Here is a 57,232-nt window from a genome sequence, read left to right on the forward strand (position 1 = left end):
AGATCTACCTGTTAATTTCGTTAAGGGAAAGTTGGACTTAGCCAAATTTGGAGGTCACCAAGATCCTTCTTAAGATGATCAATCATCTTAGCAGGGGAAGTCGAACCCCATTGGGCCATACAGACGTCTGTATGACCCAATGGTATAGCGTACAAACATAACTGTCCAGGTGGGCTTTTTTGCGGTTGGAAACATCATTTTTATGGTTTTTGACGATGTGACTCAAGTGGCACTTTAGAGCCACCGTAAAGAGAGGATGAGATTCTTTCTCTCTTCTGTTTCAAGGATTCTCCCAAGCCTTGAAGCCTTCCCGGTTCTCGGGGGTGCCACGCGCTTCATAGCCTGTCCCTTTATGTTACATAATGGACTCTAGCCTACCGTTGCGGGCTTTGGGTAAGCTAGCAATCAATTTTCAAATATTGTTTTAATTTATACTTCTATCAATCTTAAACTCCAACTCCTGCACATACCTAAAAAAATCAGCTCAAACAGGACCCTGGAATACCCCTACAAAGGGTAGTCACAAAAAAAGTCCTTTTTGAGCTCTCTCAGGGCTTTCCACCATGGGGTTACACATACCTCCTTTGGTTTTCAGCCCTCTCATTGCCCTCCTCTCATCTGTTTGACCTTTGCTAAACACCAGTTTAAGACACTTTGAATACTTGAAACTAGCTCATCAGTGCCGAGGAACAGCTAGTGGCTCGCCAAAGTACCCTTTGAGTGTTTTCCTAATTGATTCTTGCTTTGAATCAAGTTGTCTTAAGATTGTAGAGGTTATTTGATAATTACATGTAATTATGGGTTATGGTAGGAAATCAAGGCCCTGAGAGATCTCAAAAAGAACTTTTTTTGTGACTACCCTTTATAGGGGAATTCTGGGGTCCTGCTCAAACCCAAAAATGTAGGTAACCAAGTTTGGATACTTAGTTTCCAACACCTCAAACAAATCAGTTTCTCTTGTAGAAGATTCAAGACCCTTAAGCAAAACAAATCATGACATCAGGGATGTGATTGTATATGGGTTAGTCCATCTTTGGACCCTGACTTGTTCATTTATTGTCAAAAGCACTTCTACCTTTTCCTTTCAAGAAATCTTTATCAGTTCTTTGCCTTGTTAATATTGAAATCAAGAATTGTTATCATCCCTAACTGATCATCCTTGCAACCATTTTTGGCATTGGTCTTAGCATCACTGAACAACTTTTCTCTCTTCTCCTACTCATTACCTTTGATTGTTTTATCTTATCCCAATGCAGCATGTGAGAGTCACAACCTGATGTCTGTTTGTTAACCTATGTCTAGAGAATTTTCCGCTATTTAAAGAGCCTCATTGTGTGTGTTGTTATGTTTCGTCACTCAACTGTGTTATCTCTTTTGCTTCACATCTTTCAACAGGTGCTAACCTGCTCTTGATCACTTATACATGATCCATTAGCCGTTAGTGCTACTCTCATCACCAATCAGTGATTCTTATCAGTTCACCTGTATATTCCTAACCTCATTAGTTAAGGCTCTGACCTGGCGCGTATGGGGGGTCGTAGGCCGTGGACTGCCTATCAGAGAAGGGTTTTCTACCACCTATCCTATGGCTGGTTGGTGTCCTGAGCCTGTCAAAAACTTATCTATGACAGCAGTACCAAGAGTTTGATGAGTTTCTGTACAGGAGTTCAATTGAATATCAATTTCCTTCTGTACCTTAAACTTTAAGTTCTATATCCACTCACAAGATGTCTCAGCAAGTGTGACTTCTGATTGTCAATCTTTTGAGACACTTTGTGTTGTCAAAGCTCACACGCAAGAACAAGCCTATCGTATACATTAGCCAGATCACCTGTTGAGACCAATATTGAGATTTTGATGTTTGCATGTGCCCCTTCAGCGCAAGATGTGACTGTATGACCAAAATGTCTGACACCTTTGGTCCAGGCAAGCACAAACATTCCTTTGTGTGGGATCCAGGTTTTCATTAGATAGTTAAAAGCTTTGTTGGTGATTGTTGATCTGAGGATTTGAACTTGGTCTTCAAAGCTTTTGGGAGAGATTGAATTACATACAAGTTGCCACTCAGAAAGGACAGTGTCCCAATACTTGTCCAACATGCCCTTCTTGATGTTTGAAAGCATATTTTTTTGATCTGCCACATGCAAAGGAGGTTCTTTGCATGGGGGAAGACATTTGTGGGATACAAAGTGGAATACAGGCACGTGCCCGGCTTTGTGCCCGGAAATATTCTGAGCAAAATTCCAGGCCCAGAATTCAAATTTACTGCCAAAAGAAATCTGGGCACAAAGCTGGGCACATGCCCCGATTCTACTTTGTATCCTGTAATTGTTTATTGCTCACATGACTGCTAGCTCACAATCCATGACTACAGCACCTAGCTTGGTCAATAGTGAGCCAAAGCATATCTTCAAGTGGTCCAAAGCCCATTTATAGTGTTCTTCTGTTTCTTGTTGCATAAAACAAAAGCCCAAGGAGAGTGAGTTATGCGTTGGAGAGACTCCCACAATATGCAGAAGTGTCATATGATATCTTACATAAAGACAAGCAGGAGACAAAATCAGCTAAAGTCCATCTTTTGGTACAAGGGAGGTGAGAACTTACTTGTCTGTCTTATACGTTGAATCCATTAAGAGAATATCACAAGTGGCAAGCTCCTGGACATTTAATACACAAACTTCTGGTGCAATGAACACACAGGTGAGAGACCCTGAAGAATTTCTGTGGTAAGCATGATATGCACCCTTGAAGTTTGTTGAGTAGAGCTCCAAGGGATGTTTGGTGCTGAAGGATCTCATTACAAAATGTTTGTTCGATGTTGTAGATATTGTGTGGTGTTACTAGGATAGTGGGGTTGGAAACTTTCAGCGTGCTCAAGATGACTGTGGGACTAGTGCCTCCTTTGAACATGTCAATGACCGTTTGTTGATGTTCATCTGTGAGATGTTGTGCTCCTGGTATGTCAGCTAGCGTCTTTGAAGGGGGGTGATTGTGTGAATCATTTGTGATCTTCACTTTCCACTTGTGAGTTGTTGAGTTCCTCAATATTTGACATGACCAAAGGCAATCAATCAAGTGGCTAGATGTTTGTCAGATTTGATCTTCATTGGGCTGATAAACACCTCCGTGCATGCAAAACAAAACAACTTTGCATACTTCATTTTTTTTGTTTTTTTAGCATCTTCTTTTGAGGAAGGAACCAGAAGTGGTAGCACACTCTTGAAGTGCATCTTCAGCCTCTTCCAGGCTTGGGGAGACTGAGAGGAGGGACTCAAGATTCATATGTTTGGAAACAGGATTATTGGAGTTGGATAAGGTTGACCTGTTGAGTGTTGGCTCTGAGGTGCCACCTGTCAAGGAATGGTCAATGACCATGGTGGTGGAATTGTTCATGTTGATATTGGTGCAGATCAATGATTGATTTGCATCCATATGAGTATATACTCAAATGATACTCACTTTGTACGGGTTTTCAGGGCCAAAAATAGGCAAAAATACTCAGTATACTCAATAATACTCACTTTACTGAGTAAACTCATACTCACTCCTGCATCCCTGTTTGCATCAGGAGGCAAAATAGGACTTCTTGACTGTCAGGCGCGTGTTTGAGGCTGTCCTGTATGCAAGGTGCTTAAGGGTACCTAAGCAGACCTAGGATTGGGGGGGGATCTGGACGGGCTGTGACCCGGCCCTGGCCCCGGCCGGCCAAGCCTGCCCGGCGTCTCTCTGGAGGCACACAGTACGTGCCCTGAGACACATGATTAGGGCAATGAAAGCCCTGCGGGCACCTCAGGCGGGGCCGGGCCTTCCAAGACCCGCTCTATTTTTGCTGTGGCAACAAACTTTTTCTCTTTAAATTTCCTCCTATAGCTCTTTTCAATTTTGATGTAGGCTCATATAGCTTCTACAAAGCATTTCAAACACATAACCATGTAATAAACTTCAAAATAATCACCTTATTGCTGGGTTTTAGCACCTATAATGAGCTCAGGGTGTGCCCTGGTTGGCCCTGAGCACTTTCACTCAGGGTTGGGCAAAGCCCTAGGGCCGGGTCACAGCCCTAATCTGGACACCAAACAGGGGGGGTGCAATCTTTATTTAATTTACAGTGATCAGAAAATAAAAATAACTATAGAAGAAAAAACATTAGATAAACAATGTGAGGTAAAAACAGGCAAGGGAAAGGTGTCAAGTCTAATACCATCAATGTATTATCAAACACCCACAAAAGAAAACAGATTATGGATCAATGACTTTTCAAGAAGCTGTTGATTGCTGTTGACCACTACTGACCATCTTGTTTTACAGAATGGGAAATCCTTTTACAGCATAGTACAGTAAAAAGATTTTCCCAATTTTTCTTAAGAATATTGACCTGAGACACCCTATTGGTTTCTTTTGGGTTAGAGTGACAAGAGAAGTTTATAGCATTGAAAAAGAAACTGATCAAACCAGTTGGTTCATCAATTGTTGGAAGTTTATATTGGTAAGGAGGGTTCATTCATATCATCAAGAAAACAATAAGCTGAAAAAACTTGATGCCATGTGGCCCACACTATTTCTTGATTTTTTTTCAATCCTTTCAAAAAAAACAAATTTTATCAAACTATTTGCAATGTTCTGATTATAAGAAATTGAGAAAAAAGCAAAAAACAATAAACCTCTAACAATTCTACATATAAATAAAAAAAATTACATCACAACTTCCTTCCAACAAAAGAAAAACTCTCTTCTTCTCATTCTTAATGTTTCTCAACACCATCATCAGCACCAAATGATTTCTGCCAAAAAAAATAGTCTTTTTTTTCAATCTTCTTTCATATCAAAAGAGCAAAAAAAAGAACAAATCACTTCTACAAAAAAAAGGAGAGAGAAGATAAAAAAAGTAAAAGGATCGAAATCAAAAAAAAAAAGTTAAAAGAAAGAAAATAAAAAAGCTAATGATATATTCCAACCAAAGGAAAAAAAAAGAATGTTTGAAAAACAAATGTAGATCAAAAAGTTGATAACGAGAAGAACCTCATCATGTACTTCTTTAACAACAAAGCTTTCAGATATCAATACCAGTGTTGTTAAGATTAAATTGAGGTTGATGATGTTCCAAAGTAGGACGATTATTCAAAATCTCACTTTGATCATCGGGCAATCTAATCTGTTGATCTACTCCTCTTGACAGATCTGATGAAACTGTTGCAGTTAAAGATGTTGGTAGTAAAGATGATGGTGATGGTGATGACGATGATGATGATGATAGAGGTGTTGATGTTAAATGTGACTGTAAAGGTTCTGAATTCTCTACAATCTCAGTCGTTTCTTCTTCCACTACTGCTTTCTCTTCTTCCTTCTCATCTTCTTTTTCTTCTTCCTTTCCTAAACTAAAATCGGGTCCATTCTCTAAATCACTAACTCTAACTCTAGGTTTACCTCTAACCCAACCGGCTCCACCTTCGATAGTTTTCCTTATCGCTAAATCAGGTTCTTCAACTTCTTCAAGTTTACTTGCTTCACCCATTTTGATAGTCCCATCTAATTCAATTAAAGGACTACCATACATTCTAGCACCTCCGAACCTTTCATTCCCAGATTCGATAACTTCTAACTTGTTCTTGGTTCCAATCGCGGCCTTTTCAATCCTAGTAATGTGATCCATGGGTTCAAGTCCCGAGTCCCATGTATATGATTTGCCTAAGAGTACTAATTGAGTTTCCAAAAACCATTCATTTCGCTTGAGATAATGAACTACTACCGTGCCTCCATTCTTACGTCCTTCAAACCTAATCTCTCTTAATCTATTCTCATCCTCATCGAATCTGACGGCTGGTAATCCAATCATCTTGTTTTCTTTGTGATTTAATTCGACTCGTTGATTATCTTTCGCTACTCTTCCAAGTGCTTGTTTAAAATCTGATTCAGGTAAATCTTCATAAGCCGGTAAAGGTGTCAAGAGTTCACTAGGTGGTCGACCAAACTTCAGTGGGATAGATGGTTCGTGGTGGGCGCTAGAGCTCAAGAGTGCACTACTAGAGTGAGCACCGCTGCTAAAGGCACCGTGTTCAGTGACTCCTTTTGTTCTCATTTCGTCTTCTGGTAAGGTGCTTAAGATCGTCGGTAGTTGTAATCGTTGATCATTCGCTTCAAAAAGTACTTCATCGATCCGTACCAAGGGCTTTTGATCAATGTCAGATGATCTCCAATCGGTGCGATTGAATTTACCGCCTCCTTCGACGAGATCCTCAACCTCTTCTTCCATCGTCATCCGACTCCTAGGAGGAAGATACCTTTCTTTCCATCTCGTCACAGTAGAGTAAGCTTGTGGCCAGTCGTAACCCCTTAATTGAAGTTCAGCTTCAGTCAAGCCTCGTTTTCCTTCTTCCCTGACTCGCCTGACTTCATCAGGGAATAGGAAGCCGTGAGCATAAGTCGTGCCAGCTTTGGGATGATCGTAGATCCAACACTTTTCAGTGACCCAATTGATCGATGTGGCGTTAGGATGGATTCTCATCCATTTTGCTACCTTCTTGTCTTCGGCTCCTGTCAAGTGATTCAAAACTGATGCTGAGCTTGCCACGTAATCTACGAGATCAGAAGACAGTGCGTAGCATTCTCCTCCCATGAATAGATTGCGGATCAGATCTGTACGGAGAGATGAAGATCTTTCAGTCTTGAATCATAGAAAAAGAAAAGAAGATCCAAGACTTACAGCCCCAATAAGTCTTGTTTCTTGGCGCAACCCTCAAATGGCGTTCGAGTTCTCTCAAAACAATAAAGGCGTCGTCATCAGCTTTGACCACGAAATCTGCCTTTCTAAACCCAACTGAAACCTTTTGGTCAGGCTTCTGGTCGCCGGCCTCGAGTTGTAATGGTTCATTTGTATCTCCTGAGGATGTCGAATGATAGTAGAAAGGAATCGTAGCATTCTCTGATGCCCATCGAAAGTAAGCATATGTTTTACCACGGTTCATGTTTTCCGGAATCTCAAGAATTACAATGTCATTAAACGTTTCCATTTCGAGAGCAACCCTTCTAGCGTGTTGAATTCTAGGTTTTCCCAAAACAAACTTCAATTGAACGTTATGAGCTGGTCTACCTGTCGTAGGATCGATAGGTCTCGAATGCCTAGCATAAGTGGATCGGATCAAGTGCCGTCTCTCGTACGCCGAGTCAATCGAAAAGACGCCGACAAAGACATTGACTGGTGCAAGACTATCTGCAAACTCGTGAGGGAACTCCCTTTGCTCTTGACAATATGTTCGCCAAGGTAATGGTTCTTTGTCAGTATCGAGGAAATGAATCAAGAAAGTCGTAATGCCCGCGATGAGACCGATGATGATAATCAATCCAGCAAAGATCGTAATAGGTCTCCGTGTGGGAATTGAAACTTGACGTGCGAAGAAGATGGAAGAGAGACCAAAACTTTGCATCGATCTGCTCATTCTACGAAAGGTTGATGAGGTGGAACGAGATCGTCGGGATGAAGATGAGTTAGGATATTTGTACTCGTGTTGTTTTGTTGAATGAAATTCCTGTTTGGTGTCATGAAAGGGTGGAGAATGCAGTGAGGTAGAAGAGAGAGAAGATGTGCTAAGAGCGTGAATCGAATTCTTGCGTTTCTGACGACGTGAAGAAAACCAGCCTCGCTTCGAGCGACGTGGCGAATCAGTAGTAGTATTAGAGATACCGTGAGGCGTCAAGGATTCAACACCAGATAAAGAGGATTGAGATGGCGCATAGTGGGTTGGAAGATGTGACGGATTTTTCCTGGGTAAGGCAGAAGTCCTATAGTGATGCCTACAAATAAAATTTCGGATGGAAAAGACTTTGAATAAAAGATGTTCAAAAGCAGCTTGATGGAAAAGAAAACATAGACTGACGAATGAAAGTATTGAGAATGATAACGATTAGAATGACCATCGTTGACCAGAACGTTGGATGATGGATTGTTTGGGAGAGAAGAATGAGGATCTCCAAGTTGAGCAAGACAAGTGCTAGAAGCGTCCGTTAGCAAGTAATCAGGTTCGCCAATGTTAGAGGGAGTTCCTTGTGAATGATGATGAGGGTTAAGTGGAACTGATGTATTGGATTGAGATGATGACCAATAGAGTGAAGGTAATGGAGTTGGACTCTCTGCACGAGATGAAGCAGAGGAGGGTTCCAAAATCGGATTTGATTTCTTTCTCTTCAACATTCGAGTGGTTTCACCAGGTTCGTCTAAGATGCCAGATGAAGAAACATCAGATTCAGCAGAGGAACCAAAGCCTCTTTCATCATAATCTTCGACCACTAGTGAAGAGCGAGGTACGTAGGATGAAGAGGAGTCTTCTTCATCATCTTCAGCATCGTCGTCATCGGCTTCTTCTGGATCTCGAATGTGATGGTGAGGCTGGTGTGATGGAGCAGATGGAGAAGAATAAGGTTGATTAATGAGTTGATGATTAGCTGGTAAGTGTAAATTGAGTAATTGATCCAAAGAGTTGGTACGAGCTGAGGGTTCTTGAAGATGATGGTGATGATAATAATGATGATGATGAGAATGATGAAGATAAGCAGAAGTAGTTGGGATTGGAATTGAAGACTGAGATTGAAGTTGATTTTGACTTTGAGTTTGATTTTGATTGGGATCGATATCGATGATAGTATTGTTATTGTTTTGAGTTGTGGTTTGATGAGTCGAATGGTTAGGAATGAGAGTAGAATTAAGATTATGATGAGATGAAGTTGAAGATGAAGTTGAAGATAGTGAAGTTGAAGTTGGTGAAGTTGAAAAAGTTGAAGAAGTTGAAGAAGTTGAACTGGGATCTTGATGGGTTGAATTCATGATGTTTAAAATTTAAATGGTAAAGCAAAGGTAAAGAAGAAGTAGAAGTAGTAAAAGGTAAAGAAGGGTAAAGAAGAAGCAAAAGGTAAAGAAGATTGGTTGGAAATTGAAGAAGGAAACCAAATTCCAAAAATTTATCAAACAGCTGTGGTGAAGATTAAGTAAATTAAATGGTGAGTCGTTGAAGCTAAGCTTAAGTTTTTTTAAGTGGTTTTATTTTGATACATATTCTGTTTCGAACTGACTTAAACGGGTAGAATTTACTGAATCCAATCAAATTTTAATTTTAACTGTCATCCACTTCCACAATTCTCACAGATACTCACTACTCTGTATATTTCTATCTGAGCTCAGTCTACTTTAGTCTTTTCAATTATCGAATGACAAATGAACTTGAAAAGACTTCTTAACTGTTGAAGCCTATATGTGTGTTACAGTCCTAGACTACAATCCTGTATACGTAGTAGCATATCCTTGTAGCGGGGTTAGGTTAGATCACTTATATAGCCTCGCTCCACCCGGTTCTTTCCTTTCTTCACTATCGAAGATTGGATTAGTTCTCGGACCGGGTGAAGCGACGAGCGCTGACCTTTAGCTTTAACAGGTTAGTAACCTCTTGCAATACTATCGAAGATTGGATTAGTTCTCGGACCGGGTGAAGCGACGAGCGCTGACCTTTAGCTTTAACAGGTTTTGAGTCCCAGTTGTGATACCAGCTGTAGTTTGTTGTAGATGAACGGTTCTGCTTAAAATTTTTTGAACGATCGATGATAACCAGAAGTTCAGGTTCTAAAAAGAAACCCTCAGATAACAACGACGACACCCAAGTGCCCGAGAACAAAACCAATCCCGATTCCGACTCCGATAAGGACGTTGACTTGCTACCCTCCAAAGGGCAAGAAGATTTAGATTCAGATATCAAGTTAAAAGATTCAAGTTCAGATATCAAGATAGAAGATTTAGAAAACAGCTCAGTTCTAGTTTCGAGTTCAAAACATTCAGATTTAAAAACCCAGATTTCACAAGTTACTGTTTCAGATATGTCTAAAGATCCACCACCTCACCAAGTTTCCGATCATTACACCTCGATGGACTTCTTTGTTAAAATGCCCACTCTAGTTAACAAGGCTGTTGCCACGCTAGATGAGAATGGATCGAACTATTTACACTGGAAAAATGACTTGTATGTTTTAATTGATTTTATAACCAAGATTCCCGATTACCTAGATCAAGATAGAAAGCAAACTACTGGTGATGATGTGATAACTCAGATGATAAGGGTCTCAGTATGCGAAACACTCAGATTACAAGTCGACCCGAAAGAATCAGCTTTTACCGTTTTCAATCGCCTAAAATCATTATTTCATTTTCCTACTCGTTCTACTCATCTCAGCTTATGGAAAGAGATACTTCAATCTAAAGTCGATTCACCAGATGCGGTGGCAGCTCACCTGTCGAAGATGAAAGCTAAGGTTGAAGAATTACAACGCACCGGTTTCACTTTTACTAAGGACTCCTTTCTTAGCATCGTTATGCAGCTCGGATTATCTCAACAATTTGCCAACGTTAACACGATCTTAGACTCCAGATTACGCACAAACCCTGATACAGCAATCTCATCTCGAGAGACTGAAGAAGCAATCCGTAACGAGACTTATCGATTGGCGGACTCGGCCATAGATCTGTTACCGAACATCTCCGCTTTAAACATCAATGATCGAGGACATAATTATGCCACAAGATCTAGAGTACAAACGCATGCAAGTCAGTCATCTCAAAGACGTTACCAAACTCCGACTCAGAGTTCAGGCAAAACATACCCTTCAAAGTCGAACTTCAGGGTTGGACCGAACACTCCAGCTCATCTGAAGAACTGTTTCGATTGTGGTGGTGAGCACTGGTCTAAAACACCATTCTGCCCCAAGTCACCAAACTACGATCCCGAGCTCGCTCGACAAGAACTCTCTCAACAATCGTCATCCCGAGGTACCTTCAGAGCGAACATGGCTGATGCGTCTCACGGTTACGATGCGTCATCTCCACTACCTCACTCGGTCTACAGTAGCGAGGCATCTGTCACCGAAGATTGGAACGTGGGAGAGGCGGTACTTGACTCAGGAGCGACGCACCATGTCACAAATGAGGTGGGTGCTTTGCTCAACTACACTCATCTTCGATCCCCAATCCCACTGCATGTTGCAACAGAATCTGAAGGCAACTTTCTCACAGGAATCGGGTCGTTCATCCTCAAAAGCGACTCGGGTGCATCTATTAAAATCAAGGATGTGTATTACTGTGAAAGAGCGAAAGGAACCCTTATTTCCATGGCAGCTCTGGTGGAGGATGGATATGTTTTTTCTTTTTCCGGCTATGATTTATCTTTGTCTTTTGGATCTCATACATTAACGTCGAAATACAAGAATCGCCGATGGCTAGTTCCTCTCATCACAAACCCACCAAAACCACCTGCCTGTCAGACTCATGTTTCGTCTTGCCGTGCCCGAGTGTTTACGAAAGAGGAGAGCAATGAAGCTTTGAGATGGCATAAGCGCTTCGGACATGTAGGTCTTAGAGTGATCAAAAGGCTGCTAAGTAAAGAAATGACGACAGGACTTCCCGAGCATTTAGTGAACGCACCGTTTCAATGCCCTGACTGTCTGATTAGCAAGAGCCTCCGACATCAAACGATGGGTCCGTCGGGAAGAGAACGGCCCCAACCGCTTGAGTTAATTGTTTCGGACATTGCTGGTCCTTTTGATGGAGAGTTATTTGGTTTTAAGTACATGATCACCTTTAGAGACCTGGCTACAACTTTTACCGACGTTATGATTTTGAAATCAAGAGATCACGCACCAAGTGTTTTTCAGGAATTTGTTCTCAAGATGGAACGTCAGACATCATTTAAGGTCAAGCAACTACGAACTGATGGCGCCGGTGAATTTAACTCAGCAACTTTTCTTAACTGGCTCAAAGCTCATGGCATCGCAAAAGAAAAAACCCTTCCGTATGAACACAATCAAAACGGTGTTGCTGAACGCTCCATCAGGACGATTGGTGACATGGGTCGAACCATGCTGATTGCGTCAAAACTACCAAAGTTCTTTTGGTGTTTCGCCTACCTAACTGCTGGCTTTATTCATAACTGAATCCCGAATGTGAACACCGGCGATAAAACACCTTTCGAATTACTTTTTGGGAAGAAACCACATCTTGAAGGCTTACGCACGTTTGGAGAAGAAGCTTTTGTTCACATACCTTCGGAGAGGCGAGGTAAACTGGATCCACGAGCTCAAAAGTGTATTTTCATTGGTTACTTACCGGGCAGTAAAGGGTGGAAATTTTTCAACTTTGAAACTAAGAAGGTTGTTGAATCGTCTATGGCGGTTTTCTCTGATGATAAAGAGCCGGTACTTGAGGAAATCAAAGAACCAGAACAGTCAAAGGGTAATCTCAGTCACATCCTGAACGCTTTACAACTTGGAAGTTTCGATGCCGAGGAAGCGGTCATGCAACAAGATGCCCTGGTAACTTCTGTAGAAAACAGTCTGAAGAACGGTGATCCAACTATCCCAAAAACTTACAAGGAAGCAATGAGTCGTAGTGATGCAGATAAGTGGAGAGCGGCCTGTGAGAAGGAGATGGACCAGATGAGAGAGATGCAGGTGTGGGAAGTGTGTGATTTGCCTAAAGATCGTAAGGTGACTGATGCGAAGTGGGTGTTTGATATCAAGAGAGATGGAACTTACAAAGCCAGATATGTGGCTCGGGGGTTTACTCAAATCGAAGGGGTCGACTACCACGAGACTTTCGCACCGACCGCTACCTTTGCAGCTTTGAGAATAATCGTAACGGTTGCAGCAATGTTTGGCTGGAACACCTTCGGTTTTGATGTTACCGCAGCATTCCTTCATAGCCCTCTGGAAGAAGATGTTTGGGTAAGACAACCAGCCGGTTTTTCTTACGGACCGGTCTCGAAAGTACTCAAGTGTCTCCGAGCTCTGTATGGAACTAAGCAAGGAATGAGGTGCTGGTGGAAGTTTATCGCGAAAAAGCTTGAAAAGATGGGTTTTCGACCTAGTCAATTCGATGCTAGTTTCTACATCCTAAGACGCGGATCCGATACTTGCCTCATCTGGCTCCATGTGGACGATGGTGCTGTAACCGGTAGTAGCACACGATTGCTGATGGAGATTGAGGGTTTACTCAAAGCTGAAATCAAGATCAAGTGGGAAACAAGCTTAGATTCAATTGTGGGTGTTGAAATCAATCGACCATCACCTGACCGCTTTGAAATGTCACAACCTAAGCTTGCAAACCGTATACTCAAAGACAATGCTGATCTACTATCTGTCCTAAGTGCTGAAAACCCCCTGAGTGTGTCAACCCGATTAGAAACCTCTGTGAATGTTCCTCCAGTTGATGGGGGGAGATATCTTTCGATAATCGGCTCACTAAGCTATCTTGCAGTAGGAACTCGACCAGACCTGTCTTACTCGGTGAATTTCCTTGCGCGGTATGGCAAGACGCCTCAAGAAGCTCACTGGAACGCGTTAAAACATCTTTTACGATATTTAAGGAAGACAGCAAGCATGGGTATTTTAATCAATCCTCGAAAGACGAAGTACTCAGCACCGATGGAGACTTTTGTGGATGCTAACTGGGGCGGGGAATTTGCTAGATCATCTTATGGGCATGTGACGAGATTGTTTGGGGTACCGGTAGCGTGGGTGGCGAGAAGGCAGGCGTGTGTAGCTACTTCAACTTGTCATGCGGAGTTTATGGCGATAGGAGCGGCATGTAGGGATTCAGTTTGGTTACACTCATTAGCAACGGACATGTTACCTGATTTACCACCACCATTACTTTTATGTGATAATTCATCGTCAGTACATGTTTCAAAAGATAATGCGGCTAACAAGAGAACAAGACATGCGGAAAGGGAGTACTATTACATAAATGAACAGCTTCACAAAAAGAAAGTCGACATTAAATGGATACCAGCGAGCCAGCAGGTTGCAGATATATTTACTAAGCCCTTAGGACCTACAAAACATAAAGAAGCAATCAAGATGCTAGGCATGACTGGGAGCTGAAGTTTTACTTTTTTTTCATTTCATTTCATTTATTTTTTCATTTTTATATTTTGAGTTTTATTTTTGTGTGTTTTCTTTAGGAGGATTTTTGTCTAGTCCTGGGGGGGAGTGTTGAAGCCTATATGTGTGTTACAGTCCTAGACTACAATCCTGTATACGTAGTAGCATATCCTTGTAGCGGGGTTAGGTTAGATCACTTATATAGCCTCGCTCCACCCGGTTCTTTCCTTTCTTCACTATCGAAGATTGGATTAGTTCTCGGACCGGGTGAAGCGACGAGCGCTGACCTTTAGCTTTAACAGGTTAGTAACCTCTTGCAATACTATCGAAGATTGGATTAGTTCTCGGACCGGGTGAAGCGACGAGCGCTGACCTTTAGCTTTAACATTAACAATAGCCCAGAAACTAGGCTCGACGCTTGCTCTTCAGAGTTTGATGACAACCGACAGCAACCGACCTCAACCGATACGTAAGTTACACGGCGGCTCGAGAGTTGATAGTAGTCTTGATCATAACTTCCGAGTTTACTTCATGATCATCCTCATCAGCCCGATTCCCCATCATGATGGTCCTTTTGATCAGCTCTGAGCTCAGTGCAACATCTTGGTATCATCTCTGAACCTGGGGTGCTAGCCATTGAAACTAGTAAGATCTTCTCTACATCACAATCCTCTAGAATTTGTATTTTATACATTTGTACATATTCTAAAATCGATCATCTCTTGTTCTTTATCTCTCGAAATCCTTTTCATCAATTTTAAAAGAAATCATCATATGTACAGCTGTTTCGAAAACAAAACTGGTTGTCGTTTTTTTTTTTTTTTTTTTCATATCCGCGGTTTTGAATCCAGCAGAAAAACCGCGCAAAAGGCTGATGACAGCTGATTACGTGGCATGAGGTTCAATCCTGTTGGACCCTGTTGAATCACATTGCAAGCTTGAAGCCAGCGCCACGTTTGTCCACAACACAATTGAGCCATCCTCAACATGCCTGCTGATCGGAATTCACGGCCTTTTCAAAGTTTCAATCAATCACTCCCATATCAAAGAACCACTAATTTCAACACAGCTCAACAGTCTCGTGGTTCTTATAGCGGTACATCCTCAAGCTTCTTCCACCCGGCTCAAGATTTGACTCAAGAAGCACCAATCCTACATGCACCGGGGCATTTTCCTTATCAACGTTTCAGCCAAACTGGCCCAATCACATTTCCAACATCACAACCATCAACCTCTATTTCTTCCTATCCACCTTCTTTGAATGGAAGATCTCAGGCTTCGGGTTTGAATGTTGTTGAAGTTGATTGTGATGGTATGTCTTATTTTTTATTTTCCCTGTAGATATTGATCTCAACTCTTCATCTTCAGATTTGCCGCCTCCACCTGCTTTGAATAGAAGATCACCGGCCTTGGGTTTGAATTTTATTGAAGTTGATTGTGAAGGTACGTCTTGTTGTTCATTATCCCAGTAGATAACAAATTTGACTCTGCTTTTAGATCGCTCATCTTTGAAAACCACTGAGCTGGCTTTCAAAGTTCATGTTGAGGTTTTCATACCTGATGAACCCGATGAGGATGCTCATTCTAGTCAATCACGCTCCAAGAGGTCAACAAAAGCTTCAGGACCAACTGTGGCCACCTACACTCCCCTCAAGAAGGATTGGGAGATTTGGGTATCAGTACATGATGATGCTGATCTTGAGCTTTTCCGTTCTTTGATATTCAGTCAATGTGATCTACTTGAGGCAAATATCTCCGAAGCCCTTACCGCAGCACTCTCAGAGAATGATCTCAAAGTTACCGGTTGGATCCATGCCCACAAGAGCTTCCTCAAGAATAAACAATTTGAAATCATGACCGACACTGCTTTTAACGATTTCATTTCAGCTTGCCTCGACAACCCAATGCAATCTATGCATTTGGATTTTGTACAGACAAACCCAAAGACCAAAAGGGCAAAGGAGAATAACGTGAGCTCGTTCAGTCTTTCTTGTGATTGTGATTGGGTTTGACGAATCAATTTTCAGGCTGAAAAAGTAGCTCGAAATCTTGCTCGACTCAAGCAAAACCGAGCTCAAGGAGCTCATCACAGGCAGTCCACACCTGTATGTTATTGGAAAATTCAATCTCAAATGTAGCTGAGCTGAATGTCTCTTTTGCTCCCATAGAACAATGATGATGATGATGATGAAGCTCGTCTTTTGAAGGTGATTCAAGACCTCACTACACGCTTCACCAAAAGTGAAGCTAATGGTGAAAGCTCGATACGAGTTATTAACCCAGAGAACAAAGAAGAATTAATCAAGTTGAATACAAATATGATCAAGATCTGGGCTCAAGACATTGTGCGTGTTTATTTTATCTTGGTTAAAATGAATACTAATTTTCTCTGGTTTAGGTCAACGGGGTCCCAGGTGTGAGCAACGTGAAGCCACCACTTCGAAGAGGCTGGAAGTGGATCTCAATCAGTGAGTTCAAAAAACAAGAAGCCGAGATCCTTCAGGCTAGAATATCTCGACTTCCTGTTCCAGCAAACACTTCCACCGCTGCTGCAGTACCAGAAGCCTTTCCCTGCCGCAAGAAAGCAATGCCGATATTCATGTCCGAAGGTCAACGAGTATTTCCAGATAAGACAGAATTTATAAAGGCCGCTCAAGTGTTTGAAAGCGAAAGCAATTGTTCGTTTTTCTTGGATTTTACTTTGAATGATTTACGATGGGATTGGGTGCGATCAAAGATGAATAGTTTGTGATCTATCTACAACTTGTATAACTACTTTACTCGTTCTTTAGTTTTTTGTATCCATCTGACCTCAATAGAAGAGTATAGTGTCTACGCTTTTTCATTCTCCTCGATAACTTTTTGTCTCAGTCTCCACTTGTCTGTATCCATACAATCTCAACAGATGAACTTCTTGTCTCGTTTGTCTCATTGTTTAGTTTTTGTGATTTTGATTTGTTTTCAGTTGTTTTTCTTTGAAATTAGAAATCGATTCTAATTTAGATTCTCGTACTCAACTTCTTGCATTCCAAGTAAATCAATCAAAACAAGACATAAGAATTTCTTTTTTTTCTTTCAAAGATCATGTGTACACTTCTACAAACATCCATATCTCTTAATCGATCGATCAATATCACAATCAATTCTAAGAGAGCAACCAAAAATGATCGATATCGCTTAATCAATTCTAAGAGAGCAACCAAACAACCAAACATTGGCATAGTACATACATAGATAAATCGAAGAATTACTTCAAACTAAGTCAGTGACCGAGAATTGAATAAATTTGAAATTGAGATTAATAAAAAAGTGGTTGAAGGTGGTTGATTGAGAATTGTTTGATTTAAATTTGATCGATCGATTTCTTTTGACAGTTTTGAGGAGTTGAGTTGAACTGATTGATGAAATGAATAGAGTTCTACAGAAGCCAAGATGAATTGTACAGAGGAACCATCAGCTCCCTAGTAAATATGAAGTGAACAGCTTCCTCAATAGCCTCGATCATTTCTTCAGGGATTAAACCTTGCAAGTATTGAGTGCGACGAAAATAAGCCTTCAAAGCACTGAAGGCTTTCTCGATAGGATTGAAATCTGGCGAGTAAGGTGGAAGGTAGATCAAGCGGATCCCACGGTCTTCACACAGCTCCTCGATCCTCCCTCCGTGATGAATACGGGCATTATCGATGATTAGAACTGAATTTGGAGATGGATATGGATTCATTTTTGGTAACTGAGAAAGATGCCAGTCAGCAAGTGATGATGGCTCCAAAATCTTTGAAATGATAACTCAAAAATGTTCCAATAGACATACCAGATTGAATTCAAGAAAGTCTTCAAAATCATCTCGAAGGTAACTACCTTCCTGACACGAGACAGCTAAGAGTCCATCCATGCAGACTGCTGGCAAAAGAGAGTACCGGATTCCGGCACGAGTTCGTTTTTGGGGTGTGGTACGATATCCTCGGAACGCTCGGCCATATTGTCTATATACCTCCCGTGAAGCAACAGCACTTTTGTCTAATGTGTAACACCACGTCAGTGAAACAGAGTTGGATGAGGATGAAATCAACAAATTCACCTGCAAATACGAGCATTTCGGCATCCAGATTGGCAATTGAGTAGACGTAAGCGGCCCTCTTGACCGGGCATTGAGCTGGATGAACGGTTTCAACCTTCTTCCGAGTCAAATTGAGACGATCAATAAGGTCGTCGGAAATGGTTGACAAGTTGGCGTGAATGCCGGTTTCATTGTACACCAATTCCCGGACTTCGTCAAGATAGAGTGTTGGGTCAGCAGAGATCAAGTCGGCCATGAATTCACGTTCTTGATCTGAGAATACGAGGGGACGACCACGTTTCTCATATTCTGATGCACTGCGAACCACGGCTAGAGTTGATTCGTATAGTTTTTGCCATTGGGTGAGGGTGTCCACATGTACTGCAGATCGCAGATGGCGTTTGACGGCTGCTCGACTCATACCTTCGGACAATAAAGTAATCGCCTGCACTTTGATGTCGGCGCTGTATCGAGGCATTCTTGTTGTTTTTGTTTCGTGAGATGTGGTGAGGTGGATCTGGCAAGATGGGGGCTTGGACAAGGTGCATGCGAATAGAATTTGGATATTTGCTCCCGATTGGGAGAATTAGCCCAATCAGGTCAAATAAATTGACCGCGGATATGAAAAAAAAAAAGAAAAAAACAACGACAACCAGTTTTGTTTTCGAAACAGCTGTATATAGAAAACTATTTGGATTTTGATGATCAAATGATCAAATTATAGAATCAAAAAATGTCTTGGAACACCTTGGAATTTCTATGTATTAAAAAATCACATGCATTACAAATTGGCACAATTCAATTTCCACGGTCTTTAATCTCATCATCTCTCTTCCTCAGCCACAATTTATGCACCAGTTTTAAACACCATCACATTCACAGCAAATCTATGCAATCAATTCTTAGAGCATTGGAAGAGGCTCAGGGAAGTGGGAGATGACCTTTACAATCCCCTTGAATTTGTGAGGCTATGAAGGATCAAACTTAACCTTGGCAAAGTCCCTCGCCAAAATTTCATGAAGGATCATCAAAACATCCCACACGCGCCTAAATTAAATCCCTCATGGATTTGGTCATGAGTTTTATCGGTTTACCAATCAAGAGATTTTCAATCGATTTGTAAGATTTTCTAAAACGCCGATCAAATGTTTGATATCGATTCATATTGTATGATTATCTCCTTTAAGCTGTGCAAAACAAAGTTAATTCATGAAACTGTGTTTTGTCTGGGCATGGGATCTCATATTTGAACCTTTTACTTGTCTTTTGTTCATCAACTCTTGATGTGTTTGGATTTCATGATCACTTTTAATCTTGATAAAATTCACTCACCCACTCTATTTTTGTCTATCGCCTTGGTTTGTAACTTGGTTTTCATTTCAATGATCAGTTTAACTCCTCTAAAAAAATGATCTGATATAATCTCCAAGAACATTTGGTCAAAGATTTGATACTCATTGAGTGCATGCTCATTTAAGCAATTTCTGGTCAGAAATTTCATTCTGCAAAATTTAGATCACTGTTTTGGTGGAGTATGGTGCATTTTTGTGTTTTATGATTTACCAAATGCAATTTCTGTCCAGAAGTCATGTAAGTAAATACATCCTGAGAGCATTTCATCAATTTCCAAGTGTTTCTGTTCACTACCCTTTTTTTTATTTTTACTTCAGTGATTAATGTTTTTATTTCAAAAAGAATTGTGCACATATGTATGATGAATTCTATCAAACAAATACCAAAATTAGGTGATCATAAACTTTGATGACACCAAAATTGACATACAAATATTTAGGGGTTTCCAAGTTAAAGGTTTTTACATGCTTTTATGCTGCGATGACTTGCCTGTTTTTGAAAATTATGTGTAAATTTTCTAAGGCAGGACACATTTTTATGTGAGCCAAATGAAAAATATGTTGGCTTTACAAAGATTCTTCTTATGAACAACTTGTCCAATTTTGTAAAAAAAAATGCAAAAACAAAGAAACTTGAAACTCCTTATTTTACAACAACAGGCAAGCTGTTGTAGCATAAAAATATGTAAAAACCTTTCACTTGAAAGCCCCCTGTAGGTTGGCTATGTAGGTCAAGAGATTTTGAAGCTTTTACTGTAAAAAAGAAATGCAGATTTCATAAATTCTTACTTAAATTTTATGGAATTGGGATTTCTTTAACAGTCTCCCAAATTTTCATGAGCAGCACATTTATTCCTGGTTAAATGTAGGACCAGCCATGCATCTTGAGTGTGTGCTGCAGACGTCCACGCGCACTGGCAACCAGGGGACAGCCCAAACAGGGGTGCCAAAGGAAGTATACTATCTCAGACAATCCCAATGTCCTTCCGCTCAAAAGTGTCTTTGTAGTCTATGACACATCACTTGTACTTCATCTGTTCCCTCATGAAACAATCTTCATTGGACACTTAGAAATAGACACATAAACCTTTAGCTGCTCCTTCATCAATGATTGTTGTTGACTGCTGCTGTTACTGAGCATCTTGTTTAACAACACAGTGTTTTTTTGGTACTCTACCATAGAAATTGTTCGTGGTTTTTAAAGAAAAGACCATAAAAATCTTGGCCCAAGCCCCCTTATTACTCATAAACCACAATCAAGGCCTATGCGCACTTTTGCCTTGGTCATGCACCCAGTGATTGGAAAAGTACTGGTAAGAGAATGCAAAGTTGTTATTGCATCCACTATCACTTCAAGTTGGCAGGGGAAAATGATTGGAAGTAATCAGTCATAAAATGCTTGATCAGTGCACCCAAGCCATAGCACCCACACTACATATGTGCAGCAGTATGAGTAAATTTGGAGCTATCATGTACAAGTGCTTTTGGAAAAGATACAACACATCAGTCGGGGCCGGCAGAGTAAATGTGTCATATCTTTTCCTGGTGCACTTGTACATACAGGGCTGCTCAGCTATTGGCTCATCTCAATAAGTGAACCTTATGTGATACCTTCTGTATTTTTTTCAGCTTGACAAAAGCATTTTAGAAATTGATTACATACACTGGCTCATAGTTTGGTGTGATTCCATCAACTAAACTTCATGTAACACCCTTTTAGTTACTGCCAAATGGATTCCAGAATATTGCCTGGGTAACTATGGAGGTATATGTAGTCAATTTTTGGGAGGATTTTGTCAATCTGGAAAGAGTTCCATGACATATCACATATGATGCACTTATTCAGATGAGCTGAGAGCTGAGAAGACCTGTATGTACATGATATGTAGCTAACAATCTACTCAGCTTGTTGCACATATGTAATGTGAGCCTTGTGGCTCAGTTGCGCAGTGATACATCATTTATGACCAATTCAATTCCGACCATGTTCCCCTGCCCACTTGAAGGCAAATTGTTTGAGGTTTACCGTGTATCAAGCCCACTTGCTTCCAAAAGTGAAACAGTCAAGGACAGGTCTTTGACTCTGTGCTGTAAAATTTACGTAAACCCATGCTACAGTGTGAAAAAAGTTTACGCAAAAAATTGTAAAAAAAACTCAAACTTGATGCCCCTACATAAAATACACAAAGACCAATTGGACTCAAACTTGGTAGTAAACCTTTGACTTTTTGATAAATCTTGGTTTGACTCTACAATTTCCAACAGCAACATTGCTTGCAAAAAATATGATGTACTTGATGAGGCCAAACTATTTTTAAAATTGGCAGTTTATCTAAGTTTATTTCTGTATACTAAGTTGTATATATATATACATATATATGTGAAGGAAAGTTCTGGCAAGTTACATCCATAGTTGAACCAAGAACACAGAAAGGAAATTTACCTTCAGTTCAAAGTTATCAAATTCATGAGCTTAACTAAGCCCCTCTTCTGACACGGCAACATCTGCTCTTGAAGAGGAGCTTATGACTAAAATGTTGGGTTTGACTTGAGCATATCAGCCTGAGCCCGGGAACCAACACCCCAAACCCTACGGGGTGCGGGTTTGGTCAGGCTTTTTGGGGCCTCAAAACATTGGGGGGCCCTTAGGGTTTGGGGGCGGGGGGCATATTCCTCAAACCCCCAATCTTATCCACGGGGACCCCAGGCTTCCCGCAGGTCCTAGGCAAATGGGATAGGGGTTGGGGGGGCTTCTGAGAGCTGGGTTTTGATTGGTTTGGGGTAGGGTTTGGGCGCGGGGGGCTTATTGGGTATTGGTTTGGGGGAGAGGGTAGGCCATGTTTTTTGGGTCTCAGGCTGATGAGCACAGCCAGATTTTTAAGCACATTTTCTTGAATCCCCAATATGAGGGCTCAAAACATCATGATACTCACCAAAAATTGAGAAGAGCTTCTTCAAGGTCCTCTGTATTGCCTTGTACCAATTTTATCACGTCAACTGTCATGGATTGCAAGGAATTTGGACTGCAATATAGCCCTAACTTAACTAAGTCCCTCTTGGACAAGCAAGTAGTCGAGAGAGGGACTTATGGCTTATACATGAAATTTGGCGTGTGAGCCAAATCTTTTTGGCTGGGGGCTTTTTCAACCCTGAATAGCTCCGTCCCCTGCAAATAAATATCCTCTGGAGCTAAGAAAGGCCTTGTGCGCCTGCTCAATCTACACATATTGGGTCTTTTAAATTTATTTCTTGGGTTTCAGAAAGTGCTAGAAACCAGACTTGAAAAATTGAGTTTTGTGTAACAATCCAGCCTGCCTGGTGTGAGGTTTTGACATGTTGAACAGCTTTTTCAGGTATTGTAATGTTTTTCCCAAACTCTACCCTCACATTACTCTGCAATAAGTGGGCCAGATAAGGAGTGAGATACATTCAGGTGTGTAGGTTGATCAGCCGCACAGGACTTCTCTTTGGTCCAGAGGATATTTATTTGTAGAGGACGGAGATACGGGGGTTTGAAAAAGTCACCAGCCAAACATTTTTGGCTCACATGCCAAAATTTGTGTATAAGCCATAAGTCCCTCTCTCGACTACTTGCTTGTCCGAGAGGGACTTGGTTAAGTTAGTCATAAGCCCTTCTTTGAGAGTGGACATGACTTTGTTAGAGGGGCTTAGTTGATCTTCTCAAATTCACAGGCATTAATAATTGGTAAATTGGTTATATATCACTCTGAATGTTCGAAAAGTATTTTTAAATAAAACTGTTACTGGGACTTATTGTGGACAATGAGATGATCATATTGAAGCCCAATTGGGTAATTTTACAATTCACTTATACAGGGGAAGTTATTCAGGAAGGATGCATCAAATTTCCTTCACTTGATTAATTCCATATGATTTCTGAAGAATCAAACAATTTAAGCGATGTATGTTCTCAAGAGCAAAAATGTAAAGACTCTAGAGATCTTCACGCGATGATGGAAATCACTCTTGAGGCCTTCAGTCTACCCTGTAGCCCTCATTGATTGAAACACGCTATTCAAATAAATCAAAGACCCCCAGTGATGCTCACGATTGAATAGAGTCATGCGCTTGATTTAGATTGCTTTACCAGAGTCTATCATTTATATATGCACACCCTGGCCAATCTTTCTGACTGCGTGTTGTCAATCTATGTACCAGGCGGGGTGCTTGGTATTGATCTGATTTAGTGTCAAGGATCAATTGGTACAATTTGTCTTAACAGCTTGCTCTTAGACTCGTAGGTTATTTTTTGAATGAGATAGAATCCGGTTATCATCAACAATCTTGAAGGTTATCCCACTTGTGACTGTTAACAACAACTGATAACTTTTTATCTGTCCAGACTGGATGCCTTGTGGGTCTTGGAAGACGACTTGTTCCAGATGTGTTGAATCTGAAGTCTCTTTGGTTATCATCCGATCTTTTGAATTACGGTACTCAAAGCAACTATGTACGCGTACATAGTTGCCGTACATAGTTTTTTTTTGGCGGGCGAAATACTTCGAATATACTTCTTTTGTTTTTTTCCCCGCCAAAAAAAACTATGTACGCAAACTATGTACGCGTACATATGTAGCTTTGAGTACCGCAAATATACAGTGACCGAAATAAAAAAATGCGGAGTGAATCATACGCAAGGCTAAGCGCAGATACGTGATTCAAGATGGATAGAATTGAAACAAAATTTGACAAGGGATCAAAGAGTAAGAAACGATCAATATGCCTCGCTGAATGACGATTGAACGAGTGTTGAAAACGAGTGTTGAAAAGGCAAGCTACATATAGAACATCTTTGGATATTTGCGGTACTCAAAGCTACATATGTACGCGTACATAGTTTGCGTACATAGTTTTTTTTGGCGGGGAAAAAAACAAAAGAAGTATATTCGAAGTATTTCGCCCGCCAAAAAAAAACTATGTACGGCAACTATGTACGCGTACATAGTTGCTTTGAGTACCGTAATTATCTGACTTCAAGAATGTGAATTATGTCACAAGGGCTCTAGTGGAGTGTTTCGCAATGGTGAAGCAACAGAGGCAACTATCACAGATCTGACGATTGCAATTTTGAGCGTAATCTGCCTAGGCGACAAGGTCTAATCTTATATCCGGTTTATGATCTGCCAAAGATTATGAGGATCAAAGGCTGAGGCAACCCTCAGCGTGATCGAATTTTGTAGCTTGTGCGTTTCGTAATCGCCCAAAAGCTACTTCGACTTCGCGTGAAACTTTAACAAAGTTCCTCTTCTCGACTGCTCATGATAGACTTAACGAAGTCCCTCTTCTCGCCTACTCGTGACAAAAGTGCCGACTACCTCGTCTCGACTAGTCGTGAGGCGAGAGAGGCTCTTTGCAAAGTTCGACTTCGCTTCTTCGCATATATAAGGCGTTTCATTGGGTTATATCACCAACAGATCAAGACTGCAATATCTCGTTGGCCTTAATTAAGAGTCTTAATTGTACCTGGCGAAAGGACGTTTTAGAGGGCCAAATAAGCGAGAGACGGCTGTTGACCTCTCATCACATCAAGTCACACCTCTTTTGTTATCTTGCTTCGTATTCGAATGATTCTACACTACATTTCCCCATCTCTCTGCTCCTTCGCTTCGATCTTTGTCTGGGTGCCATGAGCATGAGCATGAGAACGGATGTGGCGAAGTAGTATCCCGCTTACAAAAAGATGCCCGATGACACGTTGATCTCGCCACTCTCACATCAGTAGTCTTTCCCTTGAGCTATGTATGCGGATGCCGATTACACACAGCTCGCTCGATTTACTCCGAGAGGGGATTTTTTGAAGTTTACCGTGGTATCATGTCATCATATGGATTCAGATAAGGCCATCGTCATCTTTCACAGAAAGACGTGGTGAGATTTGCTCTTAAGGAGTTGAATATTTTCCACGGATTCGTATTCGCCACGACTCTCTGTCGTCTAATTTTTCATAGAAATGCTTGGCTTGTCGGTAAAAAGAACTCTTTCCTAGCAAGAGCAGCACCCGCAAGGCAGAGTCGTGTTTTCAAGCCGACGTTGGCCATATGCCGCATCTTTCTACAGCTTAACAGTGATCACGCGTAATTTCAAACCTTGCCGTCCGAGGCTTTTCGAATGGTAATTCTGACCAGTAGATCGTGACTGATGAGGACTGTTATGGGAAGTTAAAGACTTTACATGAGACTCATTCTACTTGTCCCACAATCTCTTCTCGAGCAGTGAAGCCTCAAGCGGCTCTCGTACGTCTGCTTCATAGTGAAAGGCTGGGTCCGCAGGTTTGGACGTCTCGATCAATCGAAACCTTTTTGACTCCTCAAACGTGCAACTCGCTTGAACTTGATAGAAGAGTACATCGAGGTATCCCTCGTAGTATAACAAAAAAAAGCTGAACAGATATTCATTGATCTCGCTACATAGAATGAGTGATGTTAAACCAATGAACCCTCAAAACACCGGTAAAGCCGGACTTATGGAAGGGGAGTACGCATGTTAGCCTTTAAATCATCCCCCGTAATACAATCCGAGTTCAATAGCATGCATGTACAACATGGATGTTTCGTAAAAGGCTTCAATGCGCTCGAGTCAAGACGCAAAGCCGTAGAGATAAGTACATCAGGAGGGATCATGATTATTCCCGGAAGCTCTACGACTTTGAGATTTACCTGCCCTGAATAAACCGCATTATCGATTACACTTATACGCAGGTCATCTTGAAGACAAGAAGCGGTGGAGAGCGATTTAATATGAATCCTTTGCTCACGCGTCCTTATATTTGTCTGGTGGACCTAGTGGGAGTCATCATAGTCCCCGAGGCTGGTATTCAAATACAGAGGGGACTCGAGTATCAGAACGTGAAACTTGCAAGCCTTTTGCAAGGCTGTGGCAAGATAAATCACTTTAGTAACAGAACTCGCTTCCTTCTGATGAACAGGGACGAAACGAACTGTAATCCATTTTTTTCCAATTACATCGGCCCTCACGGTCACGACTATCAGGTGACAGGAGATGAGTACATCCAACGAATCAGTCAGCCCATCACCTTCAGTAACGGGGCTACTTCTTCTGCAATACGATTTCTTGTCCAAATTTCTTGGCTTCAGAAGCTATCGATTGAAGGAGCATAAGCCTTTGCAAAGATTAAGGTGCAATATTCCTCTTGACTGTCTGTTTCATCTGAAAAGAGAATCCTGAGTTTGGTTACTTATGTTCGTACCCAGATTCAGAGGCTTAGAGGTCTTTTTGCTTTGCGAGTCATTTATCCAAGATGCGAGTTTCCGATCGTTGATGTTAGCTGACTACTTGACTATCTCCGAGATTTGAGTCATCGAGGTATGGACGGGCGATATAAACAGTCATCAATCACAAAGCAGGAGACTTATCTAAGAAAGCTAAAATTTCATTCATACCTCGACCCTTATAAGGATTAAGAGGAAGTCTCAAAATGCATGATCAAAGACCCATGAAAAATTGATGGATAGCTCGTCAAGCCTGGCATCGAAAACCTTGTAGCAACTTTTCAGGAGTCTTCGCTCAAATTCTCAGGTCTTCGTATTTTTTTGGTGATTCTTGTGAAGCACTTTGTGACATGGAACGCACGTTGACTGCCTTTTCAGCAAGCTACCACAAGTGAAAATCACGCCCTTTTACTTACATACTATGCTCAATAAGCAATTTGCAAATAGGAGACGGGGAACGACGACTCAGTCCAGATTCTTATTGAGTGGTACCGCGCTGTCATTAAAGCTAAGCTGGGTGGATATCCATCGAGCAACTTAAGGTACAAAATGATATCATTATTCTGACCAGATGATTCAGTCAAAGTCTCGAGGACGGGAGCACAGAAAATTATCGCAGAGACCAATGCAGAGTTCTTTCGTCAGACCCAGTACGAAAGGTGAAGAGGTCTTTCAATTTCTATTCGGTATGACTGCTACAAGTGGAGGGGATAAGAAGACACAGTACTCAAGGACTCAGATCAGGTCACTTAAGCAATCCGCCTCACAAGCTTAATGTCTCCTGCTATTCCAGCCAAGAGAGAACATCCTTTTGATGCTAAGGACTCGATGCATCTTGGATTATCCAGTAGATTTGGCTTCGTCAGCCTCCGGAAAAGTCTCCCTCGCCCGATGCCTACGAAGACGAGTGCTGCAATAACCGAAATCCCCCCTACCAAGTTGACTATAAATACCGCCTCATCAGTCTACTTTTCCGTTCCTCATCCGCTTCCATCTGTCCTAAAACATTTTGAACATTTATACCTCATTGGCCATTTTGAAATCTTAGAACCCATAGATAAATCGTCATAAACTTTTACAAGTCTTATATAACTTCATTCTTCTAGCTACTACTATCTCCATAAAATCTTCGCTTTTTTAAAGACTCAATAATCATCTAGACCTTCATTATGGACAAAAATACTGCCTTTGAAAGAGATCTCAGCGACCATACGTTGGTCAACATAGGTCAATCTCCACCTTCCAATTCGCTTTGTTTGTTGAAAGTTTTGATTCAACCTATGAACGTTTGCGCTTTTTTGTTTTATCTTTTTCTTAGGAAAATTTATTCTTGGGCAAGAAGGTATGTCTCGTTTTTCACAAATTAAATTTAGATCAAGTTCCTTAATGTCTCAATCGGTTTCTTTTTATTTTACTAGACACGTTCTCGAGACTTCGGTTTAAGATTTGTGATAAAGTCTTCGATCCAATTTGGATGTTAAGAGTCTTTCTTGTAACCAGTCAGTACTTTCTTGAGTTGAGTTTTCTTTGATTTTTACTGAACCGTTTTCTGATCAATTCGTCACTTTCCCTTTGCTTTATGGTCGAGTAGTATGCGTAATGATGGTCTACGCCTGCTACGTCTGGATCTCTATAAAAACACCCGCGATGATCGAAAGTTTGTTCCCCCGATTCGAAGAGTGTTAAGAGTGGGAAAGGGTCTTTGGTTGAAACTTTGAAAACAAATTTCGTAGAACAATTGGTGCTCATGAGGTCTTTGTGGTTCTTGAGAAAGCGATAATTTAGAGTGAATAAACCAAAGATTACTTTAGCGCTCAAAGAGAAGAAAGATGTTGTACAACGTAGCGATATAGTCTATATATTGTTATGTCATAAGGGAATCAAAATGATGGATAGAATACTAGAAAGAATTGACTATGTGTGCCGAGACTAAGTTGATCAAAATGAACGTCAAGAATGATGTTACAAGTTCACAATAAGGAGCCATTTGGCTCATAATTTGACGGCTTTGAACTTATAGTTTTCAACGTCGAGGTTAATCCCCAAACCCTTGAGAATAGCCCACTTTCAGGAGACTTGATGAATAGAACCCATGCTGGGGAAGTGGCCCAAGGCTTGCTGAATTGTCTGACACTGGAATGAGAGGTATGATCATGATAATTTGATAAGATATGGAAAGTCTGCCTTGGTATGGATAGAGTAGACAACATGAAAAAATGAAGTTCCCCTTAGATATCACTAGACCGTAATATAACGATAGCACTTTGAGGTCGTCTTATCAAACTTCTTGCAGCAATCATTCTTGGACCCTATTCTATCATCAACAAGGTATTTTTAGACAGACTTTGCGTAATGCTTCAATGGAACAAAAAGTAGGAAATATCTAATGTTCTAATCAATGAATCAATCTTGTGGGTTTGTAGGCTCGGTAGAATCCTCACGATCCTGAAACCTTATTGCGAGAATCAAAGTGCCATTGTCATGTCATATTGCGCTTATTTCATGGCAGGATGAAAGTGACTGTGTAGGCAGCATCCAACAAAAAGGCGGCAGACTGGAATGGAAAGACACTTCATTGGGCTGCATCATACTTGTTGACGCAGTGGATATTGCAACTTAATTTAGGGCTCAACTAAAGTCTGCTTTTGTAGATTATCTTTAGACCGCACTGCACTCATCATAATGTAGGATTGAGCAATATCAAGACTGTTCAAGGTTGTACTGACCACCCATCAAGTCAAAAGCCAGACTACCGAACTTGCTCATACACCATGTCAGAATAATAACTTGTTTCTTTATAACATGTTGACCCAACTGACCCAATTGACCAAAATGAAAATGAACATGGAACATAACCTGAACTAAAGTGATATAGATGATTGAGTTATCATTCTGGTTCACGATCTGACCACGACGCCATACAAATTACCATCCTCACCGTGAACGCCTGGCAAATAACCTGGTAGCTCGAATATCACGTGATCAATAACTTCATCCTATATCCTCATCATCACCCAAATCCGCATTGAAAACGATCTCGATTGCATATCTCTGACACAAGACTTCTAAACCTTCAACCTCTTCACGGAAACTAGACGCATAATCTGTAATCTCCAATTTTTTTAGATCAGGCCAAAGTTGATCTTCGATTAAACCTTTTAATCCTTGATAATGGGGCGGGAAACCTAGCGAGAGCCATGAAAGACTCTTTGAATTTTCAAAAGCTCTTGAGAATCGAATGGCTGAGGTACTTGTGATTTCTAAATTGATTAGTCTAGGTAATTCGAATCGAAAAGAATCATCTGGAAGGAACTCTGAAATCAAAGCGCCAGGGTCATCAAGGAACATCAGAAATGCAAGTGTCGTCAAGGTCGATTTGAAAAGTCTAAAGAAACCATCTAATACTGATACTGGAACTTCATTACAAGTTGACAATGATAATGCCTTTAATGGACTTTTCCAGTCAAGTTGATTCCAACTGACATCCCAACATTCGGTGTCTTGTAAATCTAATGCAACGAGATGGGTATGGGAAGCGAGATGGATTCCAAGTGGCGATTGGCAAGGTTGTAGGGTGTCCAAAGGCTTCGGACGAGTAGCTTCAACGTACGAACAACCGAAACTTTGAAGTTGAGGAAGGTTGGATAGAATGTCTACTAAGAAGAGTTCTGTGTAAGGTGGTCGTGGATGAGGAGACGATAGTGAAAGATGAGTAAGTGAAGTAAGTTGAGAAATTGGTTTCATAAGTAAGTTTGGGATTCGTTCCTCGGATGATGTCAAAGAGTTCTGAAAATGCTTCGAGTTCGATGTTCCCTTGTTAGTAGATATGAAAGACTCTGGATCGAGATCAATCTCAAGATCGGTGAGATGAGGACAAGATTCTAGGATTTTGAGTAAAAGTTCAGATCGTAAGTTAGGATCCCACTGTGAAATCCAATACGGATGATTGTAATATCTATTTGCATCCAATCGTTCTTCACCGTCAGGCTCCCGTGGATATGAATTACGCTCTGAGACTCTCCAGCAGATTTTTCGAACATGATCTGAATGTCTTTTAATAATTTCTTCAAGTGTGGACTTTAATCTATCCACCGTAAAACCATTGAGATCGAGAGTCTGGAAAGGAGATAGATCGAACTCATTCCATCGGTTATCAGATCATGAGAATAGCCTGATGACAATACATAGACGACCTACGTTAAAAATATAAGGAGACCCTATTTGATAGAATGAGCGGTTGACTGAGGCAAGCCAGCGGATATCGCTCAAGGGAAGATCTTTGGGAGTGCAAGAAGGCGTGGTATTGTCAGCACAGTATATAATCATACATCAAGAAGAAAATTGGAGCAGAAACACACAAACCAATGATGTTCAAATTGGTTAATGAATGAACGATAGAATGGTGAATTAAGCTATTCTACTGACTGTGGCTTGTGTTTTGGAAGACTGGAAAAGGTCTATCATCATACTGGTGTTGAAAGGTATCGGTATTTTGCCGAGTTGGAGGAAGATGATGAACCCAGTAAGTAATCATTTCTATGAGTTCGATCGGCATAGATAGCATATTGGCATGCTGGTATGAAGATGTCATTGAGGTTGAAGTGATTGAAGCAGTGACGTTAAAAACTTGTTTGGTATGTAGATGGAGAGGAAAGCCTCGATTTCATGGGTTCATGATTTGCACTGTTTAAATTGTAGTATGGGGTTTGGCAAGTCAAAGAGCATATGTACCGAGTCACGACATTAAATTCAGATACTCATCATTTTGTATCAGACTGAGACTGACTCTTGAGACCCCTGATGCTGATGATAACTTGATTTCTTAAAACTTCACTTCCCCAACGTCAAGCTTTCAAGTTTCATCCAATCCAATTGGTGCTCTTAACAGGGGCCGCTCTCTTTGAGTCTGGCCTCTTTTCAAATTCATCTTGCCAAATGATACAATTTGACTTTCGACCTCAACAATTCACTCGCAAACCAAACTTATTTAAAACTGGGAATCTCAGATTCAAAAGACCAACCGAACAAACCTCAACATGTTAACTATGGATCGATTGTGTACCTCATTTGCACATGTTCAACTTCGTGATCCTAACACTAATAGGAGCCCAGAAATCCAAACCTCACCACCTATCACCAGCTCTAATTCCAATCAGCGATTTCATCATTCTTCAAACCACTACTTTCGCAGATCACCTACCAAACCAAGAGGACAAGAATTTCATTCATTTTTATGCTTGGATGTCGAATCGACTTGTATTAATTCTAATCAGCGTCATCTTGACAATCCTCATAACTTGAACGAGTATCAATTGGCTTGGATGTACCCAAATGAGATTATCGAATGGCCTGTGATCTTAATGCAATGGAGACACTGTTCTGGTCGATGGGAATTATATGAAGTAGATCGATATCGTAGTTTTGTTAAACCCACTTGGAGGCCTGAGATCTCAGAGTTTTGTACTCAACTGACCGGGATCACGCAGGTAAAGAGCTCATGACCTTGATTTACATTCTTTTGGTTTTCTTGCTGGGCTTGCTGGCTGACCGTACGCTCTTCTCTCTGACAGCAAGATACCGATAACGCGCCTACCTTGCCTGCGATGTTAAAAGACTTTCAAATCAACTTCATCGAACGACACCAGCTGTTTACCGTTCATAACAGGTCGGTTTGGGTCACGGATGGTCCATGGGTAAGCAATCTATATGCGAAATCAGTAGACTAACTCTCCACTTGAACTAACCTCAAAGATCTGACACGCGATAACTCTGCTATCGATTTTTGACGCCTTACAAATCCTCTTCGATCTCGGTCTTGGTCATCTAGGACTTACGAGACCATTGGATCAAATCAATCTTCCTCTCTAAATTAAAACGATATCAAATACCTTCATACCTTCAATCACCTATTCATATGATCGACATGCGTTATTTACTACAAGCTTTCATACCAAAAGTTTATTGTATCAGACCACCCACTTCATTATCCCTCAATGAATCTTTGAAGATCTTTGGATTAGAATTCGAAGGTCAAGAACATAGTGGGATTGATGATGCAGCTAATTTGTCTAGATTGTTATCTAAATTAACTCAATTCGATTGTCGTTCAAATGAAATGCCATTCAAGTGGATCTTTCGTGCGAATCGAACTCTCAATATCGAACCTAAAAGATATTTTTGGATGGGGAAAGGTCAACAATGTACTTGGATTGCTCCTTGATTCTAAAGAAGAAGAAGAAGAAGAACAAAGAAAGTGCTTTTTTTTGATAGTTTAACATATTTTGCATCTTCAGAGAGTTGAAGATCCAATTCAAACAAACCATTATCTTTTCCTTTTTTTGCGGGGGTTTAGGGTGTTGTAGGTTTGCCAATAATATGATTTTTAATAATTTGGTAAAGCTTTCATCATATCTTTGATCAAAAGAGTTTTGTTTACATTGTTTTGTTGTTACAACAATGTAATGATAAAATGTTTTCATCAGTTGTAAACATACCAAACAAAGTGAGCCTACTTCGAACCCAATTGTTTTTTTGTTCTTTTAATTAAACAATGATTTTCTGATGATTGAGAGATCAGACTTGTGAACTATATTTGTTTCTTTAATGTGGTCACTGCTACACTTTAAAAAAAGAATGTTACTTGCTTCAAACACTATGGCTTGTGAAGCTTATTCTTCATTCCCTTTGAGTGCAAACCCTAATTTATTGCAATCAGCTAATTTTTGCTCAAAAAGGAACCCCATGGGCCTTACACACGCACTGATTTTGAACGGTCTCTGTACCATCAGAGTCTTACAAGGGACTGGGCAATTACACTGAAGCATGATATATTTCAAACCAGCATTTGATTCAGATACCTGCTGAAGTGGAATTATACAAGAGAATTTTTAATGGAAAATTATAAACCAATCGATTCTAGACTAACTTATGATTCATTATGTGGTGCCCTCTCTGATCATCTAGGTACAGATTGTACTTTAAGAGTTAAGCTTATTGTACAATTGTTATCAAGGTAGAAATAGTCCACAGGTTGATTGGACTTCTGGAGCAGTTATGTAGCTCGTTCACAATTATGATCAAAATGCAAGCATACCTGACAAAGTTTACTAGTTGGTCTATATCCAAGCACACTCGATGTGAATTTATCAAGTATCTAATGTGAAAGCTCTCATTGACTTACTAAAGTTGATTTTGTTTGGTTTTAATCAATATCCTTGTTCTAAAACTTCCTGGATGTTTGTTGGAGAAGACATTCATTGAGTGATAATCTCTTAGAAAAAGATCATCAATGAGAGCAGCTTCAGATTGTCAGTACACTGACCGGGTTGGAAGTTTGTAGTCACTATCAGGGGACTTGAAAATTTACATCTTTTGTTGATTTTTTACAGGGAGTAAGGAATTATCCAGGTATGAGAAAGTTATGAAGAATCCAAAAAAATAGAGAGAAATAGAATCTTGCTGTTCTTGTTGATCTTATACTCAAGGAAAAGTTCATGGTTTGTCAACAACCAATCAAATTCCAATTGGAAAAGGGGATCAGGGGTGACTCAATTTCTGATGAAGGATTAGATTCTATAATTCAAGCAGAAAAGGGTTACACTTATGGGTTAAAGTCTTGAGCAAAAGCTCTCAAAACCCATATAGCAACAAATTGGAGTTTGATGGCAAAAAGTATTGTTTATTCTGGGAGTAAAAAGACAGGTATTCATACTGATCCTGGACACCAGTCCATTGCCAGATTTTTTGACTCTTTGACATAAGTGGTTGCACTGAAAATTTGTACATGGTTGGGGGCAGACCCTCAAGATGAGTTATGATATTGGGTTTGGTCTAATTTATATCTATGTGTGTTGTTCAAATACTTGGTCAAGTGACTGAGGCTGAGCATTTATATTTGGGTATCCCAAAGCCAAAGGCTAGAGAATGGAGAAATTTTCTGATGTTTATCAATATGAGTTGTCTCACTGATGAACTCAGATTGGGAGGTGAAAAATAATGTTCCAAAGGGTGCACCCAATCAATTGGCTCACCACGGTGCATCAATTTTGTTGATTTACACAATCAATTCCTCATATCTATGTTCACACATGCAATGTTTTCCTATTGCCTGGTCATGTAAGATTTTTGGCTGATGGCTCCTCTGCCATAAATTTGAGGGCCTGGGTAAGTTGCACAAGCACTACACATCCTATCCAGAACACTACACATACGATTCAGTTACCAATATTACTATGCAGACCCAAAGCCTGGAAAGAAAGGCTTGTGTAGTTGCATAAAATAAGTAATTAGGATGTGTGATTTGGTTGGATACATTTTTGTAGCTGTTGAATGCTTGAGTATGTAACTGAGGTTGCTTGATATTATATATATTTCTGGTCTCTGTCAAGATGATTCAATTTGCTTATGGTTTCTTGCCTACTTGGTGTTAGAATTCTCAAATGACAGGTTTGGTCTGATGTAAGGCTTTATAGATCCTTGTTTCTTGGTTCTATAAATAGAACCCAAGTTACCCAAGTCCCTTCAATAGGGGGGGTTCAAGTTAAAAAACACCTACAATACAAATGTCCCTACATCAAAACGTCGCTTGAAATTTTGGAAATTTTAAAAAACTTCCAGACATTTTTTGCCTAACTTGAACGCCCTCAATTGCACAAGTCTAAGGGAAGTGCAAGGTCCACCCCGGAAAAAAGGGAGTCAAATTAGACCTGGAGCAGGGTTTTGTGCTTTTTTGGTCTTGGAAGCTAGTCCAGTGATGAATGTTTCTTTGTCAAGATGAGTAGTTTTTCACAGCTATTGTTTTGATTCAAGACCTTAAAGGAGATCAATAAATACAAGTGTCTCTCTATGGGAACAAGGATTAGTATGATGAGAGCTCAACTGTATATTTAAGTTCAGAATTCAAGAAGTTAGATACTCACCACCTTGGTTGTAGTGGTGATGTCTCTGGTGCATGAAAGATGTAAGTAGAGTTATTTGTCAGGAGTCAGAATATTGAGAGCTTTCACTCATGACATGATGGAGGCTGCTATGCATGAGGTAGTGATAATGGGTCTGCACCACTCTCACAACCAAAAGGACTGCAATGTGGTAGAGTATACAACATTCTTGTTGCAAGCCCCAGTACAAGTGCTGGGGGTGGTGTGATGTGACTTGTACTTCTGGTCTTGGGCTGAGTCAGGGATCAGAAATTTCCATCACTGACAGCATATCTGGCTGGGTGGCTAGGATCTGAGGAATCCTTGTCTCTTTTTACTGAAAGCCAAAGTCTCAAGGTGGTGGCTCCAAGACACAACCATGAGCTCAGAATTGCCACAGATGCATCCAAGCCAAGTTACTTTTTCTTAGGGCCCGCCATTTGATGACTTGAATGTTTACCAACAAGGCAACTACACAGATAGTGCAAGTTTGGAGGCTCATCAAGTCATCAATTTCTAGCTCAACAGCAACCCATGAGGCCGAGTAACTCCGCTCCACACCTTGGTCAATCTAACATTGATCAAACTCCATCAAGCCTTCCATCCAAGGACCTCACACTCGTAGGAGGTTGAAACCTAATCAAGAGCACTTTGGTAACATGATGTCAGGTATAGCAAAGTTTCCAGAGCTGACTAGGCAGTCATCAAAGTTTTGCATTGAACCTACACTTTCAACGGGGGATGTGTGGAAGTTTACTCAGATGTGAATGTTGGTACACAGTGAAATTGCAGCTTCCTTATAGAAGCTCTATTACAGCGCAGATACTGCAGGGGCTTCTGGCCAACAGCTGATCAGAGAGCCAAGGACCCCATAGGATGACAGCTTACAAAAACACTTGGACTTCCGCCGCACTCCAGGTTGACAGCCCACGTGAGGCGGAGAGAGGCTCAGTTGATTCCAGCGGATATTGCGCCATGCTGACATCCATTGTACTAGACATATGTCAGATTTTAAAAGTGGTTGAATTGCATTATATCAATGCGCAGGTAACACTGCCCAGCTTCATCCGAATTTCTTGAAAATCGACATCATGGGCTGTGAACAAGATTCCTCATGTCAGAAATCATTCAAAAGAGTGGTAGAAATGCAAAATTCTACGAAACGTTCAACTTAACTATCTTCTACCTCACCCCATCGGGCGATCTGACTCAAAACCTCCACTCTACTTGCATCACTTGCCTCGTCCACAGTAAGTTTGCCTTCGACTAATGCTAGTGCTATCACAAATGATTTGGTGACATGCACTGCTCGCTCAAACCCTATTTTGATACAAAAGTCAACGCTTGGATCTACGAGCGATAAAAACGGATAGTTATTTACCGGCGAGCTTTAACCGATCAAAATGCATCACCACCGATCTCAGGGCTTCTTTGGTCGCAGGTGACTGCTTGGCAAAGAGGATAGAATCATGATGAATCTTGAGATTGACAGAGTAAGTTTGACTGATCCACTCGATTAAAGGCTTCCAGTGTTTGTCTTGCAGATCTACTAATCTTTGAGGTTTCTCTTCGAAGAAACTAAGTCAGGCATAGCGGATATCAGCAATTTTAGTGGATCAAAATCCCTGCATAAGCGCTTACCAAACTGTATCTGTGTCTAGGTAGTTGAGGAGGGAATCAATGATCTCGTCTCGATCTTCAACTTTCATCCCATCAATCGACCTGGATACCAAGGAGGTCTGTACAAAAGGGACAGAAGGTAAGGTTCATGAGTAAGGTTTTTCAAGAACAAAACAAGGGTCACATCGTAAGAGCCAGGAAACAAACCAACGGTAATGAATGTTGCTTCAAGATCTTACGTTGTTCTGCCCATTCGCGAGCAACAAGCACAGCTAGAGCAATTTTCGATCGAGGAATGACTAATTGATTTCCTGAAGGTGTGACTAACTTCCTTTGGTCAAGTCGAATGTGGAAATTTCCTGTGATATTATACATTTCAATTTCGTAGCTAGACTTGTGAAAAAGATGCCATTCACAAAATCTTACCGTCTTCTGAAGGATGTATATCGACTGTCTTCCAAAATCGTTGCATAGAGACTTCCGCCTCTTGATCGAAGAAAAAAACATGAATGAGCCTCGATGATGAGTCAACAAGAAGGAAACTACACATACTTGCACTTTCTACAAAGTCCTTACCGGTCTTTGTAACCCCACTATCTGCGGTAGACTCTGGTACGAGAGCATCCGGGAGTTTATTGATTGTACTAGTTGACAAAGTTCTTCCGAAATGGTGATGATGAGGAAAAAATATTGATCTTGGATGAGGCGATCGACATCTTGGCAATTCCAACCGCCTTAATAGACCGTTCGAAATGAATGTCATCGAATTCGTCTTCTGCGTTGTTTTCCGGGATGGTGATATTTGCAAAATCGATTCTGCATTCCTCAATGTGGGTTTTTCGGCTAGCTGCGTGTCCGACCCGGGTAGACCCGGAGCTCGCACTCAGGCGGGAATGACCTCAGCACTCCTCGGTATTGGGTCCGCTGAAGTACCGCATACCAGGTATTTGGAACTTGTCTCGCGTTGATCAAAAATGTTCGCTCCTCAGCGATCGAACACTGCTAGAACTTGAAGTACTCACTGTGAAGAGCCATCGCATCAAGATCCAAATTGACGAAAGACTCAACACGATGTTCTCTCAAAACGCAAACAAAGGAACTGGGCCTCATACGAGGAAGCGGACTGGAATTCGAGCTCAATCCAGACTCAGCTCTGCCGGTGCTAGTATCGCGGCGGAACCTTCACCGACGATTCATCCAACAACCTTTCTTGCTCCTCACAGTGGTCAATCTAGAAAGGGCAGCATGCCTCATAGCGCGACAATCAACGGAAGAAACAGGTCTATGACCCCTATGACCCGTGGAATTCATACCCTCCAGGCTTTGTCAATTACCGAAGAACAAACAATCGCGTTGGAAGAGGGATTGAAACAAGTGACTCAACCAACCTATGGCCTATCAATTTTACTTCAAGACGATTTTCATGTAGTTACAGCCTATAGTCAACTCCCAAGCGATGTTGAGCAGATGCTATCTGGATCCGGTGAGTGATCACAAATTTCCAACAATTAAACATCTCAAGCCAATGACAGATATTGTTTCATCGTACCTATTTAAGATTTAAACCTAGATGCCTTCAAGGCACATGTCGATCATTCCACTGGGTTTGCTTATGTCTGGTCTCGGGAAGCCTGTCATGTCTGGAATTTCGTTAGGGTCAGTTTCCTGCTCTCTATGCACTTAATGAACTTAGCTGACAATGGCTGAGCCAATTGGGCTTTTAGCGCACCTCAGCACCTCCAACGTGCTATGTATTCCCATGTCCAATCTCACGGACTGAGTCCGTTCTGGTCAATACCTTAGCTCCGCTACCTCTGGCATCTTTGATCTCAATCAGCAGCACATCTACGTATACGCGGCGTGAACCTGGTTTGCTACTCGTGTCTCCTACAGGTGAACTTCGGGCATGGGACTCGCTCTCGTTGGCTCTTTCTGGGGTAGAAAAATTCGCAACGATACAAGTCCAGCTACATGACGCCGAATTGGTTCGATGTCTTCAGCCATTACCTTCAAGTCCCGGCTCGTTCGTTCTCGCTACTTCGCATTCGCGCCTGCTTCGTATCGCAGTTTCTCCCGGTGCGACAGGTCGTCCAACTGTCACCTCCAGTCTTATGTCGCGAGCTCAAACCTGGGGAAGCAAGATCAGCACTCTGATGCGATGGGGACAGACCTATGATCCCGCAGCGGGCGTCACTGCTTTGGCTATCGGGCCTGCTTTGGAGGGTGACACGACTATGGGCGGAGGCGAAATATGGGCTCTGGAAGGTAGAGGAACCCTTCAGAGATGGAGGATGGGTCATAGTGGAAGCGGCGAACGATTGCTTTCCGACTACGAGATCAGGCCGATCATTTTGGAAAACTTGGTGCCGTATTCTGAGGTTGATATGTTGACCATGGCAGAGCAAATCGACCTCAGCTTATTGGACCTCAGCGTCACATAGTCAGTCCACCTCCTACGCTTTTTTGACCTTCAATCCGCATTGAGATACTGAATTGGCGCGTGTGAAGTTCCCGTGATTTGGCGATCCTGGTCTCATACGTCGACGCAACAGAGCTACCTGAAGTCTCGAGTTCTATCAAGCCAAGATCATATGCCATTATCATCTTAGATATCATATCGACGACCGCGTCGCCCACGGTGACTCATGCGATTAAGTTGCAGCATCGTGAAGTAAGCCAATATTTTTACGGATGCATATAGCGACAATAACTCATAAGATGTGACCTCGCAGTATCCGGATCCTCGGCTCGAGACTGCTCCAACACTCTCTCTACCCCATGGTGGACCAGCAGCTTTCATCTGCTTTCCAGAACGTCTAATTGCAGTCTCATTGACACCCGGGACAAATCTTGAGCAGATGGTATCTCTGAAGTCAGGAGCCACCAACAGAATCATAGGAGGGGGTACAGAAAGCCTGAGTATTCAGCCTGTGGGTGAAAGTGGAGAGAAGCTTCCTACTTTGAAAGTTCTGACGACTGCTAGCGGAATTCTGGAAATAGAACTCAACCCATCTGAGCTTCAGAGACCCATGTGAGCATCCTATTCATTGTGCTACTTTTGTCGAGATCGATTCTTATCACTTCATCGCTTTTGGTCCTATCGCAGGCCCTTGACTGCCGAGGAGCGCCTTGACAGGGCAACTTTCAAGCTCAAGACCAAACTTGATCAGGCTGTCTTCTTTGGTGATAAAGAAGAGGTGATCTACTTTCTTTCAAGTATTTATCAATTTGTACTGATAAATTCGTCTGCATCGGCATGTATTAGAATCCGATCGCCTTCACTCTGGAAGCTGAAGCTGAAGGCGATTTAGGCGCTGCAGCCGAACAAATCAGCAAAGAGATACTTAGCTCAAGTGTGTTTTTCCCTTCAAAAGGATGTCTCCACTTGCATACTTCCGCAATTTGCCTGTTAGGCTGATACTCATTTTGTGCGTTTGGCCTGTCGAAAAAAATAGGCGCTAAAAATCTACCCCCAATTGTGGATCTTCGTGCACAGCTTTCCGACCGGTCATCACGGTTACATACCCTAATCAAATTTGTTAACGCCACAGGAATGCTCAACAGGTTGTCTCGAGCTTGCAAAAGGACTCTCATGAGCAATGCTGAACTTCTCTCGGCTACTCACGCGCTTTGGCTTCACCAAAACCTAAAGATGAATGCTTTGTCTCAGTCTCAGAGACCCAATTCGACATTTCTTAGTCAAGTAATTGCATCGTACATGAATAGCACACAAAGGGATGACGATGACGATGTGATCCGCGGTTTTTTCCGTACCCAGGTATGCGATATCTGCTCATGACGATCATCCCAGTACTCACTTTTGTCCTTTACTAGTCTTCAGGTGTCATCGATCTTCTCGAGCATTCTCAAAGTCAGTTGAAGTCAACTTTATCAATCTCGTCACACACACCCAATAAACGTGCTGTTGTCCTCATCGAATCCAATGAAATCATTGTGGTAAGCTCGCCCGTCTCATCGCATTCATCACGATGAGCAAAACTGACAGGATCGTACCAGACCGTCTACAGCGCTGCCACCAGCTTCCGTCAAGCCCATGACAAGATTTATGACTTGCGCGATGATACATATACCTCTCCTTGGACGAGTTTGGTTGCCTTACTCGATATTTTGCAATATCATTACGATGCAACTCTGAACGTTATACAACAGAGGTTACGTGATTTCGGACCAACCATAGACGAAGAAAATGCTCGCTTTGGAGGAGAATCACAAGCCATCATCTTGGCCGAAGATGAGGACGAAGAGATCTGTTGTAATGACCGAACTCGGGAGTTGCAAGTGATACTCAAAACGCAACTTGTACAACTAGCCGAAAATTTATTGGCCATGATGAATGAGCGGATAGCGTTTTTGCAGAGGTGAACATGGATTTGGAATTAATCAGAAGTCGCACTGATCGCCTCATGTCCATCGCTAATAAAAATTGGTTCCCTTCATATCTGACGTTTTTCCCTTCACAGTACTTTGGGCGCTTCACATACTGAAACCAAAGTTTTGAATGATCGATATTTGCGCGTTCGCCCACTGCTAATCATGGGGCTGGGTAAGACTGCCATCATTTTGTCAGCTTATGGTGTTTTGACTTATGAACGCATTTTAATCAGTGAAAATCAATAAACCGGGCAGAGCATTCGGATTGGCAGAAGAGCAACGTGACTTCCGTACACTTGTTGAATTATGTCATAACTCGACATTTCCTGGTTCGGAACGACGCGTACCCCTTTATATCGAGAGGTTCAAGAAAGAATTTGCGTTTCAACTGTATCAATGGTATGTAGAGCATGGTAAGTCTGCTGAGGAATGCCGTCGTTCTTTCCACCGAAAACGAAACCGATCATTTCCTTATTTTTCGTTGCAGGCCGATATCTTGACTTACTTACTCAGGATGACGCCTATGCCCCATTGGTGACATCTTTCCTCGATAACACTGACTATGGGAAGATCTCATGGATACATGATCTTGCTATTGGTCGCTTCGATCACGCAGCAAGTGTTTTGGTCAATGAGGGTTTAGCTTCCAAAGATCTGGATGAGCAGAAGGTATAACCAACCGGACAACCTGGCCTTCAAAGCAATTCCTATGTTTCGAGCTGACCATTCTTGCTTTTGTTACCGATTTTGCACCATACAGCTGATGTTGAGTCTAGGCAAATTGTGTCAAGTCTCCCAGATTGGCGTTGAAGATCTCAAGTCAGAGCAAACCCTCCGTGCTATCGAAGGTCTGCTCATCCTCCCGATACCAGACGCATCATGCTGCAGTACTCCCAAACATCTCGTCACTAATCCCGTATTGTTTCACCTTTCTCAGCTATTGATGACAGATTAGATATCGTTGATGCCCAGTTCCGACTCGTTGGCCTTTGTACCGATATACTTGGTTCACATCCTCAGTATTCTCTGCAAACAATCGATAACCAAATCGAACTCTTGAAAGAGAATCTCGCTCCGAATCTCTCTACTAGACCTGCGTTTGCCCAGGTGAGTCTTATGTGACCAACATTCGAAGTCGGAACTGGACACTGAAAACTGACTAGCGCGCATTATCTCGATCAGCTTTTTGGAAAGTCCATAAGGCATATCCTTGAAGGAAACGCTTTGGGAATGGAAGACTTGATCGATATGTACAGTTTGAAAGCCAATTTGGGTGAACAGATGGAAGACTTCATTACCGCGCTAGATGCATTTTCCAGAGCCAAGGTTCGTCCTCGCCTTCAGCTTTGCAGGTCTCATCTTCGGAAAGGCTTGTCTAAAAAATGCCTTGTACGCCTTGAACAGGAGCTTGTCCCGGGAAGGGCGCATCTAGCCTTACAAAGTGTATGGAGGAGGATTTATATTCATGAGGAGTGAGTCCTTGAATGATATCATCCTTAAGTGTGTGTGTTCAGATTGCAAAACTAATGTATACCTTTAGTTGGCATACCCTGAGGAAGTCCACCAACCTATCTGACGAGGACGTCACAGCGTGTCTGAAAAGTACAGCGCTGTATCATGTCCTGACAAATGTTTTAAACACAGATGGTGAGGTGCCGTTCAATTGACTCTGGTATTGTGATCTGGGTGGACTACCAACTTACAACATTGAATCATAGACCGAAGTGAATCAAGTCTCCAGATCCTCTCACCAAATGAGTGCTTTTTCGATGCGTCAACAAGTGTGGCTGATAATTTAGCAATACGGTTCTCGGAGCATTCTACCTTTGAACTCGAACAGCTCGTGGCTGATTACCAAGAAGAGAACAACAAGTTGGAAGATTTGATTGAAAGCGCGGGATTGATGGAGTACCATGCTGAGATCTTGAGACTTATACAAGAAAATGTTCAGGAAGAGTTTGATGATTCGGATGTCACCATGAATTGAAGCTCAACTTTGTTGTAAATATATAAGATAAAAATCATGGGTGAATTCCTTCTTGTGCATGCTTTGTTTGAGAGAATGTGACTGTCTTCTAGTACATAGGACCATCACATACGACTATGAGGTTTGTAACAACAAAGGAAGTCAGAGGTCCCCAGGGAAGAGGAAAAGAGATTACATTTAAACAAAGTGATGGGGAACCTTGAGGAACTCGCTAGAGTCAACACTAGAAATCATGTGCGGCTGTGTCAGATCTCACACCGATTCCCCTTCTTGACGCTTGTGGGCGTGTGCTGCACGGTATCGGGCCGGATATCCAGCTGATATTTCGGCTGAGCAGATGAAGTCTTCGATTCAGCCCTGGAACGATGATGTGCCATATATTTCATGTTGATAATTGTTCTCCGTGCCTCCTCGACCTCCAGTCGCAGAGCGTGAATCTAAACGCCGTCGATAAGCCGGCTACACCACGTTCACCGTAGATGAGCCTTATTCCTACGTTTTCAATCGACCCTTTTGGTGTTCTGGGATTAGCTATCGCCACATTCGTAGTTTTTGTTTGTTGGGCCAATCAGTTTGTTGAGCCTATTCTTCAATACGTGAGCCTCTTCTTTAGTCGGTTGAAGATCCGCAGCTACGTCTTGTTGACCCGAACCAATCGCCTTTTACTAGGGATCGAGGCAGCCCTACAAGTTATCGGCGCGTGAACACCTTCGACGAAGAGGGTCGTTCTACACCGGTGATTCCAGCGCGTAAAACAATTCGATCACGATGGAAGAAAAAGCCGGAAAACATCTCACCCATCTCTTTTGGCCCAGCGACATCTCACCTGGAACCAGTGGATATTTGATCGGATGGCGGTTTCAGAACGCTGCATGCGTGGCCACTCTTGTAACCCTTCCATGGCTGGTAAGTGAAGCAAGTCTCTGATGATGATTAGGTCTGTTGTGAATAATAATGGCGTCGTTCAAAGCAATCAGATCAACTTCGACACGTTCAACTGGAGCTACACTCGACACAGAACTTGACCGTTGAACCTCTGGGATACATCTCGGACCCGGAGACCGCGCCTACTCCCGGTCGTCATCTATTTCCGTCAGCTACTTGGATTGATCTTGAATTTTCTGGGAAGGTACCACGACTGTGGTATGTTGAAATGTTCTCTTCAATTCACTTTGTCAACTCTACCTTGCAACCCTGCTGAGATTGCGCCATGTAAACTGTGGACCAGCTCTTCGGAGCAAGATGCAATGCTTGTTGTGATATATGACCGACCGTCCATGAAGCGACACCACTTTTTATCCTTGCAACCCCTATTGAAATCATCCACCATGTTGAAAAATCGTCATCAACAAGTGAAGAAGTCGGATTTACCTGCAAAGATGAGAAGACTGAATGAAGCCTACAGACGTCCGTCGGTAACTCAGAATCCGCCTGACATTACTTTGCTTCACGCGCTGGACTTCGTAAGTGAAACGTCATTGTGACCAACTCGTACATGCGATTAATGCAAATACCACTCAGATCAATCATAGTCAGGAGTTGAATGAAAGAGCGCACGGGAAATATCTATCCGATGTTACAAACCAAGATAACAACCAAGACCACTCGAAAGCTAAATCTAAGCATCCATGGCCTAAGCCCGACTCTTTTTTCGCCTGCTTGATGCTTTCAACCACAGGTTGGTCTACCTTGAAGAAAATGGCACGCGATATACTAACAAACTATTCCATATTTAGTCCAACAACTGAATGTCCGAATATCTGAGATAACTAGTTGGCCTGCGCGCTACCAAAAGATATGGAGAGAAGAGCCTACCACGTTGCTTGAGCGCCGGGCCGAATATGTCAGGTATCTGCACTTACACTTATACAACTGTCATAGAGTGAGATTCCAAATTGCTATATCTAACCTATCTTGAACAACAATGGAATAACAGACTATTTAATACACTATGGCTCATCGCTAACGATATCATCTTCGGAAGATCTAGCGCAACATTCCTCATGGAGAATAGAAATGTACTCGCAGCCTGGCTTGAAACTAACCTTGAAGTGAATTCAATATTTTGGTCATCTCAGCGCCTATAGTAGATACATATATCTAAATTGATTCTTCGCCCGGTATTTACAGGAATACACTGTCGCTTTCATCAAGAAAGCTTTGCAATGGACAAATTCTTACCCCGTCGGATTAAAGTTGAATGATGAGCTGTGCGAAACATTTTATACAGGCTCGGTATTGATCGTCGATCTTTGGCACGCATGTTTGTTCACGTAACTTCTTCCTTCATGATGATATATCATTTTTATATGATACCATTGCGTTTTTTTATGTTTTGACATCTGACCCAATAATTCTTGTGTCATCAGATGTCCTTAAACCAACCTTTGGCGCTCTCCCCCATATCCTTTTGCTGACCGGTTATGCCAGTTTCTGCGGCCATACATTCACATTAGCCGTTGCTTCCGACTTCTTTGCGCTATCAACATTTCACTTATGGCTAGTCTACCGCCTGTTCACTTTCGTGTTTAGCTGGCATCTACAAACGCTCCAATTTTTGTTCAACATATTTCGAGGTAAAGCGTCTCATCATCTATGCTCATGAGCAGATTTCCATCAAACACGTTGAAATTCAAAATCTCCATCAGGCCGAAAGTTTAACATATTACGTGATAGAACTGAGCCTGCGACATATCAGCTAGACCAATTGATCCTTGGCACGATCCTCTTCACGTTGGCGACATTCCTTTTCCCAACCGTATTAGCTTTCTATCTACTCCTCAGTGTCGTAAGTTATACTCGAGGCGCCCTCTCATATCCACAGATCTTGTAAACTCACAACCTTTTCATTCAAAACACGTTGTAGCCACGTTTATTGATCGTCGCAATACATGCCATCATCGATACCGGCCTATCATTACTAAATCACTTTCCGCTGTTCACAGTCATGTTGAGACTCAAGGATCCTGCTCGACTTCCTGGTCTGTCTTGTACTCGTCATAAAGTCCGTGTAACGTTAAGTAAATTCTGATGGGATATTTTTTCAGCTGGGATACGTTTTGTCCCCTTGAAGCAAGGCCCACAATACTTCCAACTAGAGGTAAGTCAACTTTGCTTGTTCCCCATCCGGCTGCGAATTCTTCACCCTTGCCTGATTTAGTTGTCCTTGTCGCATTCAGAATGTGCCTGTTGGATTGACGTGGATCTTTGCAGATTACATTGCTCTGTGGGCTGAACTCACGTCGCACTACTCACCTCTTGAACTTATTTCTCGTTTATTGACGGGTAGGCCGATTGCACCACTTGCTGGTCCACATCATTATCGTTGAATATGCTGTCTTGCGCAACACATCCGCGCCAATCATACTCAAGAACAGTTGATCTAATGATGAGAGTAAGAGAGACTATGTTTGAAAACTGAACGCCAGACTGGCAAGAAGAGCACCATAAAAATCTGTTTTAAACATCAAATAAAGGCAGGAACAGTCATAATCCTAACCAGCTCATACATATCAACCTGAACTTCATATAAATGTTTCTTGTCTGGATATGCTTTGTATTAGCCTTTCCAGCCCTTTCTTCCATGCTTTCTGCATCCTGCCTGGAATTGATTTGACTCATCTGTCACTTTTTTCAGTGTTCCGTCTGAAATAGATCCTCCATCTTTATCCTTTTTCAATTTTTTCCTGCAAGCATTCTTTGATGTGGATCCTACATCAAGAGCCAATGGAATTAAACTTTGTATTCCAATTTTATGCATTTCTGTCTTTCAATTGATGTCTTGGTTGCACTTTTTTTTTCCGGCACCGCACACAAATACAGGTGATGTGCAGTGCAGCATTTGTAATGGACTGGGCAACAGGTCAAGCCCAAAACCCAAAAAAGGTATTCACTGGTTTTGGGGTCCCTCAACCCACAAATGAAAAATTTTGCACCACACCAAAAATTCTCACTGAATACCACCTGTGGCCACACTGATCAGCCCTAGGTACAACACCACACCTTCCCCCCCATCACCACTGTCCTGACCCAAAGTTCTCATCCCTGATCTGGGCATGAGAGTGCAACCCAGTAGATATGATGATGGCATCAAGGTACTGGCTGTGCAGTACCTCCAAGTTGAGAAAACCATCAATCAGATCTGGTGGCCGTTATTGAAGTCACCCATCAGCTGCCAAAGGATCTCATGATGGCATGCCTCATATCAACAAACACTTTTGGTTTCTTTGCAACCCTGTTGATTATGCGCACCTTGGAAGAAATACACCTCAGACAGACAAGGATTGTGATTTCATGTTGGATTTGCTTGATGCAAATCCGGCTCTGTATTTGGACAAGTATTGATGCACGGTTTATTGACGTACAGTCACCTGGTTTTCCTTACAAACCATTGCCAATGATCTGAGAGGTTGTCTGCACCTCACCCTTGAGAAAGCATGCACTTTGCAGCCTAACCAAAGCCCCTCAAAACAAGCAAAGTACTCACATGTGGTAGGAGCTCTGACCCCAGATATGCTGGTTTTGCTAGGTAGGGTGTATCTTTCAAAGTGTGTCTCTGTTCAAAATACATTTTTCTGATTGTTTTTTGATGTGTTGTTTCATATGAGTGCTTGGTGCAAGAGCACTATCTTGAAAAACAGTTTGGCCAGGCCAGACAAGGCCAAAACACCAGCTGTATTCCTTGGACTCAAGGTGGCAAAAGATTCTCACTCCTTCCAGCAATATTTCATGGTGGAGTCTTGGCTTTGAACTTCCAAGATGGAAGTTATCTTTGCACTTCAAAGGTTTCTTCAAGCACCAATTGGTCAGTTCTCCCTCATCTTCATCTTGGTTGCAGCATTTCCCTTATTTATATATTGACATATAAATCTCATTAGTTCCCAGTCATGACCGCTTACCCTCAAGCAAATTCAGTCCTAGTTTTGGACAACACACACATCCACCATGGAGCGCAAAAAGACAAACCAGCTGCCAAAAGAGGGATACATATTTTGTACGTCCCACCATATTCAGTCAATCTCAATCCCATTGAGAAGGCATTCAGTGTTCTGAATTCACATTTTTGACAGACCCAAAGCCTTTGCCAAATGAAACACCAGTGGACAAGAAAATCAATCTCGGCATGGATTCCACTTGGCAATTGTTTCCAGGGGCTCTCATGCATAAGCTTTACACTGTTTGTGGATATTGGTTGTAGGGCATTGGATTTGGCATTTTGAGTCACAGTTCTCACATATTTGTTTTCCTCAATCATATGTGTCTTGTTTCCACTGGGTCAATGAACATGCTGTCATGCTTTTTTGAACCATGTCAGTTTCTGTTGCAGTGCATTGTTTAGTAAGTGAGACAACTTGTATGTTCTCCATGCAAGGAAGATGATGGCTGGTGGTCAGCAATCATTTAGCCCCTGAGCTATGAGAGGAACTCATTATTGGGGAGAGGTCAAAAATTTGACTGCAACAAGTCAGAACTTCTCCCAGGAGAACAGACACAAAGGTCCTTTTGTGAACAAGAAAATTTTTGTCACTGGTTGTTCATCTGAGATGATCTGAATACGACTCAGCATTTAAATAAGGCAATTCAAGTAAAATGTTGTTCATTTCAGAGGGACCAACACAAAGCAATAAGATCAATGTGCACCTATGTAGTATTTACAGCTCAACAAGAGCTTTACAACACCTAAGAAGGGATAATCTACTAATATATGAATAGAAAAAGTTGCTTAAAGACTGCCTTCTTCAAAGTAACCAGCACAATGGCACTTGCTGACCACTTTGTGATAACAGAGAAAAATATAATAGGCACCAGAGAAAAGTTCTCAATACCTTTATAAGTATTCTTCCAGTTTTAAGCACAAAAAGTCCACAAAACAATATCAATTACTAGCAATACTTTTGTAATTATTATTTCCAAAAGAGACTTTAGTCTTTAACACACGTAAATAAATTTCCCCTTGCTTCAAGGGGCGGATTTAAGTGAACGTAGTACAAATGTAGTAAATAAATGATGATTTAAAACACTAAAACAAAGGTATAAGATGCAGAAAGGGGAACAACAATCCCAAAGTCATCCATGAGTATATATATTATGTGTAACAACTCTTACACTTGTCAACAGCCTCAAAAACCAATCAATTTTGACCAAAAACCCCTAAAAACCATGTAATCACGCAATGTAATGACTTTGTTACTAATGGATGGTGTAATTTACACAGCCAAAAGTGATCAATGATGTAATTAGATGTTACAAAGCGCTTCTTATGATGACTACAGGTGATTTTTTCCTTGTAATCTGGCTGAGACCCTATTTTTGAAGTTACAGGTTTTTTCAGATGATGTCCAATTTTTGATGACTAAAATGCATCTTGTAGATCTTGTAATGCTGATTAATAATCGGCGCCATATCAAGTACTGATAATGAGTAATGGATGAGGTATTGAGTTGTGAAGTCAAGGTTTTGGTATGTAAATGTTCTTACATGTATGCATGTAAGTGTAAAATTTGAAGTTCACTCCAATTTCTGATTCCTCTTATAACTTTCTTCAAACACCTATGTTACTAGTGGCTTAAAGTTTTTAAATGGTGTAATCCATGCTTCTGCATCCAATGAGCCATCTACCATCCAATTCTGACGTGATTTGACATATGTAATCAGCTGAAAACCTCCATTATTGACAAAATTCACACCTTTTCACCTCTTTACACAGCTATTGCTAACACTCTCTTGCTCCTGTAATGTTACATCATCATCTATAACCTTGGGAATCCCGGAAAATCCTCTTGGCAACCTTAAATATCACTAATACCACCATTGCATATGTAAACTAGCTGTAAAACCCTTCTTTACCAACTTTGAAAAAGTACTGTTCTCCAGTAAATTTCATTCCTCCTCATCAACCAGCAAGATTAAAATTGTGACTGTATAATATAATGCTATTCTTTCATATCATAACCTCACAAAACCCATAAACCTAATATCAATACCCTAAAAACCATTTCCCAGCCTGTATACCTATATTTTAAAAAATTTCTTATGTTTTTGTTACTTTTCTTTTCACAATCCCTTTGCTAATAGCTCATATATATCTTAATAAGTTGTTTGAAATAAATAACCTCATCATAATTTAATGTGCAATTTATAAGCCTTCAAGAGCTTCTAATGATCAGAGTCCATCAATTTGAGTTTTTCCTTGCACTGAACTTTTCTAATAACTTTGGTACACTAGTTATGCTCATTTTTTATTATTGATCCCATAAATTGATCACCACACTGTCATGCAAGTGAAAACATAGTAATGTTTATAAGTCCACTTGGATAGTCACAAGCACAAGACATGTTATCAATGTGTGAGTCAAAAACCTAGAACACTTGATGGGGCCCCATAATTGTTTGCATGATTGCAATCACCAATATTGAAGGCATAAAAAAGAACAAGGGAAAAAACAGGATTTGGGGGTGAGGTTCAAAGTTAAAGATGCTACTCAGTGATTTTGTGATTTGAGTGTCTGGCTGAGCTTGGGAATGGCCTTGTAGATATCATCAGCATGTGCAAAAGGTATGCACATGCTTTGAAAGTTTTCAAAAGAGTAGGTGTTGTGGTCCAATATGCCAATGAAATTGCAAATCCTCTCTTCAGCCAGGATGTTGTGTGTTTTCTTCATACCTGGAAGAATACCAGCAAAGATCAAAAAATCCTTGAATAGGGGAGTCCAAGGCGGTGGTGATAAGCACAGCAAGGTCAAGGTGTCGACTTGAGGGGCTGGAGTTATCATTGGGGTGGGGACAGATGGTACCCCAGGAGGGGCGGGTTGAAATCAAGCATATGGGAAAGGTTGCCCATAATAATTACAGTGAACAAGAAGCAGATGTACTAGAAGGGTTTAAGACAAGTAGAGCTTGCTTTTCTTCCTTGTAGTCAACAACATTGATCCAACAGAATTCAGGTTGTTTGATTTGGGGATTCACCTCCTCAACGCTTGGAACATTGTCAGCCTGTAAGAAACCAGAAAAACAACGGCCAACCTGTAATCAGTGGTGACAGTTTGACTGAAAAAGGTCTCATTGGAAACAACCACTGACCCAATCATCTGCCCACATGTGGATAGGAGATGTGTTGAGCAGCATTCAGTGACTCGAATCCTTTGGATTTGGAACCGTTGTGACATTCTTGCCAGCTTGGAAATTTTTGAAAAACTGCATCATCAACATGCAAAGATGTTGTTCCCTGGCGCTTAAGATTGTGGACTGTCAGATCTGGTCATTAGTGAGGAAGCTTGGAATAGAAAATGGTCAAAGAAAAGTTGGTACTTACACCATCAGAGGCCTCAGATAAAGGCCCATGTTCCAAATCATTGGAAGAGACTTTGGGAGTGTTATGTGTGCGTTCATTCTCAAATGTGCAAGTTGCATTGGCAGTCACCTTGGGGTTTTCATGGTGAATGTTGAATCCCATGGGTGTCAATTCTGGAACCAACTGAGGATAGTTCATGAACTCCTTGAGGGATTCAAAATCTTTGCAGACCATATTCTTGGCCTTGTGTTGACGAGAGCTGCTGATAAAGCCTTGAATGTCAATAGTCTTGCTGTACCACACCTTGCTGAAAGGATTGGGAACCCGGGGGGCTCCTTGTTGCAGTTTTGAAATAGAAGGAGCTTGAATTGTACCCACAAGATGTTGGGGTTCAAAACCTTTAGTTTGATGGTGACTTTTGGGTTGAAGTTCTTGTATTTAGGTACTGGTGACTTGTACTTGCAAAGTTCGGATCCACCAGTGGTCTTGTTGCGTGTTTTGGTATCAGGAAGGATGGGATCTGGGATCTGGAGCTGCCAAAAATTAAGCAACACTTGAAATGATTGAGCAGGTTTGTACTGAGCTATCAAATTGGTGTTGCTGGCTCCTGAAGCTTCATCTGCAAAAACATTGATAGACAGTTATACCAAGGGTCAGGGTCAATTTGGAACTGTGAACATATGGAGAAAAGATTCTTTCTGGACTTACCATCATCAGTCAACTCGTAGTTGGAGTTTGGAGTGACCAAAACATCATCTACCTCCATTCCCGGCCTCTTTTTGGAAAATGTTTGACTTGAATGGGCACTAATTGCAACAGAAAGTACCAATGGGTGAAGGCGGAGAGGGTATGCTTGGAGTAGATCTGGTAGGTTCATATATCAAAGGATTAATGAGTGGATTGAAAGAACAGACAAAGGATGATTGTGAGCCAGAGTGCAAGGGTAGGACACTCTTTTAGACTGGTATAGGCTCACCAAATGGACACAAGGTAAGGTTTTTAGTGTAATCTACTTCTTTATTTCAAATATGTAGTAGTCAAGATCTGAAATAAAGAAGGAAAGAAAAGGGGAAAGGACTAGCAGCCTGTTTGGATAAAGCCAGACAGACTACAGCTATATGAATCCTTAAAAGGACATTTTAGTAATGATTATTAAAGACAATATAAACTACTGGAAGCTGGATCCAAGGCTTTCAACCTTCTAGGTTAGCAAGGTGAAGAGTGATATGGAGGTCACTCTCTGTTGTTCTTAAAGTCACCAACTTTTATTTTTTTACTTGGGGGAGTAGAGAATTCAGAGGAAGGGATACTACTTACTTCTAGTCAGGGAACTATTTGAAGTAAAAGAAGTATATTAAGTACTTGTTATTCATCATAACGATATTGACTCTTGATACTGAGTTATGAGGTGTAATTGATGTTTTGTTACATATTACCCGTTGTTTTGAGTGTGCATGTGTATGTAATAAGTGTTTTTGTGTATTTCAATACATGTTACATACTGTTCATTAGGGCTGTGACCTGACCCTGAAAGTTCAGGGCCGGCCACGGGGCCAAGTCCGGCCTTGGCTAGACCCGAGAGCTTTCAAAAATCACACAGGGCCAACCAGGGCACACCTTCAGTGCTTTATGGGTACAAAAATGTGGTACAATCCAATGATTTACTTATATGGAGCCTATATGACCCTACTTGCACATCAAGAAGATCTATAATAAGGGGGCTCAAGTCAAAATTTTTGTGGCCTTTTCTTAAAAAATTGGGGAAAGCTTTTTACGGTACCGTTGTGGTGATCTATTTATGGGATCAATCAAGAAAATTAATCATCATAACTTTATCAAATTATTAGGAAACTTCAGTATAGCAGAAAATTTGAAATGAAGGTTTTTAGATCAATTGAAGCTCTTAGAGGCTTATGTGTACTTATTAACTCAAGATTATGTCATCTTATTTCAAATGTATTCTTAAGAGCATCCGCACTCGTTTGTGGTGCGTTTCGGTATCTTTTGCGGTACCCACCTGCACGGTAAGTTAAAAATTACAAATACAGTATGTTTTTCACACTCGTGTACAGTATATGAGAAGTAACATTTGTTACTTCTCACATACTGTACAAGTCCCACACCGGTGAAAATTTTGTAACTTTGAAAATACCAAAGTACTTGAGAAGATTAAGATTCAAAATGCCAGATACGTTCTTCTCAAGACACCTCAAAAGAACAACAGACTTTTTCAAGGAGGAGCTCGCGCAGTGGACTCAAGATTCAAGCTCGGATGATACATCCGATGAAGAAACTGAAAGACCAAAGAAACGAATGGTGAACAGGGATAGAGTAGGAGCCAATGCACGACTTTTTCAGGACCATCTCTCCCCAAACCCAGCTTATGATGAAGAGACATTTCAACGTAGATTTCAAATGCCCCGCGAGATGTTTGTTGATATTTGCACTAGGCTAGTGCAGCATGATAAATACTGGGAACAAAGAAGGATGTGCTTCATTATTATTTTGATGTTCATTATTAAAGTTTTTGATTTGTGTTTCTGCTTCTAGGATTGTACAGGACAATTAGGCCTGTCAACCAAGCAGAAGGTCACCTCAGCCCTCCGCCAGCTTGCTTATGCTGTACCAGCTGATGCTACAGACGAGTATTTGAAGTTAGGAGAAAGTACAGCTCTGAAAGCATTGAAGAAGTTCTGCTCAGCAATAATTTATATTTATGGCCCCGAGTTTTTAAGACCTCCAACAAAGGAAGAGTTGGAAATCATTACAAAAGAATACGAGATACGAGGTTTCCCTGGTTGTAAGGGATCTATAAATGGGATGCATTGGTCTTGGAAAAACTGTCCATCTGCATGGGCAGGACGGTATCAAGGAAAAGAAAAATCTCCAAGTATAGTACTTGAAGCTGTTGCTTCAAAAAGCTGCAGAATTTGGCATGCTTATTTTGGAGCTCCCGGATCTTTGAATGATATTAATATTCTCAATCAAAGTCCTTTGTTTGACAGATTTCTTGCCGGTATTTCTATTTCTATTCTCTGATACAAATTATTTATGATATTGACAGAAATAATTTTATATTTACACAGGAACTGACGACAATATCCATTTTACTGTGAATGGACACAAATACAAACGGGGATATTACCTAGCTGATGGGATCTACCCATCATGGCCAGTGCTTATCAAGTCAATTCGACATCCTGGTGACGATGCAACTGCTTACTTCGCCACCAGACAAGAGGCGGCTAGGAAAGACATCAAAAGAACTTTTGGTATCCTTCAAGCTCGCTGGGAGATAATCAAACAGCCTGGCCGCCTATGGAAAATGTGCGATATAAGGAAGATCATGTATTGCTGCATTGTGCTGCACAACATGGTTGTTGAAGCCAGGCTTGAAAAAGACCCCATTGTTTCCGACTACGACAGCAAATCTCGAGTGGTTCCAAATGTCCGAGATCCACATCTGGCCCCATCACTTACCACTTTCATCGCTGCCTCTCAAGAACTTCACAATAGTGAGACACATTTAAGTTTGACTCGTGATCTCATCACAGCCGGATGGTTGGCACGAGGTGGTATAAGAACTCTGGAAAATCTGGCCTTATAGCTTCTTTACATGTATCGGTCAGGTGATAAAAACAATTTGATATAAAAAAAGAAAGACAAAAGTAAAAATAGAATTGAAGAACTTTTAAAACATAATGTAGTTAAATCTGTGTGTTGAAAAGTTGAAATCAAAAAGATTTGGTCAACCTAAATGATGGCAATTGAGAAAATGAAGAGAAAGCTTACCTATCAAGCATCAGTGTCTTCAACTTCCATCTTCTCATATTTGAGAAGGATCTGAGCTTTCATCCTCTTCAAAGCCTTTCTAGCCACCTCGCTTTTGATGGTAGTTTCATCTCTATCTAAAATCTCAAGGTCTTTTGCCATAATCTCGGGTCCCATCATCTCTTGGGTAAGACAATTTGCTTCTTCCATGGCAGATACCCTTCTTGCATTTATATCACGTTCTTCTGCTTTGATTTCAGCTAATTTATCAATTCCCTCTTCATCCTTAGCCTCACTTAATCTCATTCTTTTTGATTTCTTCTTGCCTAAGGGTCGAACCGGACTAGAAGGGCGTTCGTTATCAGTTGGTGATGCTGAGCTGGCGATGGAAACAGCTGAGGAAGGAGGGAGTGGAAGTGGAGCAGGTTCCGGTACGATCCACTTCGGTTCCAATCTTAAAACTTCCCATGCGAGTTCACTCTTGAACTTGCGTTTCTTGCTATCTTCTGAGGTACATAACGCCTTCGCATCTTGCATGATGTCGACAAGATTGCTTCCACTTCGAGGAGACCGTTTGATTTTAGCGTAACGACTAGAAAACTTAAGTGTCAAAGTTCGGAGAGAGTTCCAGCTGTGCAAAATAACGATGAGTAAGTAAATTTATCAGTACTGATAGAGAACGAGTCAACTCACCAAGTTTGAACTTGTTCCCAATCACGATGATGAAGATCAATCTTTGAGTTGAAATGATCAGCGACTTTCTTGAAAAACATCTCGGAGGATTGATTCGTTCCAATCTCAGGCTCGGAAGACACATGTATCCAAGAGATTGCGAGTTGCTGCTCTTCTTTCGCTGTCCAGTTTGGAGCACATGGCTTGCGAGATTTTGTTTCTTTGATTTCCATTTGATGAGTGGTGGTATGTGGTCGAGTGATTTTGGTTGAGTCGAGTTCGAAAGCAGTAGGACCCGGGTAGTTACCGGAGATAAAGTATGAGGTAGGCCAGGATTGTATTTACTTCTGGCTTACCTCAAATTGATCCGAAAATTTTGTACCGCAGGTCTACTTTTCCACCGGTGTGGAAAAAGCCCTGCGGTTTTGGTAAATTTACACTTACCGCACCCGAGTTGCCGCACAAGTGCGGATGCTCTAAGATCATTATATTTTACTTACAAAGTTATTACAAAAAGACAGAAAAAGAAAAGATAAGAAAAATTTGAAAATATAGGTGTAAAAGTTGGAAAATGGTTTTTAGGGTATTAATAATTGATTTATGGGTTTATTAGGGTTAGAATATTAAAGAACAACATTTTATTACACAGCAACGATTTTAATCTTGGAGGTTGATAAGGAAAAACAGAAGATATTAGCAGAAAGGTACTTTTTCAAGGATGGTAAACGAGGGTTTTACGTGTAGTTTACATATGTAGTGGTGGTAGTGATGGAAATTAAGGTAAGGTTGTAGAAGATGATGTCATATTACATGAGCAAGAAAAAGGGAGTAGCAGCTGTGGAAAGTGAATAAAATGGGTGAATTTTGTCAAAAATGAAGGTTTTCAGCTAATTACATATGTCAAATGACTTCAGATTAGGTTTATAAATAGCTCATTCGACGCAGAAGAGTGTATTACATAATGTACAAACTCTAAATCATTAGTAACGGAGGTGTATGTGAAAGGTTATAAGGGAAA

At 41.3% G+C, this 57,232-nt stretch overlaps 6 protein-coding genes across 6 annotated transcripts; 3 read left to right on the forward strand and 3 right to left on the reverse strand.

Moving 5' to 3' along the window:
• Positions 1-4,781: 4,781 nt before the first annotated feature.
• Positions 4,782-7,016, reverse strand: MELLADRAFT_73877 (family 31 glycosyltransferase; the record flags this gene model as incomplete). The annotated part of the gene is made up of 2 exons (XM_007403850.1): positions 4,782-6,633; positions 6,701-7,016. The coding sequence occupies 2 exons, from the start codon at positions 7,005-7,007 to the stop codon at positions 5,051-5,053; spliced, it is 1,890 nt and encodes a 629-aa protein (XP_007403912.1).
• Positions 7,017-29,344: 22,328 nt separating this feature from the next.
• MELLADRAFT_70531 (uncharacterized protein) lies at positions 29,345-30,081 on the reverse strand (the record flags this gene model as incomplete). Its single annotated transcript, XM_007403849.1, has 1 exon — positions 29,345-30,081. The coding sequence occupies one exon, from the start codon at positions 29,913-29,915 to the stop codon at positions 29,559-29,561; it is 357 nt and encodes a 118-aa protein (XP_007403911.1).
• Positions 30,082-31,533: 1,452 nt separating this feature from the next.
• On the forward strand, positions 31,534-32,787 carry MELLADRAFT_114944 (uncharacterized protein; the record flags this gene model as incomplete). The annotated part of the gene is made up of 3 exons (XM_007403708.1): positions 31,534-32,053; positions 32,138-32,260; positions 32,395-32,787. The coding sequence occupies 3 exons, from the start codon at positions 31,604-31,606 to the stop codon at positions 32,785-32,787; spliced, it is 966 nt and encodes a 321-aa protein (XP_007403770.1).
• Positions 32,788-36,513: 3,726 nt separating this feature from the next.
• On the reverse strand, positions 36,514-37,652 carry MELLADRAFT_32252 (uncharacterized protein; the record flags this gene model as incomplete). Its single annotated transcript, XM_007403848.1, has 6 exons — positions 36,514-36,578; positions 36,659-36,802; positions 36,864-37,060; positions 37,124-37,221; positions 37,310-37,461; positions 37,529-37,652. 6 exons carry the CDS (start codon positions 37,650-37,652, stop codon positions 36,514-36,516), a joined length of 780 nt encoding a protein of 259 aa, XP_007403910.1.
• Positions 37,653-37,854: 202 nt separating this feature from the next.
• MELLADRAFT_114945 (uncharacterized protein) lies at positions 37,855-43,481 on the forward strand (the record flags this gene model as incomplete). The annotated part of the gene is made up of 20 exons (XM_007403709.1): positions 37,855-38,021; positions 38,092-38,585; positions 38,661-38,758; positions 38,827-39,542; positions 39,611-39,773; positions 39,835-40,133; positions 40,209-40,299; positions 40,368-40,455; positions 40,558-40,880; positions 40,937-41,059; positions 41,120-41,481; positions 41,584-41,666; positions 41,728-41,907; positions 41,982-42,163; positions 42,255-42,342; positions 42,432-42,601; positions 42,677-42,820; positions 42,899-42,966; positions 43,035-43,141; positions 43,213-43,481. The coding sequence occupies 20 exons, from the start codon at positions 37,855-37,857 to the stop codon at positions 43,479-43,481; spliced, it is 4,215 nt and encodes a 1,404-aa protein (XP_007403771.1).
• A 768-nt stretch (positions 43,482-44,249) lies between these two features.
• Positions 44,250-46,810, forward strand: MELLADRAFT_101405 (uncharacterized protein; the record flags this gene model as incomplete). Its single annotated transcript, XM_007403710.1, has 12 exons — positions 44,250-44,387; positions 44,452-44,624; positions 44,710-44,888; positions 44,950-45,159; positions 45,255-45,363; positions 45,418-45,532; positions 45,612-45,744; positions 45,851-46,057; positions 46,130-46,269; positions 46,348-46,496; positions 46,529-46,581; positions 46,695-46,810. The coding sequence occupies 12 exons, from the start codon at positions 44,250-44,252 to the stop codon at positions 46,808-46,810; spliced, it is 1,722 nt and encodes a 573-aa protein (XP_007403772.1).
• Between the last annotated feature and the right edge of the window lie 10,422 nt (positions 46,811-57,232).

Source organism: Melampsora larici-populina (assembly GCF_000204055.1).
Source record: "Melampsora larici-populina 98AG31 unplaced genomic scaffold MELLAscaffold_1, whole genome shotgun sequence".
In the NCBI taxonomy this organism is placed as follows: Eukaryota; Fungi; Basidiomycota; class Pucciniomycetes; order Pucciniales; family Melampsoraceae; genus Melampsora; species Melampsora laricis-populina.